The 56,024-nt window shown below is 34.3% G+C and overlaps 6 protein-coding genes and 1 pseudogene across 11 annotated transcripts; 3 read left to right on the top strand and 4 right to left on the bottom strand.

Annotated features, from left to right (window-relative positions):
- Positions 1-1,411: 1,411 nt before the first annotated feature.
- LOC102624910 (auxin response factor 16) lies at positions 1,412-4,774 on the top strand. Its single transcript, XM_006485635.4, has 4 exons — positions 1,412-1,661; positions 1,822-2,999; positions 3,525-4,423; positions 4,536-4,774. Exons 2-4 carry the CDS (start codon positions 1,884-1,886, stop codon positions 4,603-4,605), a joined length of 2,085 nt encoding a protein of 694 aa, XP_006485698.1. The 5' UTR covers positions 1,412-1,661; positions 1,822-1,883; the 3' UTR covers positions 4,606-4,774.
- A 4,089-nt stretch (positions 4,775-8,863) lies between these two features.
- On the bottom strand, positions 8,864-13,030 carry LOC102624632 (ubiquitin-like protein 5). 2 transcript variants are annotated; one of them, XR_008054078.1, is made up of 3 exons: positions 12,640-13,030; positions 10,260-10,306; positions 8,864-9,152 (listed from the first exon to the last, which is right to left on the bottom strand). XR_008054078.1 is itself a non-coding variant. In XM_052439455.1 (2 exons), the coding sequence occupies exon 1, from the start codon at positions 12,906-12,908 to the stop codon at positions 12,687-12,689; it is 222 nt and encodes a 73-aa protein (XP_052295415.1). In that variant the 5' UTR covers positions 12,909-13,019; the 3' UTR covers positions 8,864-9,152; positions 12,640-12,686. The 2 variants fall into 2 exon arrangements, 1 of the variants encoding a protein (XP_052295415.1); XM_052439455.1 differs by lacking the exon at positions 10,260-10,306 and having other exon boundaries at positions 12,640-13,019.
- Positions 13,031-27,129: 14,099 nt separating this feature from the next.
- Positions 27,130-34,089, top strand: LOC102623761 (uncharacterized). 3 transcript variants are annotated; one of them, XM_052439650.1, is made up of 19 exons: positions 27,177-27,295; positions 27,539-27,608; positions 28,335-28,559; positions 28,832-28,898; positions 29,248-29,431; positions 29,778-29,830; positions 30,416-30,504; positions 30,701-30,937; positions 31,143-31,207; positions 31,734-31,794; positions 31,876-31,993; positions 32,081-32,162; positions 32,260-32,332; positions 32,408-32,469; positions 32,807-32,902; positions 33,037-33,191; positions 33,268-33,364; positions 33,526-33,603; positions 33,685-34,089. In XM_052439650.1, the coding sequence occupies exons 3-19, from the start codon at positions 28,337-28,339 to the stop codon at positions 33,793-33,795; spliced, it is 1,851 nt and encodes a 616-aa protein (XP_052295610.1). In that variant the 5' UTR covers positions 27,177-27,295; positions 27,539-27,608; positions 28,335-28,336; the 3' UTR covers positions 33,796-34,089. The 3 variants fall into 3 exon arrangements, with proteins under 3 accessions (XP_006485693.1, XP_006485696.1, XP_052295610.1); XM_006485630.4 differs by lacking the exon at positions 27,539-27,608 and having other exon boundaries at positions 27,130-27,295; XM_006485633.4 differs by lacking the exons at positions 27,539-27,608; positions 28,335-28,559 and having other exon boundaries at positions 27,134-27,295.
- Positions 34,090-34,322: 233 nt separating this feature from the next.
- LOC102623275 (uncharacterized) lies at positions 34,323-36,693 on the bottom strand. 2 transcript variants are annotated; one of them, XM_006485628.3, is made up of 3 exons: positions 36,410-36,693; positions 35,513-35,909; positions 34,323-34,882 (listed from the first exon to the last, which is right to left on the bottom strand). In XM_006485628.3, exons 1-3 carry the CDS (start codon positions 36,573-36,575, stop codon positions 34,582-34,584), a joined length of 864 nt encoding a protein of 287 aa, XP_006485691.1. In that variant the 5' UTR covers positions 36,576-36,693; the 3' UTR covers positions 34,323-34,581. The 2 variants fall into 2 exon arrangements, with proteins under 2 accessions (XP_006485691.1, XP_006485692.1); XM_006485629.4 differs by having other exon boundaries at positions 34,323-34,870; positions 36,410-36,690.
- Positions 36,694-38,385: 1,692 nt separating this feature from the next.
- On the bottom strand, positions 38,386-39,599 carry LOC127901817 (SKP1-like protein 14; annotated as a pseudogene).
- Positions 39,600-40,266: 667 nt separating this feature from the next.
- Positions 40,267-49,699, bottom strand: LOC102622985 (uncharacterized). 2 transcript variants are annotated; one of them, XM_006485627.3, is made up of 13 exons: positions 49,199-49,694; positions 48,158-48,396; positions 47,561-47,717; positions 47,085-47,162; positions 46,186-46,260; positions 45,958-46,077; positions 45,349-45,513; positions 44,659-45,181; positions 44,240-44,396; positions 43,416-43,525; positions 41,667-41,779; positions 40,984-41,356; positions 40,267-40,760 (listed from the first exon to the last, which is right to left on the bottom strand). In XM_006485627.3, exons 1-13 carry the CDS (start codon positions 49,538-49,540, stop codon positions 40,441-40,443), a joined length of 2,772 nt encoding a protein of 923 aa, XP_006485690.1. In that variant the 5' UTR covers positions 49,541-49,694; the 3' UTR covers positions 40,267-40,440. The 2 variants fall into 2 exon arrangements, with proteins under 2 accessions (XP_006485690.1, XP_024956299.1); XM_025100531.2 differs by lacking the exons at positions 40,267-40,760; positions 40,984-41,356 and adding an exon at positions 41,377-41,521 and having other exon boundaries at positions 49,199-49,699.
- A 592-nt stretch (positions 49,700-50,291) lies between these two features.
- Positions 50,292-54,820, top strand: LOC102622483 (mRNA-decapping enzyme subunit 2). The gene is made up of 8 exons (XM_006485625.4): positions 50,292-50,549; positions 51,592-51,743; positions 52,005-52,132; positions 52,286-52,381; positions 52,934-53,086; positions 53,867-53,970; positions 54,055-54,122; positions 54,376-54,820. The coding sequence occupies exons 1-8, from the start codon at positions 50,467-50,469 to the stop codon at positions 54,558-54,560; spliced, it is 969 nt and encodes a 322-aa protein (XP_006485688.1). The 5' UTR covers positions 50,292-50,466; the 3' UTR covers positions 54,561-54,820.
- The last annotated feature ends 1,204 nt before the right edge of the window (positions 54,821-56,024 follow it).

Here is a 56,024-nt window from a genome sequence, read left to right as displayed (position 1 = left end):
TAGTTTGTTTTTTTTTTGGAAAAATAATTGGACTTATGTGATGGATTATGAAACTATGAAGGGCTTATTTGTAAATGTAAAATAAACTATTTTATATCCCTAATATGCCCTCGTGATTAAGATAAATTTACCGGACCAAATCTAGTCCCGACCCAAAAATCGGGGGCGCAGTTAACAACCAAAGTAACAAGGAAGAGTCTTGGTGTGGGGTGTTGACCAATGGAACATGGACCATTGTTAGTTAACCGTGGTTAGTTTTTGAAAAAGAAAATTAACCGTGGTTAGTTCCGTGGAGTTAGGGCCTTGGGCTAGATGAAGCTTTTTAACTGTGGTCAAATGTATCTGGTTGGGTTTCGCCTTGATTTCAGAGCTGTACATGAAACTCGCGATTTTTTTCAAGATCTCGTGAGATCAAACCAAAATCCCCTTTTCGGGGGATTATCTTTTCAATTTTATTTTTCATTAAATAACGATTAAGTATAAATTCTGTGTTTTTCTATTTTATTATTTGGATGCTTCTTTCATGATTATGAGGGGATTTGTCCCATCACCCACTCCCACTCGCTCTTCTATCGCGTGGAACACACTCTGGATCAAAATTTAAATGGTTTGACTAACCACTATTGTATTATTTATTTTTTGTTGTATATAATTTGATTTGGGGGTCGGAGGAAGACTATAAGGACAAATTTTGCGTACGGCTATTGTCAACTATAACATATAATTTAGAAATTATAGGAAGTAATTTAAGTATAATATTTTTACATTCTTTTAATAGTGAAACAAATATAATTATAGAAATTCCGACTCGCAAAGCATATTTATTATAAATATCCATCCGCATAAGAATTAATACTCTTATGAGTTATAATCATATTTTAAAAAAATAAAATTTAATAATATATCTCGGTGATATTAACATTAAAATGACAGAAAACTTAAAATAAAAATAAACCAATTTCATAACATTAAAGAATTTTAATGATGTATTTATTATAATATAAAAATGAACGCACTTATAACATGAAAACACTTATCATATGAAAGCAGGAAAAATATATGACATAATCTGAAAACGTTTATAATATGCAAGATGATGACTCCTTTCGTGATAATAAAAAATTCATGTAATTAACGTAAGGAGAGTAATCTCACTCGCTTGACGTGAAGGTAAGGGAAACTGATAGAAGCGTGGGTTGGAGATCTGAATGAAATAGAAGAAGTTAAAAAGAAATGTCAAAAAAGAAAAACTAAAAAAACTATATTTATTTTATTATTTATTTTTTTAATTTCTGAAGATCAGTTAAAATCACCTGAATTTGGCTGTAGTAGTAGACTTATGCGATCCAAAACAATCGTAAAAGCACACAAATCAATAAATAAATGAAATAAAATAAAAAGGCAGTTTTCATTTGTTTTCACATACTTGTTTTAACAACACTGAAGAGTCTGGTCTGGTCGGCAAACCAAAACCAACGAAGCTTCACGCTTTCTAACACCTTTCACTCTTGAACTCAATCACAACGCGCGCACACACTCTCTTTTCTTTTAAACTCTCACTTTTCCCCCAAACACAAAAACACCCAACTCTCTCCTCTCTGTTCTAAACCCTCCGTTCAGTTTAAGACAAGTTTTTGCTGATTTCTTTTTGAGAGATTAAGGTAAAAGATTTTGTAACTTCTTTTTTTCCGATGGGATTTTTGTTTTCTTTGATGGGTCGTTGATAAAAATGAAGAAAAATGTGATTTTGTTCAGCAAGATGGATTTTTTTTTTCCCCATATATCTGACAAGTTTGTATATATTTGTTTATGTGGTGTCAGTATTTTGACAGCAGCCGGCAAAAGGAAGGATTTTTATGCTTCAGAGGGAGCATAATTGAGCAATGATTACGGTTATGGATTCAGCAAAAGACGCAATGAAGAAGAATCCAACTGGAGAAAGCTGCTTGGATTCACAACTCTGGCATGCCTGTGCTGGTGGTATGGTTCAAATGCCACAAATTAACTCTAAAGTCTTTTATTTTCCTCAGGGACACTTGGAACATGCCAAGGGGAATGTTGAATTGCCAAATTTTAACATTCCTTCGATGATCCCTTGTCGAGTAACTGCCATAAAGTTTATGGCAGATGCTGAGACTGATGAGGTTTATGCTAGAATTAGGCTTATTGCGTTGAAGAGCAATGGCTTTGATGATTTTGAGGATGTGGGGTTTGATGGGAATGGAGGAATTGGCAATGAGAGCAGTGAAAAGCCGGCTTCTTTTGCTAAGACTTTGACACAATCTGATGCAAATAATGGCGGGGGTTTCTCTGTTCCACGCTATTGCGCAGAGACTATATTTCCGAGATTGGATTATAGTGCAGAACCTCCTGTTCAAACCATTCTTGCAAAGGATGTGCATGGTGAAGTGTGGAAGTTTAGGCATATTTATAGGGGGACTCCTCGTCGTCATCTTTTGACGACTGGGTGGAGTAATTTTGTGAACCAGAAGAAGCTTGTTGCTGGGGATTCGATAGTTTTTCTGAGAGCAGAAAATGGGGATCTCTGTGTGGGAATTCGAAGGGCTAAGAAAGGAGGGATTGGTGGTGGATCTGATTATTCTGTTGGGTGGAATTCAGGTGGTGGAAACTGTGGGTTCCCATTTGGGGGGTATTCGGGCTATATGAGGGAGGATGAGAATAAGTCATCTAGGAGAAATTCAAGTAGTGACTTGAGGGGGAGAGTGAGGGCTGAGTCCGTTACTGAAGCAGCAGCTCTTGCCGCCAATGGCCAACCATTTGAGGTTGTTTACTACCCACGTGCGAGCACTCCAGAGTTTGTTGTGAAGGCCTCAGCTGTCAGAGCCGCTATGCAAATCCAGTGGTGTTCTGGGATGAGATTCAAAATGGCTTTTGAAACTGAGGATTCATCTCGGATCAGTTGGTTTATGGGAACCATTTCTTCTGTTCAGGTTGCTGATCCCATTCGTTGGCCTAATTCTCCATGGCGACTTCTTCAGGTACTTTTAAGTGATCATTTTCAATTCTTTTTTACTTTTGTTAATTCTTATAATTGTAAAGTTTTGTTTTTTTTTTTCTTTTTCAAGTCTGAATTTTGTTACATGCAATTGCTCTATTTATCTGCCTTTTTGGTACTGAATCTGAAACGCATTATCGTTCTTACACAACTTGCATGAGCCATAGTTGCAAATTTAATCAGAATAGCCCATAGCTGGATCATGTGAAGTAATTTCTTGTAAGCTGAAAGCAACTGGTCAGAAATGAATAGCTTGTGATATACAAACCAGTAAAATTCATAGCAAAGTGACAATGGTTTAATACAGTGTTCCATATGAGATGATGTTAATTATGTTGTTTGCTTCAATCATCTGACGTATTTTTTACTTTTATATTCCAAGTTTTAGTCTCTCTGAAATTGGAATCTGAACTCTTTCCCTCACTTCAGTGATTCAGTTTTTTGTTATATTTTTTTATTTAATTTATGCTTGCTTCTGAAACCTTCTCTGCAAATATTTATCTTGAAGGTAGCATGGGATGAGCCCGATCTACTTCAGAATGTGAAGCGTGTTAGCCCATGGTTGGTTGAATTGGTATCAAACATACCGGCCATTCATCTCTCTCCCTTCTCTCCTGCAAGGAAAAAGTTGCGGCTTCCTGAACATTCCGATTTCTCCTTAATTAACCAACTTCCAACACCATCATTTACCAGGAACCCCCTCGTGACTAGCAGCCCCTTTTGTTGTATTTCAGACAATATTCCTGCAGGCATACAGGGAGCCAGGCATGCCCAATATGGACTATCTTCATCAGATCTCCACTTCAACAAACTGCAGTCGAGTCTGTTTCCACTGGGCTTTCAGCAGCTTGAACATACTACAAGACCTGCTAGAGTTTCAAGTGCCAATTTTATGAGTGAAACCGGAAATAGTAAAAATATTTCTTGTCTGCTGACTATGGGAAATCCCACTCAGAGTTTTAAGGATAACATTGAAGTAAAGACACCCCACATCATATTGTTCGGTCAACTCATTCTTCCCCAGCAAAATAGCTCTCAAAGCTGTTCTGGTGATACGATTGTAAACAGTTTATCAGATGGGAACCCAGAGAAGACAGCAATTTCTTCTGATGGTTCTGGTTCTGCGGTGCATCAGAACGGTCCGTTGGAAAACTCTTCCGATGAAGGGTCTCCTTGGTGCAAAGATCACAAAAAATCAGACCTAGGTTTGGAGATGGGTCACTGCAAGGTGTTCATGGAATCGGAGGATGTAGGTCGAACCCTTGATCTGTCTGTCCTAGGATCGTACGAGGAGCTATATGGAAAGCTAGCCAACATGTTTGGCATAGAAAGTGCAGAGATGTTTAGCAATGTGCTGTACCGGGATGCAGCCGGTTCTGTTAAACACACTGGAGATGAGCCCTTCAGGTAATTGGTTTCATATTCTTTCAGTCACTTTCTTGGTGTTTACTGGAATCCTCTTCCTGTTTAACATATTAACAAAGTCTTATACGTTTCTTTATCGGGGTTGCTATTGCAGTGAGTTTCTGAAGACAGCAAGAAGGCTAACTATTCTCACAGATTCAGGCAGTGACAGTGTAGGAAGATAGAGATCAAGAGAAGTTCTAGTTTTCGATAATTGTACAGTTTCCAAAACCTTTGTTTCTCATTTGCTTTTCTTTTTTGTCTTTTTGGGTGTTGTTGGAGAAGTCCGCTTCATCCAATTTTTGGGATATTGTAGTTCATGTTTGTTAATACAGATTCTCAAGTTTGCTCTTAGTTTCATTTGCTGTTTATATATATATATATATATATATATATATATATATATATATCTTTGAACTTACAAGTGGACATGCAAAAATACGTTGTAATGTTTTTAATTTTGATTTTGGCTTTAGGATGCACGTTCAGAAAGCCTATTGTCGTCAATAATTTAAAACCAACAATATATAATTTCATTAATTTTTTTTTAAAAAAGATATAAAATAAAAAAGTCATTCAAAGACTACTAATTATTAACAAATAGAAATGCTTGGCAAAGAAAAGTAGCATAAAGTAGAAAGCGTGCCTAGGGCTTGTCTATGTTTGAACATTTCGGCACCTTGGAAAGCCTTTTAGCAGTCTCCTGGATTTGAGAGTTCATACTTCATGTCACTTGCCGTCAAAGATAGAGACAAATTTTTGGTCCATCTTGTTGTCCATGTTTTCTGTTGTACCTTAGTGGAACTTCAAAGACTAGGCGTGTTTGCCTATACTTCACCTCAACTGTTTTTGTACCTAGTTAATTAAAATTAGGTCTTGAAATTTGGTAAAATGGTGACAAAAAATTTCAAGTTTGAATGGGAAAACACCAAAACCAAATCAATGGTTATGTAATGAAATCTTGGATCTTGTAAGAGAACAGAACCCAGATATTATGGGATGTCTTGTTTGGATCGCGACATTGACATTATATTGTTGCAAAAAGCCCTAGCCTGGTTAGTAGGGGGGAAAAAAAGAAGAAAAATTTGCTGTTCTGTTAATATCTCCTAAGAAATCTGATTAGAAGTTGTAACCAAAGACAAAATCAAAATCCCGATCAACCACGCAGATTTACTGATATTTCTTAGTAAAGATATAATTTTTGTTAGACACATTGTAATTAAACTTCATTAAGAGGGGTAAGGCATTATTATAAATAAATAAATAAAACCTTATTTTGATGGATTTTTGCCGAAATAGAAAGAACCCTTTTAATGTCAAAGTGTTATAATTTACTCAATTCCTCAATTCTTTTATTTATTTAAGATGTGAAAAGAAAAACAACTAAATAAGCACTTAATTTTGTAGTGGTAGTGGGACGCTTGATCAGAAGAAAGGATTTCGTGATTCTAAGTTTCTAAGCGAGTCTTGTGCCACAAAGGTCGATGATGGAAAATATAAAATATATTTAATTACTTGGGATTTGAGTAATTAAATAATTAACTGTATGGATTAGCTCAAACTCTAAACGATATGATTTAAGTAGTAGTAACCATGGTTAAGAAGTTGCAAAGTCAAAGATTAATTAAGCCTTGGGAGGAAAAAATTAATAAATAAATGAAGTGTAGTGTAGCAAAAGTGTGTTAATTAAGTTGCACGAGGCAGACAAAGATTCGTGAGTCAAGGAATGCTTCTCTGCCATTTGCCAACGTTCTTCTTCCAGACTTGCCCTAGCTTTGCTTATCTTTGCTTCAAACATAATTAAAAACCCGTGCTTGACTTTACAAAGAAAATAAGTTAACATCATATCAGTCAGGGTCAGGGCACGTGAACCAAGTGAGAACGTGCACCATTGATGCCTTTGGGATCTTGATCCCTTGTACATATTTTTATATATAACTTTTCAGCTACCCAAATTTCAAACCCTTTTTAGTAGAATACTAATATAGGTTGAATTGATATATTCAAATGAAATTTCGAAATTGCTTAATTAGGAATGTATTTAAAAGTATAGCTAGGAAGAAAAAAGTTCAAAACATAAAATACCAAAATATTAATATTCAAGTAGAAAGACGTTTGCCCTTTTTCGGTCCAACTTAACTCTATTTAGGAAAATATTATTTGAACAACAATAAGACAGAAACGATAGCATTATGATATAAATAATGTTGTCGTTTTGTATACTACTGTAACATAAACAATACCTATCTTTTTTATCTTTTTATTGTCTTACTATTGTTCAAATAACAGTACCCAATGGTTAAGTGTGGATTGTAGATAATATTTTAATTAAAAATTTGAAACCCCACAAACATTGTTGTTTTTTATATTCCAAATTTTAAGTATTTGAGGCTATAATATTTTTTTGTATTACAAAAAGTGAAGGTTGAAATGTCAAATGCCGAGCATCGTAAGATCTTTTATTTGACAAATTATCTAATAAAGAGAAGGTAGGTTTGATTGCATTAATTATTAATTTTGCTCAAGAGTCAAGACGACACATGTTGTATGACAGCAAGACGAGATTTTAAGCCCAGATGAGATAATTGTTTTACCGAACGATCAATGAAGCGTTGAGTACTGAGTAGTCCTCGTTGCAAGTTTCAAAGACTTTTAATTGGTGCAAAGCAAGCTGTTTTAATGGTGCTATTTTAATGAACAAGATCCAAGAATTCACAGTAATATGTTGGCTTCCCTTAAGTCAATACAATGAAGAAGATATCAGATAGAATCTTCTCATGTAAGTTTTGACGCATATTAATTTTTATTAATGTATAATCAAGATTTTTTTAATTATTATATTCTTATTTATTAACAATCAATCGCCAATCATTTAAGTGTATTTACTCGAGATTAAAAAAATCAGGTTAGAAGAGAAGATGGCAAATTAAAAATTTGCAGCCTGTCTTCTTATTGTTTTTGAGTTTTGTTTTGAACTTAATGTTCTTTATTATTTTTTTTGGGTTTTTTTTATTATTTATTTTAAGTCGTAATTGAACAGCCACGTAACCAACGTGCATGGGAATAAGTAATTACAGACATTTTAGAACATGGAACATCGGACCCGTCTAGCTGTTTCCTTCTATAAACATTTATTCGAAGTCTTTAACTCTCAATTGTCAAAACGAGAAACTTGTCGAACATATTTAATATTTGTATTGTGTGATTCAAATGGTTTACAGATTTCAACTAAATATGGGAAGTGTTTTTTCATCTTTCAACCTTGATGGGATAATGATGTAGACTGTACTTAGTTTAACATACATTTACTAATATCGTTACATGTGTGACGATCTTAAGAGGAGGCTTGGGCACTTCGGCTCTATAATACAATTGGGATCAGAATTCTGTGTTAATCTGAATTTGTGTTGAACAACAAAATCAACAGTGAGTCTCGGACTCTCTTCACCGTCAGCACAAACTCATCCTTATCGACAGAGTTGAAATGGTCCATTGTTCCCTTTATTTGTCCCGGAAAACTCTTGGGTCCATGGTGATGGTATGAGAGCACCATGTACTTGTCTAAATCCTTCCGCACCATGTATTTGTCTGGAACCTTCCAAAATGCCTGGTCTCGGATGCATAGACAGATCAAGTAAAAAGGCCAGCAACCTTATGGTTATAGAAACCAATCTCAGTGTGAATTTGATTCGAATTTTTTCAGTATTTGAAGCCGAGCCTACTTAGTTTGAACACAATTTTGAATTGAAAATGTTTTGAACATTAAGTCCAAGTTGTACGAGACAAACAAGGACCATGGTTTCATTCAAACTGGATGAACTCGCATTCTGCGGTGGAGTATTTCTTTATGCGGATGATTTATCATCACAAGTCCAGTCAACAAGGGAGGTGACAACTCTCTCATCAATCATCATTATATCTTGAAACATTAAAGTTTTTGTTCCCCGGTTCTAGAAGGAATTATTGACGAACAAAGAGAAGCAAAAAAGGCAAATATTTGAAGAACAGTTTTCACTTGGGTGTCATTGGCATTGAAAATTCTCAATCACAAACATCGCAAGGGTCTTTTCAATCTGTGATTGTCCTTTAAGAAGTTTTTCCAACAATTTTTTGATATGAAATGAAGATTGAGAATTACAATTACAAATGGCAAACTGTCTAACGCCAAATTGTTGAAACAAAAATTCACACCCTGCTAAAATACTTCAACATCGAAGCAAGTTTGGCTGCAGGATCCGGCCAACCCAGAATGAAATGAAGCTTTTCTAGTGGGCGTCATATTGAGCCCGTTGACCATAAATGGAGCAAAACCAATTATCCCAAAAGGTTTGTCAATTTGGTAAAAAATAATAAGCTCAACTCTCATCGCCTTTTCTGCACCACCTGCAGAAATCAACCACACAAGTTTTGTAGTTGATATACAAGATAGACATACACAGCAACTCACTAATGGATCATCTACCATTTTTATGCAAGAAAGATGGCACACACTTAGCCAAGGTATTCACAAAATTCTATCAGCCTAATGGACTGACAAGTATGTGGTACCTCAATACCTTGATAAAGATCTAAACACCATTCAAAATGGAGAGTAAGTCCAGATCCCAGATATGTTACATAACCACAAATAAGTTTTTACAAGTCTTCACAAATTTTTTCTTACAAGACAGTATTAGTAAAGTTGGCCCTGCCGCATCTTCCAATACCCCTTGCTTATTATGGCATATGGTTCCTGATAACAAAAATGAAAGGGGGGGGGGGGGGGGGGAGTCAAAAAAATGGTAAGTTTCTGGCTTGTCATACTTGAAAAACTACACACTCTTTGAAAGCAAGACTACAAAAACAAAATAAACAATCCAGATACTACATTAAAGATCATATTATTAGAAAGACTTCAAAGAATAAAGCATGGTTGTGCAGCAAAGAGTACTTACTCTCCATTTGATGAGATACTTACCAGCTACCAACTTTGAATCAACAGTACAGAATAATTTTGAAGAGATTAACATGACTGTATATCTTAATCAAAGCAGAGCATTACTAGGCAATTTCTTAGTAAGCAATAGAACAGCGATTGTGTTTATAGTTATCATGTCATATAAAAACAAACACAGAGACACAAAAACAAAATCAGCACCCATCTTAGGCTCTTAAAACTTCTTGTACAACTTCTTTCCACCATAAGGATCAAGTATTCATTTATTCAAGTCTAATTCTCAAACTAAATATCATCTTAGAGGGACTCCTAATGGTCGGAATCTTTAAGACTATGTCAGCATTTTCAGCTTGTCTATGAATTATATCTCTTACAAAGACCAAAAAAAAAAAGGAAAATTGAAAAGATGATGAGATCATGCCAGTAAATGGTTTTTCCCAAAGGATATGAAATGAAATAGATTACCAAACAAAATGGTAATATACTTGGTTCTTTGTGTTCACTTTGCTTCTCCAATTTTCCTCAAATCAGAAGAAACTAGATTCCCCCAGAAAAATAACAATCAATTCAAACAACCAAGACCCCAATGATATTTCTCCAAAAAAAAATAAAATCCCAATGATAACATGTTCTAGATGTCACGAGGAAGTAACCAAATAATTATAAAATATAATATATACAACAGAAAGCATGGGGGGTGATTGTGATATGACCATGAAAGAGAGTGGGAGACAAAAAGCTTTTCATTCAATGTGTGAAACATATGCGGTAGATGTCCACCACCATTTGAAGACCCCCCCCCCCTCTCTCACACATTTAGACAAGTGTCATGACAATTGTTATTACACACGAATACATGCATCATTTTGAAGGCTTGACAACAACTTAGTATACAACACTTACCCTTGGATACTCACCACTTCAAGCCCACAATATTTCACTTTTGCTAGCTGAAACCAAACAAAAGAAATGCAACTAAAACATAAAGTGGCACAATATTGTCTCATCAAAACCAGTAACAAATAAAACCTAGAGGGATAAAACTTGGTCTAAGGAAAATAATGGGATAAGGAAGAAAAGTATGATGCCACCTAGGTTGTGCTTCTTTTGTTTAGGTTATTTCACTAGCAAAGGTATTCCAATTATCTCTAATTGAAATAGTGGATATCCAAGGGGGAGTGTTGTATTATAAGTGGCTATCTACAATTCCAAAGGATGTATGTGTTCTCTATAACACTTAATGTGAGGAAATTTAATTTCAAATGAGAATTAAAAAACTAGATTGACTCTCTCACATGTACACAGTCATATTCCAATTAGCCCTTTCATATTTTCTCTTATCTATATTCCACAATTATCTGGTTATTTCTTCTTTAAATCTATACAAGCCATCAAGCTCCCCATATTTCCTCCCTTTTCTTACATATAAAGATAACAAGATACAATGTGTCATTGAGACCATTAGGATTAGCTAGCTGAATTCATGTCAGATGAGTATGTATATAGAAGTGTTGGAAGGGCTTGGCCTAGGATTTTTAGGCATCCAACCCCTTGGCCCAGGATTTCTAAGTATGCAACCCAAAAGAATAACCTATTGGGTGGAGTGACCTATCCTCCTTATAAACCCAAGTATCTCTCATTTTCTAGCCAATATAAGACACAACTCAACAATCTCCCCCCCCCCACCCCCCCCCCCCAACGAAACCATTGTCAGACTCAGGTCCTTTCTTCTAACACACTTAAGATGTTCCACCACCACATTATGGCTACTAGAACCTAGCTCTGATACCAACTGTTGGGGGGGCTTGGCCTATGATTTCTAGTTATCCAACCCCTTGGCCTAGAATTTTTAGGTATCCAACCCAAAAGACTAGCCTATTAGGTGGAGTAACTTATCTTCCTCATAAACCCAAGTATATCCCCTTTATTGGCTAATGTGGGACACAACTCAACAAGATGCATAATACCATCAATGAAATAGACTAACTTGGAAAAATATACTTAAAACAGCCAATATACATGCATAATATCAACTTAATTTTCTATGGTTCGATCAACTTCACAAGTGAATCAACTCTATGTCCCTAAACTTCATTTTCATCAATTTACCATTGTTTGGAAAGTATTAAAAAAGCCAAGTAGCTAAAGTGAGTAAGCCAAAAGTTCACTTGTGAAACCTAAATCCCAGACATATAAGACAGTCTAAACTTTCAATAAACATGAAAAGGCACTTGAAATGGCAGCTTGGATATGCAATAATCTCAACTAAAAGAGCAAAGACACAAACCATAAGTTGGATAGTTATCACAGAGGCCTTTGAAATCGAAGAAATTTAAATCAACGAAGAAGCTTCTAACATTTTCCTAAGTATTTCAATAGTTTTGTTTTGTTATTGCGTCAACTTATCACGATGGGTTTATGGCATATTTGGTGCATCTATTCTATACAGCACGCTCTCAGGAACAAGAATTTCCTACGGTAGTTCACACAAAAACAACTGAAACAATATAACAGTTCCTTAAGTACCAAGGTAAGACCTTTTATGTGAGCATTCAAAAAGTTTCTAGCAGTAGTAGAAAATAACATGTAAACATACCAAAACAAGAGAAATAAAAAAAGCATCCTATTATAGGACCAGTTCTGAATATAATAACTGCTATAGCCCAAGAAACATGAGAAAACTACTCGTTAAAGATTTTCCCGTTAAAACTATGGCACAAGTTCAGCTAGTCAATTACTCCTGGCGATTGACATTGTAGACAAACTGAACATTCAAAAGCATTACCTATTACTTTGAAGTAAGTGTCCTCTCTTAGTCCATTATTTCCAAAATTGCAATAGCAGTACCGAGAGACTTGATCTGATTCTCTTTCAGAAACCACAAGTCAAGTTCGTCTGTGGAATACAATCTATCTGTTTGATCATATTATTCAATACAACCCTTGCTTTAGCCAACTCTTGGTTAATTTAGATGCTTATACAGTTATTTCAGAATTTTCTATTGATAAATTACATTTCAAGCTTCCTTCTTGAATCCATAATTCACCATAATTTCTTCATCTTTTAAACTAAAGAAAATAACCACACGCTTCAAGAACACTAACATTAAGAAACAGGAAACAAACAAGATCCGCAATTAAAATAAAGAGCTCTATAAATAATATTCCAAAATTAAAGCCAGCAATTAATATTCCCTATTTCACACAATTAACTTAAAAAAAAAAAAGCTAATCGATGATGTCAAACACAAAACGCAAACATAAAAAGGTCAAACGACGCAGACCTAGTAGTATTGACTGCTTGCAGCAGCATATATATTTAACGGTGGATTTAGCTGTAATAGAGTTCGAGGCCCATGCCGTCGTGAATCTCGTAGTCCTTGAGAGTGATGTGGTCCTTGTAGATGTTGTACCACTTCTGAATCCGAATCTTGTCGGCTCGAGTCCCGGTCTGAGCCGCCACCAGCTTCTTCAAGTCGCCTATGGTGTCGTCTTCGTTGCACTTCACGCGCACCTTCTTCCCGAGCCTGTCGTTCAGCACCACCTCAATCATCTTTGTCTCCTGTTTTGATTTTCCCTGCCGAATGATTTGGGATTTTCTCGTTTCTTGGCTTGCGTGCGGGTTTAGGTTTTTATAATGTTGTCGACCGCCTTAGGCTCGCGTAATTGGACCGAACCGACTTTGTAGTTTTCAATGAAAACGCACCATTTTTGCTTAGACAGGTCAACGTTTACAAACTTTAATTTGATTCATAATCGGACACAAATTCTTTCAGACGAGGTAATGGACGACAAATTAGGGTTGAGTCAATTTAGAATATGTAATGGGAAAATATCCATCGCCCATTTATTTTTTATATATTTTTTAAAAATACATAATTTTTTTATTTTTTGACTGAAATCCACTTAAAGTTACATTTTTTTTTCATTTTTTCATTTTCGTTTGGAATCCGTTAAGAAAACTAATGGAAACTTAAAAAAATGACCATTTTACTCCCAAAATAAAATTACAATTTCACCTTAAAAAATATTAAAAATAATAAGATTTAATGATGTATATCATTATTGGTACTTTAATGAAGTACAAAAAAATCTTAACTACTAGAGATTATAACTCAATTAATAATAAAACTCTACTTATCTTAAATTCAATTGATGATTTGCGAGATTGAACTATTTTTAATACTACTGTTATAATTTAGCATTTTAATTACAGACATATTTTAAAAAAAACCTGCATTTGATGGTTGTGGAATTAATTTATTTATTGACCGATGGGGAAAATAATTAGATTTAATCTAATTATTTTTTGTAATTTTTAAGGTGAAATTGTAATTTTCGTTTTGGGGATAAAATGGTCATTTTTTAAAGTTTCTGTTAGTTTTCTTAACGGATTCCAAACGGAAGTGGAAAAGTGAAACAAAATGTAACTTTAGGTGGATTCCAGCAAAAAAATAAAGGAATTGTGTATTTTTGAAAAATGTGTAAAAAACGGGTGGACGATGGATATTTTCCCATATATAATTGGATCGACTTTATGTTTAATTGGGTGCAATAGAAAAATAATATAGTTATAAATTTTTATACAATTTTTTTTAGAAATTGATGTGCTATAATTCAATTGGATAAATTAAACATCTCTTGTTTCATGGGATTTGTTTTTATTAAATTTTATTTTTATTCAATCAATGAGTTGATGCCAAATCAATTTTATAAAAAATAAATTTGTACAAGAACTTATGGCTATATCATCTCTTTTTTTTTTTAATTAAGTTCCATTCATCGAAGAACCATAAAATCATGAGCATCTAAAAGCATCTTAAAAAAGCTAAATAAAATTTAAATTTATTTTTTAGCCGGTGACTATTCAAATAAAATTACTTGAAAATCTTTTCATCACAATCATGGCACACACATATATGTACTCTATGGATTTAACCAAGTAATTTTCAAACATTTTCTTTTAGCAAGTTATAAAAAATTAAAAAATATAATTAGAGGGGTAATAGAAACAAGTGGCACACAATAAATTAAATTTCTTTTTTAGAAAGAAATTTATCATCTTTTTTTTTTTTAACCAAAAACATACATTGAAGAAATAGATGTGAAAAAACCTATTGGAAAATCGAAAACGGGATATACAGTAAAACCTTGATGAGCTTCATTAAATAATAGTTTTTTCCACCAACAAGTGCGCAGATCATCCGGTATGAGGTTATTCTATCTTAACCATGGTCCTCGATTCGAGACTTGAAAATACAACTACGTTAAATACTTGTTGGGAGAGCTTTGCTGCCTTAGTGGTCCTACCCGATTCAAATCTAGATTAGTTAGGCCAAATGTAGTCTTTGGATACCAGATGGTTTAATACAAAAAAAATAATAGTTTTTTCTAATTCTATCTTGGGCCAATATGATAAATTAATAATTTGATAAATTTATTGAATAATAATTTTTTTAAATCTCATTTTTTATTGAATAATTTTTTTTAAATTAATAATTTCTTTTATAAAATAAGTTTCTAATATTGCTTGCTTCTTCTTAAAATTGATTTTGACTTAAATCTCATCTCTAACTTTTTATAATGTTGAAAGAATTTTCTTGTGTGGTATTGTCGCTTTGCAACAAGAAATTATTTAATATCATTATCGCTTTAAGTTCTTTGTGCGAGGCGTGCTCCATAGTAGAACTATCATCTTCAACTTTTTCCTTTTTATCATTTTCCATCACATTTTCGATAATTTGATCGTTACTCAGAATTAGAATTGTATCATACAGCTTCACAGAATAACTACCTCTATACTTCATAAAAATTTTGATTATTAACGCGATTATATCTATAAAATAATAATTTATTAATTTATTGATAGATTAATATTTGCTAGATCCAAAGACTATTAATTTTATCGAGATTATATATGTACATATATGCAAGTTATTTTCTAATTTTTCATTGCTCGGCTATTTTCCCTCGCTAGGCGAATTCCCGTAGTCTAATGTAGTTGCTGTTGTGTGTAGTGACAACCTTTCTCATTCCAACAACAAAACAAGTAATGGGGGATCGAATACTTTTAGGAATTCTGGTGATGTGGCTAGCTTCTGTTGAATCTGATATCTTTTTTCTTTCCTTCCTTTTGATTTTATTTTTATTTTTATTGGAGTAATAATAGTAAATTGATGATGTTGATGAGGAGGAGGAGCAATGTCATCCATTACAGAACTCGATAGAACTTTTCTGGTGTGCTGATCTAGCAGGCGTAGCACACCATCTATCCCACCAACATGTAGCGTCGAGGCATCATTTTACATGTGTTGCATACAATATTCAACTTTCAGACTTACTCGAGTCTCCTATAAACTTAGCATTGTCCTATGGGGGTTATAACATAAATTCTTATCGTAGAATTAGTTGATCCAACGGTAGCTTCCCATCAATCATCATGATCGAATGTGATACTGGCTATTGTGATACTCCCGAAAGAGGATTTGCTGATAATTTGCCGATCCTCCTCATCATCAACACTAAAGATAAACATGTTACTGGATTGAAATGAATTTTAATAAGCTCGAGTGCATTTCATGCTGTTGTCAAACACAGAGGCAGTCTCATTCTCACATACAATTACAGCCTGTGCATCAAAGTAATTGCATACATAAACCTAACATTTGGTGAAAAGTTGATCGGCGCCACATATACTACTTTTAGTACTACTCCTTTTGCAGCCATTATTGTAGCTTCAGATGGACATACGTAAGCCGTCAAAGGCAATCTTGGTCCATCAAAATCGAAATCAACCAATGGGGCTTTATTGTTATTCGGATGATAATACTTCTCCACACATTTGTATGATGTATCTTGTAGTGGCTTTTATAAGCATGCCTTTATTATCCTCACCAATGCCAGTAAGAACAAAGCCCCTTTTCATTTGGCACTGATCAACCCTAAATGAATTATTAATAATATTATGACTAGTAGTCCATTGATCAATATTTTACTTGACCGTCTTCTAAAGCCAATTTGTGTTCCTTCATTATGGCCAGCTCCTCGAGATGCAACCTCATATTTGACAAATCATCATCATTACTATTATTATTAGGGAAGCTGCAGCCATCCGCATGCAGCAGCTTGCGGTAGAGTAACTGTAGTAACTTGCCGCTACTTGTAACGTTGTTTTAGGACTTGCTGAAACGACGAAGCATGTAAGTAGTTCGAAGAGTCCGAGTGATGTCGTTAGGGAGAGATTCGATTGTCGTCCTATGGTTCGAGCTTCAGCTTCTCTTCTTTTGTTGTGACTCTGTGGGGTCCATCACTTGTAAATTTGTACAAATGCCTATTTGGTATCTGTACGAAAATTGTGGTAAGTCCTAATGTTAATAGAATTCTTTATATTTCCTTATTTATATTGGGAATTGGACATGGTAAATTTTCTTATATAGCCACTTTCAAAAACTCAATATCAAAACTAACCATAGAACAAAAGTTCTTACAATAATAACCACTTCTTACAATAATAACCACACACACTTTTTACAGACTAAATTGCCCCCTCCCCAAAGCTCATCTCTTATTTCACCTCAACAACTAAACACAAACTCTAGAAAATTATTTTCATTTCACTTCTCAAACTCCCTCCAACAACTAAACATGAAGCTACTCTAATTTCATATGCATCAAACAACAATTGTTAACTAGCACTGAAGACAAAATCAATCAAGCAAAAAAAAAAAAAAAAACTCATTAAGGTTAGTGTTTTTTGAAATTTAGATTGTAAGATTAATTAAGTTTTATCTATGAGTTTTGTAGTTATTTGTAGAAATAGATATCTTTATTAATTTTTATTATAATGTGGGTAAATATTTGCTTGTGTGAATCCAAAAATTAGGAAAAGTCTAGTAAATTATGTATTCCTATGATTTATTAAAGAAACCCTTATCGCGGGGGAAGGTTGGCATCGCCCGCCCTTCTCGTGGGCTAAGTGCGGGTGAAGGCATGCATTGCCCGGTCGATGGCATGCTTCGCCCGCACTTCTCGTGGGCGATACCAGCAGAAAGTGCGGACGATGACACCCTTTGCCCGAGCGATGGCACCCTTCTTCCCCGACACTGAGAACAAATATTTCCAACTACGGAAAGCACATTTGGCTATGGATCTATGCCAAACCACGATAATGATTTCTTCCCCGATACTGAAGAATAAAAGTTTTCAACTACGAAAAACTACTCTTCATTTCGTGACTGTGATGACGTAGATTGTGATCATCCATTAGATGATATGAAAGCAATGCCTCAGTTTCAGTAAGATAATGATTCACATAGCTGAAGTCGGCCTCCAGTATCAACTATAGTTGGCCCGTTACAATTAGAGGTTTCAGTTATGCCATCAGATTGGGTAGCTTTAAATACACTTACAACTGGAAATTCAAGTTCAAGTGGTATTTATATTGGGCAATTATTCAACAAAAAAGAACGGTTATACACAGAGCTTAGCATTGTTGCCATTAGAGATAAGTTTGAGTTCAAGGTGGATAGGTCCACAAACATACATTGGGAGGTTTGTTGTGCTGCGAAGACATGTAAATGACGATTTCGAGCAACGATGGCGAATGACAAGAAGAATATGCAATGACTAGTGAAGAGATATGACATGCTGCATACTTGTCAAATGATATTTTCCATAATAGTCATTGTCAAGCAAAAGTTTGTTGATGCCAAACAAATATTCACTCCAAAGGATATCATTTCAGATATGAAGAATGATTATGAAATTAATTTATCATACCAGCAAGCATATCAGAGTAAGGAAAATGCTTTAAAGTCGATATGAGGAGACATGGGAGAGTCATATAATTTACTTCCTAAATATTCTCATGTTTTGCAAGAGCTAAATGGTGGTACAATAATTCGACTTGCAATGGATGATGATAATAACTTTTTGTATTATGTTCTTGCTCTCGGATCTTGCATAAAAGGTTTTATGCAATCAATTAGGCGAGTGATCGCCGTTGACGGGTTTCATCTAAAAGGTAAATATGGAGGAATAACCAAATGTATCGTGTAGCTATTGGGATTGTAGATTTAAAAAACAATGCCTCTTGGGAATAGTTCATGATGAGATTGCATGAAGTCGTTGGAGACATGCTAGAGTTGGCATTTATATCCAATCATTGTACATCTATCCGCAGAGTAATTTATAAGGTATTTCCTACTGCACTACACAACCTTTGTTTTTATCATTTGGAAGGTAATATAAAGTCACATTTTAAGAATCTTGGAAAACTGTGGAAGTATTTTTTTAGACTAGTTTTTCTACAAGTAGTGAAAATGTATGATACCGTAGAGTTTGAAAAGCAAATGGAGGGGTTGTGGAGTATGCATGCAAGTGCAGCAAAGTATTTGGAGGACATAAGCTTTAATTATTGGGTTAAATTTGATTTCGAAGGTCGAAAGTATAGCATTCTGACTACAAACATTGCAGAGAGCATGAATGCATTAATGAAAAAACTTAGAAAATTTCCTATTACTCAGTTGGTTGAACACTTTAGACTTACAATGCAACAATGGTTTTATGATAGAAAGAAAATAATTGAGTTGACGACAACTCGCCTTACAACATGGGCACAAAAAATATACGATCATAGAAAAGATATTGCCAATAAAATGCGTGTTTTCAATGTCTCTGACCATTAATTTCAGGTTAAGGAAGGTGGTATGAAGGAGGGTCTTGTTAACATAATGGACAAGACATGCAGTTGTAGAGTATTTCAATTCGATCAATTTGTTTGTGCTCATGCAATTACTATTTGCCTATACCTTCGAGTTGATCCAATAAGCCATTGTTCTCATCACTACACAAGCATTGCTGACGGCATATTCAGAACTCGTTATTCCCTCTGATGAGATGGCAAAATAGAAGATTCCGGAAAACATCCAAATGATGCAACTAAAGCCACCAGATGTACCATCTTGCCCTGGCCGTCGAAACAATAGGAATACTATCTAAAGGCGAGGATGCGCCTAAAAAAACTATAATTTTTCGTCGATGTGGGGAACGTGGCCATAACAACAAGACATGTAAGAATCCTATTTTGACGAATTAACATTAGTCTTTGATTTGTTTTTGTAGGGCCACTAGCTAATTATTTGTTTTGTTTTTGCAACTTGTAATCGTATACGATTGATCATGCATGAATTTTGGAACTTGTAATCGCATACCATTATTAATGTATGAATTTTGAGAACTTGTAATCACGTACTATTATTAAAAGCACAATTGTCCGTTGTTTGCATTTTTTTCGATTTTCGTAATTTCCGAGGGTAAAAAATATTAAAAATACTTACGGGGTCCGATTCGAAAACCGACCCACACTTCCCGTATCCTTACATTTTTTCCTACCACTGTGCAAAATCCAGGCTCGAAACGCGATGGTCACTTCGGTAGCGCCATGGGCTTGGCCACGCGGCTTCCGGACGTGGGTTGTTTTTTGCGGAAAAGCACACTTTGCCGCAACTCTTCGACTTTTTATCGTGCCATTTCGTGTTTTATGGGTCTTAAATTCATTTTGGGATTTTCGATGCCTCTCTGAAAAGTTTGAACTCATTCTGACGAGTTTGCATTTTTTTTTTATTTTTACAATTTTTTAGGGTAAAAAATATTAAAGAAATACTTGCATGGCCCGATTCGAAAACCGACCCACATTTCCTGTATCCTTACATTTTTTCCTACCACCGTGTAAAAATCTGGCTCGAAACGCAACGGTCACTCTGGTATGCGCCATGGCTTGGCCGCGCGGCCTGCAGACTTGGACTTTTTTTTTTTTTTTGCAAAAAAGCACACTTTGCCACAACTCTTTGACTTTTTACCATGCCATTTTGCATTTTATGGGTCCTAAATTCATTTTGGGGCCTCTGATGCCCCTCTGAAAAGTTTGAACTCATTCTGACAAGTTTACATATTTTTTTTTTTTTTTTCACAATTTTCGAGGGTAAAAAATATTAAAAGCTACTTGCGATGCCTAATTCGAAAACTGACCCACATTTCTCGTATCCTTACGTTTTTTCCTACCACCGTACAAAAATCCAGCTCGAAACGCGACGATTACTCTGGCACACACCAGGGCTTGGCCATGCGGCCTGCAGACGTGGGCTATTTTTTACGGAAAATATTAAATAAGTATATGAAAGCTCAAAATTAGACAATCTATATATGATAAATACTCCATCAATATTCAAGACTAAGCTTTTTTACACAATATCCCCCATAAAGAGATCTAAAACAATCTTCTTTCTAAAGAAATCTGCAAGGTCACTGCTAAACGTAGGGGTGCGGTCTAACATTAAATAAGACATGTACATTAGTGCAAACCCTCCACAATCACCACTGTCAGGTACTTGTTGCGACAAACCTTTCTATCGCTTGAATAGCCAACATGCATCAAGTTATTTTTCCTCACGTGTTTTATAAAAACCTTTGTGCGCTAGCAAATGGGGGAGGAGAACTTTGAGCAGCAACAATTTCTCAAAATATTCATCGTCCTTGTAAAGCCCATGTGAGGAGTCCAAAAATCATATCTCCTTTTCATCGAGATTCACTTGGGCCAACAACCAGTGCTCTCTCTTGAAGTTTATTAGAATGCAAACCTGTAAATTTATTAAACTTTAATTACAAGCTAATTATTATTAAGTAAATAAATTAAAACAAAAAAATAATTATTTGTTTACGTACAATATCGACGTTCGTCCAAGGCCTAGACAACGTGTCATCCTGACTATATTTATAGCCATTAATACATTCATAACTTATGTCGGAAATATCACATTTCCCTTCATTCCACAGTGTTTTAAAAAAAAACTAATCATAACATAATGGTAAAATGAAAATCTTGAACAATCTCATCATGTAGTAATTAACTAATAGTAATGTTACTTACAACAAAATCAGCTATTTGTATGTGTGCAACGCTGAGATAAAGCATTTAGATACATTTGTTGTTGCGTACTGAGTAAGCGTAAGTAAGCATGGATATGCTGTGAATCAGTAGTAGAACGTTAGATAATAATAGATTTAACAAGTTCAATGATCAAGATAGTATAATGATTAAGGATGCTTACCTTATCTTGCAGTCATTCGTGTGGACCGCTCTTATTGTCACGCAAAATTATCTCAAAAAAGTTTTTCGTAAGTGTAATGGGCTGACTTACAGTGATTTCGCCACGGTACCACTGCTCGAACTCAGAAAATAATATTGGATTATCAAGCCCTTTCAATGGATTTATATTACAAGTACTGCGTCATCAACATCTATAACTTCAGTTGCGAGAAGATTTTCAACATTATGAGCTTTCCGCCTTTTAGGTGAGGGAATTGTGTATGGACTACATAGTAGATGCGACTTCTTTAATTGACGTCCAAACAAACTCACGTTTGGTGGTTTTGTCATTATTCAAATACTTTCATCATGGAAGTCCTTCTCCCAGCCGTATGTTGGAGTTTTTCCTTTATCACTCGCATTATATTCCAATGGTTTACTATTGTATTTGTCCGATTGTCCAAAACTCGGAGGCACTTGTCAAATACGGGGACTAAATATATAAGTGTTGGAATGTGAAGTAAAAATATTAAATAAGAAGTTTGTATTTTGATACATGTATAACTTGCATACCGAGTGTGAACGTTGATATGAGAATTCACCATATGATTGCGAAAATGTGAAATTAGTGTGTGATGTAATAAATTTCATGATTGCATGTTTCATCTCATTAAATCTGGTCTTAACCTCTCAAAACACTTTCCGATCTTCAACCATTGCCATCTTGATTTCAGCCACTTCCACCTTGATTTCGGCAACATCAACCTTAAAGGTATTCAGTTTATGGACGATGTAATCATATCGATTCTTCGATCTCGACTGAAGAAAAAAAATTAACTCTAGTGAGAAATTCCTTAGTTATTTGTGACTCTAGATTGAACTTAAAATATTAAACAAATGTAACCTCGATGGTATCCAAGTCCTCTGGTTCGTAGAAACTTTTAGGCGAGTCGTATGGCCTAAAGCCATTTATAAGAGATCGATGGTGTTCATCTGATGGGAATGTCATGTCACTATACTTTTCTTTTTCTAGAAATTGTTTAAACTGCACAAAGTAATATACAGTTTTCAAGTCAATAAAATGCACGACAAGTAGACAAAATTGTAAAATCTTCTCACCTCATCGACCCAAGTCAGAATCATAGTGCAGTATCTCCTCACAGATTGATAGTATGGTTCTTTGTTCTCTTTACTGGTCTTTTTCAAAACTTGCTTCAACTTCATCTGTGTGAGCAACTGAAAAAATTAAAGTTGTATAATTATATACAAATGTATACACAAAATTACATGCTTTGCATACAATTACAGCAGGTGCTCTAAATTTGTCTAATAGTTCTAAATGCGGTATGTTCTTTGAGACCATCCATTTAACGATTAGATGACGATTCACATTTGTTAGGATATCATACTTTAATGCGATTCCTCCAACTGCTTAAAAAACATAATCCTACAATGAAAAAAAATACATTAAACACTATATTATATTTATGTATAGATATTTGTATTTATATTTGACGCACCTGTACTCCATAACAAAAGCCATAAAAATTATAAGTCTCATGTCTGTGCTTGTTACTGGCTTCTTTCTTAGATTTTTCAACCTTCCTATTCAATGAAGTATTCATTTGATCATAATCAATATTCCACGAATATGTTCCCCAAGAAAAGTCGTTAAAACATTTCAAATCTGCAACAACATATAGTATAAATTTATGGATGGGCCTCTCATTGGGTCTTGCACACAAAACGCTATCCACAAAGTAGAACAAGGCAATTCTCAATCCATCTTTGTCATTGATTTGGGTAAAATCAAAAGCATCAAACATTGTATCTAATTCTTGAAGTTGAAACTCATCATTGCCATCGAAATAAACATAATGTATTCGCCAACTACCACCTATTTTTTTTTTAACTCTTCTAAATCTCGCAATTTACCATATTTAAGTCTTGTTATAAGGCACCATTCTCGAATCGAGAAGCGCAACAAGTCATCGCAAACACGAAACCACATTTGATATTTATCAACTTCTTGTACTATTTGTCTAAGCAATAAATTATGCACGAGCATGCCACTAAATCCAATTTCCTTTATATTGGTAAAATGCCCGAATATTGATTTTCTGAACCACTTTTGTTGTTTTTTAGTCAACTTTGATTCTATAAGGCTAATCACTCGCTTCATCTTCGTTAAATTTGTTAGAACACCTGGGAAGCGATCTTCAGTTGGTATCTTTAAAGTCTAAGGCGGTATTTTATTGTAGGACATATCTGGAAGTTAAATACGACAAATATTAAATTATTATTTTAAACAAAAAAATTCATTTGGGTTAGTGCAGGCAATTCTGCACCTGGGCGGGCGATGGGAGCCATTACCTGCAACCATGTTGCAGGCGATGTGGTGCCATCGCCCGCAACATGCACTCATCGCTCGCCTATCGCCCGCAACATGGCAGGTCAATTCGTGCCTAAACCCAACATAAATAAATTTTAAAAAAAACTTATGAAATAAGTGTAAACTTCATATTAGTAAGTTTTGGTATTAAAGAGTGGATCACTAGGAACTAGTTCATCATATTTATTGAAATAATTGAAAAAAAAATTCTTAAAGACATTTAACGAACACCTACTGTGCTTATATTTTGCAAACATTTACTTTAAAAATCTTTAAATTGTTCATGCCAATACATATCCTAGTGTGTTTTTCTATCACTAATAATCCACCAATAAATTAAAACTTATGTAAAAGTACAAGAGACGCATACCTTTAGATTGAATCCTAACACCGTTGATAATGTAGAACCTTTTGCTGATGGAGGCTGTAATAATAGGGTCTATGATGGTGAGATTGTGATGATGGGGCTGTAGAAAGAAATTTCGAGATGAGGGTAATGCTGGGTGATGCGTTATTTAAGCGATTTTGATAATGGTCTTTGGAGAGGGACAATTTAGTCCATTATGAGTGTAGTTGGTTATTATTTTAAGACATTTTTTCTTATGGCTATTTTTGATAATAGGTTTTTGAAAGTGGTTGTATAAGAAAATTTCCCATCGGACATCCTCTTGAAAATATATATATATAAAGTTGAGACTACAAAAGGTGATGTGATATCACTATTTCTTATCTTCTTATATTCTCTATTATCTAATATATTGGTTGAAATTAAAAAATGATTACATTACAAAATATTAAAAATAGAAAATAATTATTAGATTACAAAAGATTACATGTCTCTTCCTCTTTCTATTTAAATTCGACAATATGTAACCATTAATAATAAGTCTTGAAATATTCATTTATTTTATTATGCCAACTATTAAACTTTAGTGGCTTAAAATACATCAATTAATTAATATAGAAAGGAATGTTCCTCCATCTTCCCTCAACAATGCCATTAGGGCCTAATTTTAATGTCATAATCCCGTATTTAATTATGCAACCTTTTGTTTAGTGCCTTTTGGCTTCTTCAAACTCTATAAACATTAAGTATTTAAGATTTGTGTCATCATTATTTCGTATCTTTTTATATTCTCTATTATCTAATATATTGGTTGTGATTAAAAAATAATTATATTACAAAATATTAAAAATAGAAAATAAATATTAGATTACAAAAGATTACATGTCTCTTCCTCTTTCTATTTAAATTCAACAATATGTAACCATTAATAATAATTAATTATAAGTTTTAAAACATTCATTTATTTTATTAAGCCAACAACTAAACTTTAGTGGCTTAAAATACATCAACTAATGCCACTAGGGCCTAATTTTAGTGTCATAATCTCATATTTAATTATACAACCTTTTGTTTAGTGCCTTTTGGCTTCTTCAAACTCTATAAACATTAAGTATTTAAGATTTGTTATGTTTGAATTTTTTTTTATTTAACCAACATCCTCTTTAGAAATATTCTTGTGTTTTTATTTTTTGACTTATTTGAATTTTTAGCATTGTGTGCTTCATGGAGTACTCTTTTCTTCATGAGTTGAACAATGATAAAGATAGTTGGATGATAAGGGTTAGACTTTGTAGGATGTGAGAATCTATTAATACCAAGAAAAATGAAGAATTGATTAGTGTGAACATCATTTTTATTGATGAAAATGTTGTATAAGAAATTCATTCTCCCATTATTTTCTCTAATTTTTTTCCGAATTGTTTTACACTTAATGTAGCATTTTTTTTTCGTAGGAAAATCTAATGCATGCAACAATCAGGAAAAATTTAGTGGCAAGGTTTAGACACATGTTGAGTGAGGGTTCTTTGTACAGTGTCAAGAATTTGAAAGTTATTTCAACTACAAGCGAGTACAAACCACTTTCAAATCAGTATAAGATTATTTTATTGGTTATAACTTCGCTTAAGAGGTTAGAAGAAAGAACTGCTAAGATTCCAATCAATAGATTCCAATTCATATCTCTGAATTTGATTGATATACACGTGAATGATAATACAATCCTTTCAGATATTTTTTTAATTATTAATGTTTGTTAATCTTTAAGTGTATATTAAAAATTATTGATCCTTATATTTTAACATATTTATGTTATTTTTCCATAATATTATAGATGTTATCGGAAGTTTATGTGGTGTGGGTGATTTGAGATCGTTGGAGCTGGTTGAAAAAAAAGAGATATAAAAGTTCTAACAGATTAACAAGTTGAATATAATTTGAAACTTATTAACAACTACAAAAGTATAAGGTCTATATACTTACACTATACACATTAATATATATTTTTAAAGTTAACAAAAAAAACAATTAACTTTCATAAATAACATTAGTTTTATAAGGCTGCCCCATTTTTTTAAAAAAATCAATTCATATTTTTTATCAGTTTTATCAAGTGTAAAGTAAGAAAAAAGGATAATACTAAATTTTTTTTTCAAAGCCGCGCGAAGTGCGGTTCTATTTCCTAGTTAACAATAATTTTCGGTGACCTATTTCTTCTTATAACTGAAAAAATAGTCTAACAATCGTTACCTTACAATTTATTGATATTAACATTTTTTTTCAAAAATTTTAAAATAATTCTATAATTGTGCAATTGGAATATCTAAATCTATACTTACACTCTATTGAGCATTAACTCAATTATCTACTCTCAATAATATTCAAAAGATTAAAAATTAGAGATATGAATTATCATTAGATTGCATGATATTTTGGCCTTGACAGGTTCGTATTATGCATTTATGATAAATGAACTCAACAATAACCAAAAAACCATTTGTCTTTTAGTGAATTTTGAATTTTTTATTAAAAGAAAAAAGGTAAAATCATTAAAGATAAATTTTAACTATAAATTAACTAAAAAAAATAAACTTCTTTTTGTCATGATTGCGTTACTTAATCATTTTTTAATTATAATTTCTTTTTCTGATTACAAGTGAAGTCATGCTTTAAAAAGAGATCGGTGATTAAATTTACGGCCTCAATATTATAATTATACATAAATTATGTAAATAAAATATAAAATTTATAAATTTAACTTAAAATGTATAAATTAAGATTAATTATAAAATAAAATATAACACATTAAGTCATTAACTGTAAATTTGACCGTAAATTTAACATATATCCATAAATCAACATTAACTCTAAATATAACATTAATATCATTATTATCAATTTTTAAAGATAAATGGAACCAGATTGTAATATAGTATGTAATATTCGTATAAAATTCGGTTGCCAGGTGGCATTTAAAAATAGAATGACACACTTCTCTAGTTCGTTCACCTACTCTTCTAAAAATTTCTCTGTTTCTCCGTCTCGTCTCGTCTCTCTCAGAATCAATCTTCAAGCTTTTCACTATCAAAAGGAAAAAACAAAAAAAGAAAAGAATGTCAGGTGAAATTGTGAACTCATTTCCTCTTTCTTCATATCTCTTTTTATTCTCTTCGTAATTTTAACATTTATTTTTTGTTTTCGAATCTTTCCAGTTACCTTATTATATATGGACTGCTGTCAATTTTATTTATTTTTTTGTTAATTTGTTTCTGATTTATTGAGCTTTCCGAAATCAGCTATAGAATTTGTTTCTTTTTTTTTTTTAAATTGTTGATAGATACTTGCTTTAACTTTTTCTTGCAGTAGTAGCCATAAATTATGATTCTGCAGCTGCTTGCATTCTTTTTTCATCCATAAAATTATATAAACACAGGTGAATAGTCGATAAAAATGCAGTTATTAAATAAGAGCAATACATTTTGTTATATAATTATTAATAGATAATTTGAATGCGTAGTTTTAGTCAATGTGTATGGAAACCAGGAGAAGAATTTGATTTTGTTGAATATATAAAATTAATTACATGAAGATTGTGTTGGTGTGTTAATACCTGCTGTTAAAGATAAAATTTGGAGGTATCGAGTTAAGAAACAGACAGTTGCAAATTTAATGTTTTTTTATTTTCTCTGCCTCTCTTCGCGTTGTAGCATATAGTGGAGCAGAACACCGTTGTTTTCTTTTCTAAAATAATTTTTAAAAAAAAATTAAAGTCTTGCTTGATTTACTATTCAAATAAAGTTCTTTTTTTTCAAGAAGGATACAAGAACTATTGGAAATAGGTTTCATTGGGTGTTTTTGGAAACAATTGAAATGTTGTTATTGGAATTCTGAATCGTAATTTGTTTTTTGATTTTTTTTTGTTCCAATTATTAAGAGTGACATTCACTTCTAGACCACACGGTATTGAGGGTGTGGTGGAATCTAGGTGCTGTTTGCCCTGTTGGTCTTTTAGTTCAATGTGATAAATGACGCTCCAATAAAAATAATAGATAAAAATAGTCCAGGAAATTAAGCAATAAAAATGAAATAAGTATTTATAAGTCATTTCGTTACACATTTATGAGAGTTGGATCTGATGAAATCGTAAATTCCTATGCAGCAATGTCAGGGAAAGTTGTTCAAAATGTCTTTGTAGCACAGGGTTACCAACAGAATAGGCAGTGTGAGACCCAATACCGAAGGGACTGTTCTGCCCCTTATATGCGCAACTTGCTTCCCTTGCAAGGAAGGAAGTTGGCATGGACTGGCATCTCCTCCATGCAAATGCGCAATCTACCCAAATATCAGATTGGTTTTGTTAACCGAGGAACTGTTTACTGCAACGGTCTGTTCTAGACTCTCACTATCCAGGTTGATATCAAATGCAACAACTGCATTTTGACCCTAAATGAAAACTTTAATCCTCTTTGATTGGTAGCATGCATCAATTTTGTCCTTGTTTCCAATTTTAATGTCCGGGTTGGGGGGTGTCTATGGCGGCTTGTTTGCAGCATGATATTGATCACTTGGATTTCCTATCTTACAACTTTTTGCTAACCTATAATCTTTTCATAAGTTCCGAATTCACGTACCTACTTTTGCATTTTTTGGCTGCAGCTGCTTCATCAACTACTGCAGCACCAGCTCTTGACAAAGTTGATTTTCTTAAACTTCAAAATGGCAGGTGAAGAATCCATCTGACTATCTTTTGTCTGATTTTCAACTTTTCTCTGCTTGTTTTAATCTTTGAGGAAAATGAATGATATCAATTTCCTAATATGAAATTGTGCCAGTTGCTGTAATAAGATTTATATATTTAGATGTCACTGATAATGACCCCCTAACTGATGTGTAATTTTTATAGTCTTTTTTATTACATTTGGTTGTTAGCAGTCTCTAGCAATTGATGCAGAGAGGTTTATGATACTTCTATAAAATTAAAATACTGTTCGTATATCCTTAGTTTTGTCCAGATACTTGAAGTTATGTTTGATTGTAGTATGTTTCTGTTCATTCTCCTAATGACCATGCAGTGATATTCGCGGTGTTGCTATTGGTGGTGTTGAGGGAGAGCCAGTAAGCCTAACAGAACCAGTTACAGAAGCAATAGCTGCCGCCTTTGCTGCTTGGTTATTGGAAAAGAAAAAAGCTGATGCACCCAAACGTTTGAAAATTTCCATTGGTCATGATTCTCGCGTATCTGCACAAATGCTACAGGTAGCCTTTTACCCTATTTTCAAATTTAAGTTCGAGCCTGATGCAATTCTAGATGTCTAGTGGTTAGTTGGAAAGACTTCATTGCAAAGTAGCTGGAAATTTATCAGCACCAATAATTAAGGGATATTTTTCATGATTGCAAGGTACTTTTTGGGTACCTCTAAGTTGATTTGTTGCTTGTGCTATTGGCGCTCACGACACATGCCTTTGGGTTAATTTGTATGATCGACAACACATGCTTTTTAATGGATGGGATGATTTCATATATGGGCTGTTGTGTTGTATTCTTTTCTTATGTTATTGGGTTGATGGCTAACTTTTCCAAATGTTATACTTTGACTTCCAGGATGCTGTTTCTCGAGGCATTGCTGGGGCTGGTCTGGATGTTGTTCAATATGGGTGAGTGATGATTTTCTAAGGTTATGCTGATGCTTTATCTTTGCTGTTAATCTTGCATTGTCCTCTGGTATATGTGATATTTCATATAAATATTGATGGGCCCAAGCAAATCCATTTGTTGCCCATTCTGAGTTCTGACTGGAGTGATGTTGCTTTGACTAAAACTCATTTTCTTTGGTCTACATCACGCAGTTTTGCATAACTGCTTATAAATTGGTTCAAATTTGGAACAATTTGAATTTTTATAACTGGACAGGGACAGCGGGGCACAAGATTTACTTTTGGTCTTGTGCAGAACATGGTGGATTAGGTTTTGCTTCACTCAGTTAACAATGGCAATAGCTCTTAACCTATGCTTTCAATGTATTAGTTAATATAAAAACAAAGCTTTAGTTTAATTGACTTCAGTTGCTTTTACTAGTTGTATCTCTGCTCATGTGATTCAGTCTTCCCTGTTTTCTTTTCAAATGAATCTTTTACATATATACTGTGAATTGGTCATACCATCATCAAGAAACTTGTTTCCGTAGTGACTACTTATAAGTAGTCATCTAATTCCTTTTGTTGTCCTTTTGCATTTTGCAGTTTAGCTTCAACACCAGCAATGTTTAATAGCACACTTACTGAAGATGATGTGTTCTTTTGTCCGGTAGATGGGGCCATTATGATTACAGGTATTGTGTTACACGTTATTCTTCAATTAAATGTGGATCTTTAATCATGTGAGCGTACATGCCTGAATGTCTGATCACTTGGTTTCATTGGATTAAGATTTAACTGAATTCTTATTTGCCTTATTTGTTGTTATTTTTTTTCCTACCAAAAAAAAAAAAAAAATTTCACCTGATGAAGTTTCTGGCTTTTGAGCAGCTAGTCATCTGCCTTACAACAGGAATGGATTGAAATTCTTCACAAATGCTGGAGGGCTTGGGAAACCTGATATCAAAGACATCCTGGAGCGTGCGGCAGATATTTACAAAAAGTTTATGGTTGAAGGCTTAACTAATTCAGAAAAGCAAACATCCACATCAATTAAAAGGGTTGATTACATGTCTGTGTACACATCTGATCTTGTAAAGGCTGTTCGCAGAGCTGCTGGAGATATAGGTACTAATAGCTTTCTGAAATGTTCAATTGGGGTGGAAGTCTGTACTCTGTATGTTGATTAATGTCAACTTCCATAAAACTGTGTCGGGCAACATAAGCAGAATTACAATTATTATTATTTATCCAGATTCTTTTACAATGACCTGCATATTTTTTTCACTCATTTTTTATTTTCTAATTGTTTATTTGTGTTGTCAACTTCTAGAGAAGCCATTGGAGGGATTCCATGTTGTTGTTGATGCAGGGAATGGAGCAGGAGGATTTTTTGCTGTAAGTTTCATTTGCCGTGGGATTGCACTTTTCTTTAGTGGAGACCATCTTTTATTTCTGATACAAATTCTTTTGGTGCATGGTGTTTACTCATAGAATTAAAATCATTGACTATGCCAGCTTCTGTCATCATCTAGGAAAATTGTTTGTTGATTCATATACAATGAATTTCTTGTTTTCTAAACAGAATAGTTCTTCTAGAGGATCTCTAGAACCTGATGTCTAGAAGATCTTGGGTTTAGTAAGAAAATGTTGTAAATGTGCTTCAGGCTATTTATAGTTTACCTTGAACTTCTGTGTCTTATATAATTACTGATCCTCTATGCCTTGTGGAAGTATAGATTAAGAGATTTTTCTTGTCATATGCAAATACTGGTTTTCGAGTCTCCATTGCAACAGCTTTGCCCCGTGTATTTGATTTTTGTCCGGTTGGAAACATGTGGTCACGTGATAATTAATTGTTTCATAGTTGGTCAAGCTGTCAAGCCGCATTGATTATAGTTGTTTGATTTCAATGGTTTTTCAGGCAAAAGTGCTTGAGCCTCTGGGGGCTAAAACTTCTGGTAGTCAGTTCTTGGAGCCAGATGGTAATATACTGTTCCAACGTTATGTGAATCTCTAGTTGGCTTTGATATTGGACTATTTGAGTGAATTTTTCATGGCATCAGGTATGTTTCCTAATCATATTCCCAACCCGGAGGATAAGACAGCAATGAAAGCTATTATTCAGGCAGTCCTTGATAACAACGCTGATTTAGGCATCATCTTTGACACTGATGTTGACAGGTAGTGATTCTTGCTACTTATTTATTTATTTATTATCATCATTTTCAATTCAATGTGTGAAATGATGATGTGATCATGTTTTTAAAGATCTGCGGCTGTGGATTCCACTGGTCGTGAATTAAACCGTAATCGTCTGATTGCCCTCATGTCTGCCATTGTTCTTGAAGAAGTAAGATTTTCATATTTACATACATTTATTCTTTTGACCCTAAACCTGAATCTTTCTTGATCTCACCAATATGGCTTATTCTTGAAATTTCCTTCAGCATCCAGGAACAACTATAGTTACAGACAGTGTGACTTCAGATGGGCTGACAACTTTCATTGAGAAGAAACTAGGTAATAACGAGAACTGAGGTGGTGTTTTATTTATTTCCTATTATGAAGTTGTTATCAACTTCCTATTTCTTTTAGGAGGAAAGCACCACCGGTTCAAAAGAGGCTATAAGAATGTCATTGATGAAGCTATTCGTTTGGTAAGATTGATGCTCAATTCGTCGTATTTCTACTCTAGATGAGTTTTGAGAGGATTAATTGAGAAGTGGGGAGATTATAGGCATCTAATTGAAAAAAAGAAAGGTGGATTCTCTACCTTGCTAGAAACATTTTCTACATCCTTTTTGAATATATTACTTGTTCGCCCAGCAATGAAGTTCCTAGATATTGAACTCAATACTTTCTTGCCATGTTACAATTTTATAATTGCAATTCTCATTGGAGCTTATAACCTGTATGATCTTGACATTTAGTGATTCAAACTCTCCATTTCATCTTTTGGGATATTCCAAACTGAAGCTTTAGCAATTCTGGCAGAACTCTATTGGAGAGGAGTCACATCTGGCTATTGAAACAAGTGGCCATGGAGCTCTGAAGGAGAATCACTGGCTTGATGATGGGGCATATCTGATGGTATGCTTTTTAACATAGCATATTTATTTTCCCCTTCTTTTAGGACATTTGAATGGCTATTCATAAATTAACCCAGGAATTGATAAAGATGTTTATTAATCAGTCCATCTCTTGCACTGCCATCTTAAATGCAGGTTAAACTCTTGAATAAACTTGCATCAGCTAGAGCCGCTGGAAGAGGTGGTGGTAGTAAAGTTTTGACTGATCTGGTGGACGGCCTAGAAGAACCAGGATTTGCTGTGGAGTTGAGAGTGAAAATCGATCAAAACCACTCAGATCTTAAAGGAGGGTATGTTGCTGTATTTATTTATTGCAGGGTTGGGTTTTTTTATTGCATTTGGAGTGTAACATGTATGAAATTTCAGATCTTTCCGTGATTATGGAGAGGCAGTGCTGAAACACTTGGAGAACCGTGTAGATTCAGATCCAAAGCTTCAGAAAGCTCCTGTTAACTATGAAGGGGTAAGTTTTGTCTTGACTGTCAGAACCGAATTATATAGAATATGATTCATCATTAGTGCTGTAGCTAGTTGAACTGAGTACTGTATTCCCAAAAATTTGGATCCATTCAATTTCAATGTATCACGACCAATTTCCTTAAATTTCTAATTTTTCCTGAGCAGGTTCGGGTTTCTGGCTCTGGTGGGTGGTTCCTTCTGAGACTCTCACTTCATGATCCTGTTCTTCCCCTTAATATTGAGGTAGATTAGTTGCTATCTTTTGTAGAAGCTGATACAGCCATGCGTGAATTTACATCTAATGTAAATTATATGTACTGATAGGCACCAAGCAGAGAAGATGCTGTGAAACTTGGTCTGGCGGTGGCTGCTGCTACAAAAGAGTTCCCAGCTTTGGACACTTCTGCATTGGACAAATTCGTACAAGCATTCTAAGTTGTCTGACTGAATCCATGTGTGTTTCTCTGTATGGATATCATCTTCAGTGCAGCCAACCCGTAACTTTCACGGCAGGCGATTTGGAGCTTACAGAAATGCAGTGGAAGTCTTGTATACGTTTGTTGTGCCCATGGAACTTGAAACGCCAGTGTATTGGCATTAAGAGCTGACTGCGTATTCTATGTTTAAAGTTTCAGAGATGAATAAACTCCCAAACAAAAATCTTAATCACAGGAGCGATAATCATTGTCTATAATAATAATACATTTCAATTTTGGTTTTGATTTGTAATTGAGATTTTTAACTTTGATCTCTTCAAGTTACGCTGTACGCATCTAAATGTATGCGCGGCTGTGTAAGTCACCATTCTAGTAACGATGCGTGAAATGCGTGCAAATCGAGGTGAAAAAGAAAGAATTATTCAAAAGAATGAGTGTGATAAAACTTGATTTTAATTTATTACACAAAGTTTACGGGCATGCTAGAGATCTCAATCTTATCTGTGATTGCTACAAAGAAAGAAGTGACTTGAAAGAACCATTATATTAGCAAATAATCTTTTTCATACCCTGTGGCGAAAGCTTTACAAAAGCGTGGTCCGTCATACAGACAAAGAAGAAACTGGCACAACATTCCAGGTCTATAATTGCAGTTGCTATGGCATCTGCTGCTAATCCCATCAATTATACACAGTAAATACATACAATAAGCCAGTTCTAGTTCCTACATTTTTCCTTCTTTTGTCCTTGTTTTCAAATTATTCTTTGCACGTTCCTGCGAATGCTAAGAAGCGGTTGGGGCCTTTAGAAGCTTCATCATGAACTTAAACTTAACATCTGGAGAGTTCTTTGGCTGTGGCCAGTTTGCTCCTTCTGGAACCTTTACACATTTGAAACCTTGGCCTTTGTATAGCTTTGTGGCCCCGAGATTGTTGAAATCACAGTGCAATGCTATTGAACGGCAGCCCCAGCCCCTTGCTTGAGCCTCCGCCTTTGCTATGAGTCTCTTAGCTATTCCCTTCCGTCGAAATTTCTCCCGAACTGCAACATTTGATATGTATGCAATTCCAGTCCTGTGAAAAGAACTTCAAAGTAAATGAACCGCACAGAAGCTAGATAAGTTGATTTGAAATGAACTATATATTAGGTTCCACAAATCGCATTACCGATTACTTAGTTAAAACAATATCTATTAATGCTCAATAGAGGCAAATAGTAGGCATTTTCAAGTTATCCAGCAAAGTTCAGCACATGGGAGCAGAAACTAGTACAATTTCAACGAAAAAGAGCAAACAACGGTCATGGGTACCCAAAGGGTTTTTTTCTATTATACGTCCAGCTATTAAGAATAAGATACAAGCTTCTTTCTTTTCTTTCATTTTTCCTTTTTTCTTTTCCATTTTACAATCATGTAAACTAATAATAGTAATCAAACGAGTAAGCTCACAGAGAAATGGTTAGCCAGAAATATTTTTCATTCTGTTAAAATGACAAACAATAAGAATCAGTATTTCACATAAATCCTGCAAATCAACAACCAACATCATTTACTAAGATTAGTAGAGATGAAATAAGAAAAAGTGTCCATATGCAGGCCCCCAAAAAAAAAAAGCATTCTAACTTCTATTCTGGCAAGCCAAAAATTTTAACAAGAGTAAACAAGGCAAGGGGTTAAAAAAAAGAGAAAGAAAAAAACAAGCATATGTTCGACTCACCTTCTCTGCCGGAGAGGTCCTTTTCTTGGAAGAAAATCAGCCACAGTATCCACAGTTAAAATCCCAGCAACATAACCTCTATGGAGACTGAATTTACCATCAAGACCTCCGACTTTGAAATCCTCACTTCCCAAAAAGAATGTTTCATCCATCCGGCTACCAACAACAGCAACCAAACAAGTTCTCCTAGTACCATGCTGTACAGTGAAACCAGAAAGCATAGCCACCAACCTGTCAACCCGCAGCATCAAGTCTAGGGGAAAAGTGTAATTCGGGAAGAAGCAACTACAGTGAGTTTCAGCCACTTCCCAAATATCCTCTATCCTTGCCTCCCTCACAACAATCTCAGGAGACACTGTTGGAAATAATTCCATCACTTGACTTGCTCTGCATACTCCTACAATCCAAAGTCCATTTTGAAGCAATCATTAATATTCCACATACACAATTGCGCAAAATGACCCAATTCAAACTATCAAATTGAAGCTCTTTTGGGCTGCTGATAACAAAGAAACCACCGTCGTAGGATTCAGCACATTTTTGAGGAAGAAGTCAAAATTGGAGAATTTTGCATAAAAATTTCAAGATCTAAACAGACAGAATAAACAAAATAATAATAACAATAATATTACCTCACAAAAAACAGATTTTCAAGTATCTGGGTTTGGTCAAAATATGATAAGAGATCAATTTCTAGTCAAAGGCTTTCTTATGACAATAATTCTGTATTGCTAAAATTGAAGCTATAAGAATCATAAAATAAAATGAAAAAATTCATGAAATATTCAGGATCCTGACTAGCAGTTAGATATTAACTTATGCTTACAAAATTAATAATTTTTTTTTTTGTAGTGAGATTGATGGAATTAAAAGAAAATGAAAATAAAAAAAGGGTACCTAATTTGGAGGGGGGAGAAGATGATTCATGGGAAATAGAAACCCTGCAGCAGCTTGGAGAAGAAGAAGAAGAAGAAGAAGAGAAGAAGGCTTGTGTCTGTTTCTTAGAATTGAGAGTGTTAGTGTTGATAGAGAGACAAGAGATTCCCAACGGTATGCTTCGCATTGTTTGTTAATTTTTGTTTGTCTCCCTCTCAACCCAAGAATCGGAGATTCTTTTCTTCTCCTTTTGGCCGCTTGCTGTTAGGACACAACTGAACTGAAACTGAGCTGAATAACTGCAGAATGTGGAGTGTGCTCTAATAATTAGTTGACACGCGTAGTTTGCTGATTTGCTCTCTCTCTCTCTCAGCAGATTTTCGTTCACTAACACTGCACCCAAAGTTTGTTATATTTTCTAAAATGGGAACTAGTTTGCACTTTTATCTAATAAGTCCTTAATTGCAGTTTTCAATTGGAACATCAATATTCACTTGGCGACGACATAAATGGAAGAAAAGATTAATACAGCCGCGGAACAAAAAAGGAAATAAAGATCAAAAGACTAAATAAGAAAATATATACACTACTAAATAATCGAGGTTAGAACACCAATATCCGGATGAGATGATTTATTAGCCACCGTATTAATTTGCTTCCCTAAGAACATGAGTAAAATGGATATTTATTGCCATATTAATTAGCCTGGAAGTAAAATTACGAGTGGCAATATAGATTAGGATTCATTTATTTAATCTGATTCGATACAAATTAAATGGGTTTGGGTTTAAAAAAATTAATTCATTTAATAAATAGATAAATTCGATTCGATTCACTAATTCAATGAATCGAATCCGAAGATATTGATTCGTTTATGATTCATTTAATGATTGGGTCATAAATGAATTGAATACGGATTGATTCGTTTAAAATTTATTTATTATTCGTTTAATAAAATTATTTTTTTCTTAAATTTATTTTTAAAATTTGAGGTTAATATTATAATTTTGAGCAATAATAAGACAACCCACAGAGTGAAACAAGAATTAGGACAACCGACCCTAATTTTTCATTTCACAATTTTACTCTTTTCTTTTCCTTCATCTCTCAGCCACGACAACCCTCTCTTGTCTTCAGTGTTTAGGTTCACCCTTAACAATTTCTTTTTGTTCTCTCCATAATTTCTCAGCCGCCACCATCTCACCTAACTCACACTCACACTCACATAGTAAGCTTTGATTCTTTTTCTTTTTTTAATTTTTGAGCTATTTAGAGGCATATCTCACATTATTATATATTCTTTGCCTTTAGATTTCTCCATCACATCACATGAGATGATTCATCTCTGCGCATTTTGAATTGATATAATTCTTTTTCTTTTACTTTTTTTTTTCTTCAAATGGATTGTCATCATCAAGATGCAGCCTTTAGTAATGATTCAATTTTTTAGCTTAAAAGTTATTTAAGCTTATGATTGGTTGTCTTTAAATTCCCATCTCATAATTGATAAAATAGATTAGAGCTAAAGTGAAATGTTTGATAATTTATTTAATAATATTAAATGTTCTAATTTATGCTAGTAGTAGTAGCTATTTTAATTTGTGTTAATTTAATTTTGTATTTTTAATTTTGTAATATATAATCTAGTAATTAATGTTATTGTCATTTTATTTTTATTATTAATTTTTGTGTTGAATATTTTTTGTTTAAAATATTAGTATAATATTCAAAATTTAAAAATGAAATTAAAATAATAACAAAAATAATAATAATAACTTAAAATATTATATAAAATAGGATATATATTTAAATAAGAAAAAATAATAAGGATATTTGAGACTTTTGTTCCACCTAAAGATACATTTTCTTGTATTTATCCACTGTCGTCTTAACTTTGTTACTAGAATTAACAAAATATTGGTCAAATGACCTTTTTACCCACAAATATAAATTTATTATTTTACCCTAAATAAATGCCAAAAAATAAAGAAATAAAATAGAAAAAGCACTAATAAATTGAAAGAGCTGAAGTGTGATTAGATATGATTAAATTCAACATTAATTAATATCCAGCCGTTAATTATTGTAAAACATAAAACATAAAACATAAAACTACTTCAATTAAATAATGATAGGGATTAAAAGTTAAAAAGCTTAAGCTTAATCATCATCATCTAGATCAACAACCTTAAAAGCTCATACTCCTTCCTAGTTGCTTCCTTCTCCTCTGGCATGAAATTATTTTCAATCCCAAAAAACTTCCTGATATACTCGACACTCTTGTTCTTGATCCTGTTGGCCAAAGTCTCTGCCAAATAATCCAACGTGTCTTTGATAGTCAAATAATCCGCCACCAATAACATCTCTTTCAACTCATCATTACTCTTGCCCTTCCCAAACTCCTAGTTGAACGTCTTCACCCCTTGTTTCTATGACATTTTCTTTCGAAACTCCATGGGCCTTACAAAATTTGATTATGTACGGCAGCTGCAGTACCACCATGTCCTCTGATGTGCCATCGCTCGTTGAAGAATGACTGCACAATCTCGAACACCCTTGCTCTTCCACCTTGAATAGTTGCTGTCCGCCGTCTTCAAAGATATTTTCTTCGTTGCCTGAGCAGAGCGAGAGGAGGATGTTTCCCAAAATTTATTACAAATCAACTTAACCTATATCCTAGGGTTTCTAAGAACAATGATTAACAACAATTACCATACAAATCGAAATGTAGAAGCTTGATAGCAAATAAATTGGACAAAAAATGACGTGCTTTTGGAGAAAAAATGGCTAGATTTTAAAAGTCGTCAAGCACTTCACAAACACGAAGTTTGATGAAAACTAGAAAAACAATGGCGTGCTTTTGGTTACTTGCTCGAGGCTGTGATGTCCTTTTGATTTTTTTTTTATAAATTTCAACCATTAAACAATGTCGTTTATTTGTTGTTTTGGGTGAAATAACAATTTTATCCCTATGGCATCAGCAAAGTTTTACAAAGTTAAGACGACAATGGATGTGTGCAAGAAAATACATCTTCGGGTGAAATTCAGTCAAAAAAATTAAGATATGTGTGTTTTTAAAAAATTACAAAAAAATAGGTGATCGGTAAATATTTTAAAAAAAATTTAACACCGGAGGCATAACCTCTATGGACGCATGTTAAAATTATCCATGAATAAAGGGTAATGATGATTTCACATTTTCACCACGCATTTTGTATTATAATTCCCCAAAATCTTATTTTTTTGTTGTAATTATAGTTCGATCCTTAAATAAGTACAACTTCTTACTAAATTGTAGCTACAACAACTCTTTCATTAAAATAGTGTTCATCATCATCAGGATATATTTCATCTAAAAATCAATTCTAGCATCTTAAATTAAAACCTATTGAAAATTAGAATTTAAGACTCCTATTAACTGTGTTGTGGGAAACACACTTGGCTCAAGTTTAAGATTAGAATACCACTCCTGTTTCTAAAGTTATGTCTCTTTAAATAATCTCATGTTCACTCACAGATTCTTTATATATTGTTAGAACTAGAGTTATCAAATTAATCTAAGGGTAAATTTGGTATTAAGTGGGTTTATTTTAAATTGGGGAGTTATTATGTAGTTAGGACGGTAGAAATATCCTTACCTATAAATAAAATGGGGACTGTTCGCTGGTCAATGGTTACTTTAAGGACTTATCTGCATGTAATAAACAGATTGTCCTTTTGTGAGAAATCAACTAAAATTAGGGATTTCTTTTCAAAAAAACAAAATTAGGGATTTAAATGTTATGTCCGTTTTGAGGAATTTCATAGTGTTACAGGTACACCACTTTTTTTTTTCTTCAAATGGATTAAAATTCTTAGTATTCAATGACAAAGGGTCGTTTAGCAAAATTATTAAATATCGGGAAAAATTGAAAATTGAAATATTTTTGACAAAGAAAGAATAACTTTTAAATATGGACTAAATACTGATTTTCTTTGCCAAAATTATCGTAGACTGCGTGATTTATGAATGTTTCCTAATCTTTTATATCTTATTTGGATGCTTCCCATACCTAGAAATTAACAGGAAGACTATTTAAGAAAGATAAAGGTTGGGAAGATATTGACCCCTCGAACAAGGAACACCATGGAGGAAGCTTCGAAAGAACTCTTTCAGTTTTTGGTGTTAATCGATCAAAATCAGTTCTTAGCTTTACAAGAGGCTGCTGTTTCTCTTTTCCATTCGAATTGCCAGCTGCCCGCGTGGAGTTTTTTGCCCAGTAAAGAGCTATCTCAAACTTCGATGCTGCATTCTTTCCTCCTGAAAACTCGATTATGTGCCACCCATAAATGCTGCTCTTCGCATCCCGAGGAACTAACTCCTCCGAATCCACTGCATTCCAGATCAATACCGTTCGTCATCTAACAATCTACTTAAATGTTCTTCTTACTAGAAAATTTGATATGTAAATTATTTTTAGTAGAGTTCATTCGTTTATCAGATCTGTACTAGTTTCCAGCATAATATGGCTATTGCAAAATAGGAAATGTGATAAACACAGAAATCACAATAACAAGGAAGCAGAAGGATGCATTTGAATGTAAGTCAATTATACCTTTGAATGTGAAATCTTCTATTTCCTTGGCATTGATTGCAAGAGTCAAGCGTTTAGCACCTTTCATATCAATTGATACTTGTGTGATCCTTTCATTTTCATTCCCCTCTGTATCAACTGTATCACTATTAACATGAATTGTTGGAATATCTGACTGGCTCCACCCTCCTTCAGAGTTGTCATCGGTCAAGCAACCATATTTCATGGATGAAGTAACAAAATCGATAACATTATCTCTACCACATACGAATCCTTCTTTAATCTGCTCAACCTCCTTTGTCAATTTTCCAGGGGTTGCAGAATATAGAGCTATATACGAGCTAGGTTCTTGTTTTCCACCAAACTTTCCACTTGCATCCACAATGTGCACAATCTGATCATCATAAAATACTCATAAATATCCATAGAATGCATCTATTGCCTAGTTAAGTGCTTGCATTTGTCAACAGAGTCGCAGTTTGTACAGCAATTACTAGTCCTTAACAAAATGATCAAGCTATCTGGTGATGAATTGGAAAGTTGAAGCTCTAAAATGAATCTGCAGTTAATTTAACAGTAAGACCAGCTATTCAACTTAGCAAAACCGGGCCACTCTCAAGAGAAGTGCAAGCTGTAATCAACATGAATAATGATTCAACAAAATAGCAGCAAGGAAATAGTTCCTACGTACTCATGTAACTTACATTCACAGCTCTGGCAGTCTCTTCACTGAATGGTGGAATGATACCAGACGACACCATGATGATTGAAAGACCAACTAAAATAAAACTTGCAAATGCAATTGGACCTTTTGCACCTAGAGAACAATTTTACATGCAAATGGAGTTATAGTATTAGTTTCAAGCACTATAAAATTGCGATAGCATTTTTATAAATGAAAATAAATCTATACTTATCAAGTAAACAAGCATGCAAATGGAGTTTACTTCCTCATCTTCCTTCCTTCCCTTTTTTCATTAATATAATAACAAGAAACAAGTATTTGTTACGAAGCAGAAAATGATACAATCCTTCCCCATGGCTTAGAGCTGTCTGTTAGTTTTATGTGCTAAAATCATCTCACAGTTAACAAATTTACTAGCCAGCTAACGGCAACAATGTCCTGTTACTTGGAAGAATCAAATAAAAAAAGCATTCCCACACACAAAAAAAAAAAAAACAGTAACAGAGTTTTCAGCAAACCCAAGCAGATAAATAGAGGCATGGAAAGAAGAGCATTCTTTTGATACCTGCGAGAGCTTGAGACAATAATTGGGAAAACAACATTTACAATTTAGCATCTTAACAGGGTAAATTGCCATTTAAGCTGTTCATAGGTACAGAGCCACATTTTGGTTACACTGTTATCATAAGTAGGGATGGCAATAGGGAGGGGAGGGGAGGGGATCAATCTCCCGTACCCATTCCCAATTTTTTGCGTATGTCCCCGTCCCCTCCCTGTCGCCGTCAGAATTACTTAAGAGAATTCTCATCTCCTCCCCGAATAATATTAGGGGATCCCCAAATAACTAATACATTTTTTTTGTTTTCGATTTTGAGTTAATTATATTAAAATAAAAAATTCAAATAAAAGTAAAGTTCGAAATATATCTTACATTAACATTGACCCATTACAAAAGTCACATGCAAAATACAAATTATCAAAATAATATCTTTGTCAATCTTCATAATCTTACAACAAAAGGAAAAGAATTTACTTTTATATTGACAATAAAATAAATGAAATAAATGTAGATACTTAACTAATATTTTTAATAAAACAAAATTAAAATTAAAACAAAATTTTTGGGCTAATAAAATCTATCCGGCCTTTTTAATATCCTAAATGGAAATTTAAGACTTTAATTAGTTAATTAGGCCTAAAAGTTTAATAATATAAATATTTTGATATTTGTTATTTTTACAAATATTTATAATTTTATAATATAATTCAAAATTTATTATTTATTTACTAGTAATTTTAAAAAATAAAAAAAAATTAAAAGTTAAAATGGGGAAATGGGGAGGGGATGGGGATGTGGATTCCACCTCATCCCCGTCCCTTCCCCAAATAAGAAAATGGGTAAAAAAAAATTTTCATCCCTTCCCCGAATAAGAAATTGGGTACAAATTATCCCCGTACCCTTTCCGAATGGGGAAAATCCCCGAGGGTACCCGTTCCCGTGGGGATTTTTGTCATCCCTAATCATAAGAAGCAAACCCATGATAATTTCAATCATCAGATCTTTTCAACATATGCCCCAGATATTATCACTTCAACCTATTCTCAATATGACAGGGATGTCCCAAATTACGTAAAATGGTTTGTCAGTTTCAGTTTGCTTAAATTATCCACAATTAACATAGAACAGTCCATCTAATCTATTGTCCCAAACTCAAAAGACAAAATTGACAATGTCATATGCACGGAAAGAAAACATACAGGTTGATACCTGAAAGATGAACATATGAAAGGAGATACACCAGAGTTAGGCATGAGACAACTGCTATAACAACAGCAAATATGACATTTCCCAGCCATTCAGGGGTGCCACCTGGGTTGCTGCACATCAATTCACAACAAATATTGGCTATCATTCTGCATATAACAAATCCATAGCAAAATTCTAAGTTGTGACAGCAGTGGAACTCATCCAATGGAGAGCATTCTGTGCAATCATGGCTGTCATGAATGTTGTCTATATGGAATATAATACAGTTATTATTATTATTATTATTTTAAAAAAAAGGTATTGCAAATTCTATCAACAAAAAAACAAAACTTTTTCATTGAAGTTTGGATTCTGAGTATACCGCATAAAGGTATTGATAATTGTTAGAATAAATTATGGTTAGATACCATTTTATCATTGAATATCTATGCAGTTGGCTTTGCAAATAGAAAAGTTATATAATGTTTTTTGTCAATAAATAAATGCATGTAAATAAATGCCTTAACTTCTTCAATTGTGCACCTTCTTAGTGCACATTTGTGTACGTTCTAAGATACCTATGCAACTTTTGCCTTGATAGCTATGATCTACTTAGAAACTTAGTAATAGTATACATAATGAATCAAATTTTTTGATAGATATAATAACGGTATTTTTCGGAGCTACTTTAGTTCTTGCTCAACAAGATATTAAGAAAGGTTTCTTCAACCCTTTACGTGCTCATGTCACGTTGAGGTAATTACTTAATGAAGAGAAGAATTTCAACTTTAGGCCTTTTTTTTTTAAAAAAAAAAACAAGAATATAACAACTTTTACAGTCTTACCGGTCGAATCGTACCAATGTTGCGACAAGTACATTAGCCAATCTAATTATATTGCCAGCAGAAACTAAAACTGGCACAGCCAAGCCTAAGAGCAGAGTCGCAAGCTTCAATGGCCTCGTCAAACGGACAGGTGTTAAAGTTGCTTCAAGAAAGCCATCTGTGCATATCTCAATACACAAAAATTATTTTAAAGCAACTACTTGGAATAACAAATTGTATATATGTTATTGGCATAAACCATGTCGGAGAATCTAAATGATCATTACTCATAAATCTCGTATATTGTTTCAATGAAAACATGGTATTTAACAAGAATCCATCTTATTAAAGTTAATGACCCATTTCAGCTCAAAAAGAGAGAAAAAGAGAGCAGTCCCAATCTTGTAGCCACATGAAGAGAGCTGTAAACTCAAACTTACATGCAAATGCTGGTGGAACTAACCAAACAAGAGCCATATAAGTGGATCCAATTTTGTAGTAGTTTCCTAATGCTAGAAGAATGAGCCACTGAAGAAAACCAGATTTAAAGAGCCATCTTTCAGCTTCCAACTTAACCAAAGCAGCTTGATGAACGGGTGATAACTGCATTCCCTTGGAATACTGATTTGCAAGATACGCTTTCAGGACAATGTAGCCCAAATGTTGACCAGTTAATGCCCCCAGGAAAGCAGGTGCAGCAAACAACCCAACCGTCAACCAAGGACTTGCCACATAGGGCACGGGGGATGAAGAAATTTGGGGTAAAATGAAGGCAATAACAACAGAGAAACTAATGGAAAGTACCAACATGAGGATTGCACTCAAACATGTCAAGGCCAATGATACTGCAGCTGGATAACCACCCATAACCAATGATGCAGTCCAAATCAGAAGTGATTGCAGTATCACTGAATTATGAAGCATGTTTGCAAAGTGTTGATGGTATAAGACCATGTATTTCCCCTAAGATAAAACAAGCATTAGAAATCCAAAAGGAAATAGTCATTTTAGGGTGGCAGAAGACCAACGACAACAAACTGGTTAATCAAGATATTGAAAACAGAATGGTGGAGCGTGGAAAGCGAGTTAGGAACAGTGTCCAAATTTTAGCAGTCAGAGAAGTCAATTACCAAAATGTCAAAGTATACACCAGTCTCATGGACAGTTTTCCCCTCTTCTTCCACTGCATTGCCTTTTGGAATACTGGTGGATGAAGCAGTCTGAAGCAGAAAATCAAGCATATTTTCTCCAAGATGCTGAAGAGATCCAGGCTTTAGTAGATCTAATCTGTCATTCTGCAATAGAAAAATATTAAACTTACAATCAGTATCTTTTAAATCAAGATACAATTCAACTCAATCAATGTCATAAATTGCACCATGTTATAGTGCATGTTTAGCCATGATGGGTGCAAATAGAAGGGAGCATAGTAAATGAAAACATGATGCACATAACTCATAAGTGGATGTATTTGTATGTTGCTACATCACCTGGACCTGGTTAAAAAAGGTTTTGGGCTAAATATGGCATCAATAACATCCTGAAAACCAGTGTACTCCTTTGGGATGTGATGCTAGTTCATTATACAAAGTGACAGAAACAGATAGTAGCTGTGCTCATGATTCTCACTTCTTAAACCAAAATAAAATATTAACTCCTTTGAGCTGTTATGCCTTACAAAATGAGAAAAAGTTTATCATGATTCCTGATGGATGCGTAAAAGTATATAAAAGTTAGACCTTAGTGTGATATACTGCACTTTTGTCTGTGTATGCAAAATCAAGGCCTGAAAGTCCAGCAACTTCTGTGTATACTTGGAAATCGGTTGCAGTTCCAAAAACTCCAGATGCGAATAAATCCTGCAGCAGTAAAGTTTCTCAGAATGAAGTTTATCCAGTTACACAAGCATATTTGAAGACTGAAAAGGGAAGTGAGAGAAAAGAGCGTCCAATTGTGTAACCACAAACCTGTCCAATGATTTGGCCAGACGGGTATTTTGCTACAGCGGCAAAGTTCTCGACAGCCCACAGATTTGGGCCAGCCTATGAAACACAGGGAAAAAAAACATTAGAGAGGGAGAAAACGCTCTACAAAGATTACAAGAAACAACCAGCAAACTGGAAGCTATATAAGCAATTGACTGATGAACAATTGATAAAATAAGGCTCAGGATAAAATAACAATTACATTGGCATAGACATGCTGTTAACATTTTGATACATTTAACAAAAGGAACAAGATCAATGAATGCTTAAAGATTTCTTGAACAGCATCTTACTCCATTTATATTAATACGTTGTCACAATTTAAATTGTGCAATCGGCCATTATGCAAAAAGAAAAGAAAAATCACAAGCTATTTATTATTATTTGACTGGTTTAGAAGCCAACATCTAAATGCTTGATGTCATTAGTCAATGAGTTTCTGATTCAAAAACATATTAAACTGTGTGAAGCACCCAGGTTAGACACAGAAAAAAAAAAGAAAAAAAAGGGTCTTCTAGTTGATTTCTTGACTAGTTGCATGAGCTCGTTAGCTGATTTCTCCACCATTTCCTATAGAATTTACGATTATCTCGATAAGGCCAAATAACACAATTTTGGAGTCAGTATTACATAAAACGGATAATTACGGGATACGGTAAGAAAAAACTGGATACTTGGAAAATTAGATGTCTCATCATGTCAAACAATAGGGAGATTAGCAACCTCACAGGCCTGTAAAGTAAATCGAGTCTTTATTAAAAATAAATCTCTAATCAGATCCATAACTTAACACCAATAAATTTGATCAAAATTTTCATACTAGCCATATGCAGCGAAATAGATAAAAGTGGAATTAGTCTATGTTATTTACAAAACTGCACCTGGAAAAGGGCAGACCTGCCTCCAATACCCATAGCCTCCAAATCTACAGCCACACGAATGGTTGTACTCCAGGGATGCTGCATTTGTATATTGAAACTTAATCAGTCTACACATCAGATATTGTGCCTTCATGGAAAAATATTGCTCTGGGTACTAAAAACAAGCACACTTAAAACTTATGAGTCAGAATAACTCTGCTGAGCAGTCAGCCAAATACCACATCCTCACGTGTGAGTGTGTAAATGTGTAACTCTTGTATCATTTAGTGTACTACATAGATAATGATTAAAAAAAAAACAATTGGGGTAGGTAACGATAAAACACATGCAAAACTGTTTTCTGAAAAAGGAAAAAGACCAAAAGCCAAAACACCCCACCCCTTCCCCCTCTCACCAACAACAAGAAATGGCTCATGTACATGCTACCATTTTATGGATGTCACAAATTAGAATAAATCAATTAAAATGTTTCCAACCTGAGTTACAAAGCTATGAGCACCATTTAGACCCTCCTCCTCTCCTGTATTAAATAAAAATATGACAGCATTCTTAAATTCATGAGCCCACTGTGACATCACTCGAGCAAGTTCCAACATAACAGCAACACATGAACTACAATCTCCAGCCCCTTCCCTGAATGATGCAAAGCACTTCGTAAGGTAGCAAGAAAAGTGTACAAAATAACAAAATCGAAGAGGGAGGAGGGGTAAAGCAAAGCAAATGATAAGATGCAGTGAGACAATTAAAATTGCCAAATCTGAATAAAGAAGGTTTCATGGTAATAGGATGGGACAAACCAGGGTAATTATTTACTGAACCGCTTTTTGTATTTAAATCAAATTTGGGATTTTTCTACCCTATCTCAAACTTTGCACCTCCTTCACATGGAAATCCACAACTCTCACAACTCATCCTCGATAATAAACTACAATGATCAATTTTTTAACTGAAGATTTTCACACCGAAGAAGAAGATCCCGTTATAGACAGAAGTTATAGAACTGCAGTGACAAAGAGATAAAAATAATTTGCTAAAACAAAAGATAGGAAATTAAAGAGGCGCAGAAAGCATACCCTGCAGAAACAGTATCAATATGAGAAGAGACAAGAATAGCATTTTCCCCTGCTTCAGATGCATATTTTGGCAGGATTCTTAGTACGATGTGATTTAGATCTGAGTAAATAAGTGTTTTCCCCTTGAACACACCAGTGCCCACACGATTTGCACCGGATTTTGCATGGAAAAAGTCCACTTCGACATCTGCCTCCCAGTGCTTCGATTCTTTAATTTTCTGTGAAGCTGCCAAAACATACTGTGGTGAAGAGCATGTCAACTATGACAGAAATGAAATGATTGCTGATGAAAAATCACCTCTATTATGAAACATGATATAAAATGAATTCACAATGAGACAGAAGGAAAGAAATAAAATAAATTCACATGTGGTTCAAACTATTTACAAATTTCATTTTGCTTTTATGATGTGTAACCAAGTAAATCTAGAAGACAATAACAAAGATAAGCACATTCACACAACAGGGTATTAGAGTGCATTTGAAAGTGCTTCCTGGAAAGAATAAAAGTTCAAGTACAAATGTCTGAGCAGGAGTATTTTCTATGACCGTGACCGAAAACATGTTTTCAAGTTTGGACTCAAAAGCACTTCCAAGAGAAGCACATGATGAGTGCTTCTGCAGAAAGCACTTCCACTGAGTTTAAAATCTAAAAAGCACTCTTTTTATTCATATGCTTTCAGAAAAAAAATGAAAAATTAAAAAAGGAGAAATAGTTGCATGCGAGAGAGATCCCAATTCCGTGTATCCGGTTAAGCAAGCCCTGCCGCCAGCTTCCACCCAGACAAAAACATCCTAGCGCGAAAGGTTGCTTTACTAAATAATATAAGGCACGTTAGCGCTCTTCAATATAACGTGGTTTTTATCCGCGAAAGAGTCAATCATTGAAGAATGCTTTAGATTATTTGAAAGTCAGCATGACTTATCTCAATTCACACACAAAATGCATGGCCATATACTGATATACATGAAATCCTTCAATTATTCACTTAAAAGGAAAAAAAAAAATAACAAACTAAAACTTAATACAACGAATACAACCTGAAGAGCACGATCAAGAGCGTCGGAGCCAACGGCATGTGGGCCCAACTGAGTCAACGCTTTGACGTGCTTCATAGCTTCCAGCTCGGAGAATCCTCTTCTGCCTGCCTGCTCGGCTGTGAGAGGAGGAGGCATATGCTCATACTGATAGTAGTAAACGCCGTAAGACGCGCAGATGAGCGTCGCAAACGCAACCGTCCAAACGAGTCCTGATCGCTTGGCGCTGCTCACGTGAATGCTGTCGTTACTGCTGGTTTTGATTTGTTCATCGGTCGCCCGAGGTTCTGATTTTGATGCTGGTGAAGATGAAGAAGAAGATTCAGGTTGAGTTCTCTTCCGCATCGTTGTTGAGTGAGCGAGAGAGAGTGTGTGTGTTCGGTGATTGACTGATTTGTTGTCTGTTTGTTTGTTTAGTTTTGAATTGAGTTGATTAGCTGCTGACACTGGGTACCGGTGGCGGTTAACTGTTTTTCGTCATGGGTTGGGTGTTGAATTTAGTTACAAGGAAAATTTATAAATAAACCGGGCACGTCAATTTTTTTCTTTCTTTTTTTTTCACCAAACTTATTTATCTTGTGGTGACAATATGTCATTATCCATGAACTAAAAGAAATAATAAAACAGTAAAGATATATTTACTTCAGTAAATACGTATCCTTTTATTACAGAATTAAAAAAAAAATTACTACAATACAAAGGAAAATTTTACTATGAAACAATTTTTTTGTTTGTCTCTTATAAATTGCTTACTAATTATTATTCAAATTATTATACATATATCATTATTAATATTAAAAATAAAATAATTATCTTTTATTGACGAAAGTAATAAAATACTTATTACAGTTAGTATACTATCATTATAAGATAAAAACTTTTCATTATACAAAGTTTTCATTACAAGAATTTTTATTTTTTTTGGGTCTCTTATAAAGTTTGTAATAATTATTGTTAATATGACAATATTCATAAATAATTTTTTTTTTTTTCAAAATGTAGGGGATAAAAAATAAAGAAGAAAAGAAGATCCGGTTTAATCCGGTTGACCAATACATCGGGTCAGATATAAAACACAAAAGACAAAGAAAAAGAAGTCCAGAGAGAGGGCTTGGCTTTTAGGCTCAGAAGAAGATTTGTTACTTCCTCCTCTGCTCTCACTCCCAGATCCCAAATAAGAGAGAGGTCCTTTGCAGCAGTCCCTTCTCACTCCCCTCTCTGAAAACTTAAAAATCGAAAAAAATAAAAATTAGTTCTTCAATTCAACGGCGATGTCAGGTCTCCCTCGATCGTCAAGTGCGCCGTTTAAGAACGGCGGCCTTCCTCCTCAAGAACTCCTCGACGATCTCTGCAGGTAAAAATAAATTCTCGCCTTTACGCTCCCCCCCCCCCGCCTCCTTATCCTTCTTGTTCTCTTCGCCGCTCTTCGTTTGCCGTTTAGTTGACGAATAACTCGTGTAAAGAGATGACAAATGAGAAATTCGAGTTCTTGCGAGTTCGCGATCAAGATTACATTTAAATATTGTTTTCTGTTTTGTTCTTCTTGTTTGTTCTTGTTGTTTAGTTTAAGCTTTTGAACTCTTGCTGACTGTTTGGCTAGCTAGAAAATCAATTGAACGTTGTCTATTTCCATGTATGTGATCGTTATTTAGTTAATGATTTTGAAGTGTTTCTGGTCTGCTTTGTTTTTATGGATTAAGTTAGCTGTTATCTCTAATTTAATTTTTTTACTTATTTATTTATTTCTGGTTCTGTTTTCTTGTTGTTCAGTTAATTGTTTTACTCTTTATGGACTGTTTTGTTGCTTAAGAGACTCACAGGAAAAGAAATGAAAGTTTTTAGGTCTTGTAAGGTTGTGATCAAATTGGCTCCTTGGTTTATGAAAAGGAATGCAATTCTTTTTCTTTTTCTCTTTTTTTGGTTTTAATTTTCAGTTTATGTTTCTGATCACTTTTGTTGCCTGTTTGTTTGCTGAAAAGCTGTGTGGAATTCAATGTAAATTTGGTTGCAGTAATGGGAGAATGGATGAGCAATAGTAGTTCTAGCCATTGGATCCTTTTGTTCAATTTTCTAAGCTTGTTGTGGTGATGGTTTGTTTTCTTTTGGTGCTAATGGAGTTTTTTAAAATCCTTTTGCTCAAAGTGGCCATATATTTCTGTTTCTGACATGATATATTGCCAGCTAGTCTTTGCTTTACAAGTGTTTGGACTATAATTTTTAGGTTTATGTTGGAATGTACCTGTAATATCGGAAATATTTGTCCTTTATAATCTTCTTTTATGTTAATAACCCGTATGGTTTTCTTCTTCTTCTTCTTCTTCTTCTTCTTTTTCTGCGTATTTCTTTATTTTCCGATAAATATCTGTAACCATTTTGGTCAAACAATTGTGCTACAGTCGGTTTGTATTAAATGTGCCGCAAGAAGATCAACAGTCATTTGAGAGGATTCTGTTTCTTGTGGAGTATGCACATTGGTTCTATGAGGACAATTCAGTGGAAAACAATCCATCACTTAAGTCATTCACTTTGAAGGAGTTTACTTCCTTAAGTATCCTTTGCAGCGTCTATTTTGGTTTCAGCTTTATCTCTGATGTCATTGATATCTGTGAAATTAATGGTTAAGCTCGCCAACTTCCTTTGTGAGTTATCTGCTAGAAATAGCTTTCATGTTTTTTTGGAACCACATGTAAGTGAAAATAAAAAGCAAACTTATTGCAGAATCATGCGTATTTTCACAAGATTGCCTCCATGAATACTGTCTGTCAAATATCCCTTTGTGTGTATCCTCCTTTTCCTTAATCTGTCTCAGTGTTCAACAGTTGTGATGTACTACGACCTTATGTTGCTCACATAGATGACATATTTAAGGATTTCACTTCTTACAAGGTCCGAGTTCCTGTAACGGGGGCAATCATTTTGGATGAAACCTATGAACGGGTGAGATTATTGTGAATGAAAGCTAGTTTTGTTCGCTTTTACTGACACATTTATTTCTTATATCCAATCATTCTGAATTTTTTTAATGCAGTTTACACTTGATGCTGTTATGGTACTTTCTTGTCTTATGTTTTATACACTTTGCATTGACAGTGCATACTAGTGAAGGGATGGAAAGGGTCAAGCTGGAGTTTTCCACGTGGGAAAAAGAACAAAGATGAGGAGGATCATGCATGTGCCATCCGAGAAGTAAGCTTGGCTCTAATGCACTCTTTAACTGTCTTTGCATGTTTATCAATATATTTTAGCATCATTTTTGAGTTTGAACTGTAGTTTCACCGGATTTGAAGCAATGGACGTGTGATATCCAAACATTTTAAGGTTTTAGAACCTGATTTGAAATTTATTTAGAGAGTAGAAACCAGTTCTTTTATTCTGATTGGAAAGTGAGCTCCTGCTAGATAATAGTTGGCCTATTACCTATGTTCAACTGAGAACCTTTTGCTCAGACATGTGATGTTGATTGCATCTTCTGTAGTTACACAAAATCTAATCATGGTATTGTGGGCATGGTTCTTTTGTCATTACCTTGTTGAATGGTAGGCTGTTAATTAATTTTACACGTTCACAAGTGCATATGTTGAACTAATTTTCTCAGCTGAAATGAGTGTTTTTGGTCTTAGCATTTGACTTTGTAGGAGTATCTTCGCCATTAGTAGTAGCCTGAAGGTTTTCTTAAGAACATGCCAGTCAATTTTCCTCTCTGTAAAAATATTTACCTACTTATTGTGGGTTGCACAGGTCCAGGAAGAAACGGGTTTTGATGTTTCAAAGCTTCTTAACAAAGATGAGTTCATTGAAAAGATATTTGGACAGCAAAGGGTGCGGCTTTACATAATTGCCGGAGTGAGAGATGATACTGCCTTTGCCCCTCAAACGAAAAAGGAGATTAGTGTATGTTATTCTTTTGTAAATAATTTTCAATTTCATTCTTCACTAAATTATCTTTCTATTTGGAATTTGGAACAACATTTTATAGGTTTGATATTAATCCTCTTTTTCTTTTTTTTTCTTTTTTTGACTGATCTCCTTAAGAGGGGAAAAAACATAATACATGCTTCATAATATATACAAAAACAGATGCTGTACAATAAAGTGAATTAGATCTTCTTATCCTTTGCAGTTAGTCTGTTGTTTTTGCTCTTTGTAGAATCTTAAATCTGGGAAATGTCAAAAGGGAAAGCAACAGTTGCAGCTTTTTTAGTTCTTGCAGAAAGAAAAAACATATCTTGTGATGAAATCCTTTTTAAATCCGTCCGCCCATTCTTATTTTATTCAATTTTGGACTATTTTTTCCTTGGTACATACAAATGGTACATAATATCACAATTTTTATGTAAAACCACTGTGTAATATGGTTGGTGATGCATTGAATATCATTTCTTATCAAGTATGTTATAGGTGCATTATGTTTCGTCACTAATTTTTAGAAGTTACATTTGCTGTGAAATAGTGAACAGATTTCTTTTTCTTTTAGTGAACACGTTGTAGTCAAACTTGTCCGGGAAATGTGATCATTTGGGATAATTTTGAGAAAACTCGTTCATTAAAAAGCCTTTGGAAATTGAATTTTCTATTATTTGAAGAATGGCAAACCTTGTTTTTCTCCTTTTACCATGTTATTTTCCTATCTTTAAGTCTTTCTTCACAAGCATGTCTTTCTGTTGCATGCAGGAAATTGCATGGCAGCGGCTTGATGAACTTCAGCCAGCTAGTGATGATGTGATATCTCACGGAGTCACTGGTCTTAAGCTATATATGGTTGCTCCTTTTCTGGCGTGAGTACAAAGAGGCATGATGTCCCTTGTTCTTTTAAAACCATTTTATGCCATTTGCTTAGTAAGTGTGATATACTTGTGCAGATCTTTGAAGAAATGGATTTCAGCACATAAGCCTTCCATTGCTCCAAAACATGATATGCCTCTCAAAGGTTTTCCTTACATTCTGTAGAATTTCATTCTATTTGTGTGTTATTAGGGTCAAGTTTATGTGAACCTTAAATTATTAGTTGGTAAACAAGAACTCTTGAGAAATTGGCATTGCATGTTTGATGCTTGTTTGCACAAGTACATTGTCTGACAGTTCTATTTGTATTTGCGTTGCACAAGAATTTAGAATCAGCTTTGAACTTTTTTAAGAAACTTGGGTGTCTTGCTAATTTGATCCTTTTCTTTTCTGTCTAGGGGTCTGTGTGTGGAAAGCAAAGAACAATTCTATAGGAAGTAACACAATAGCTCTCGAGAGCCAGTTAACTAAAGTTGCATCTGATTCTCAGCCTCCTGACACAGGGCCCGGTAAAAGCTTCAGGAACTTTAGATTTGATACCGCTGCTATCTTACAAGCAATGGAAGCTGGTTTCTGTAATTGAAAGGTCAAATTCAGTCTTTTTTTTGTAAAGTTTCTACTTAGTGTTGGTTTTGACCATTCCATCATATTACTAAGGAGCGCAATCATCCTTCATGCCTATTTTGGTGGCTGTATCAGCTGTATATTATTTGTCAGATTTTTAGGTTTGGGTGCTATATGTATATTCTGTATAGAAATGCTTTGGTGGAATGATGCTTTCTTGTCTTCTATCTTCCCTTCCCTTAGTTAAACTGAAGTTAACAGCAGGTCTCTTTTACTCTACTCTAAAATCTTCTCTACTGATTATTCCACCTTCAGACCATGTTTCTTCATTGTATGGTAATCTTTATACTCGGTATTTCAGGAGAACTTTCACAGTTACACGACATTGCTGTCTTCGTGCTGTATTAAGCATTTACTTCACTGTGGGATAATGCAGTATACTTCATTGTTGGGTATTTTTGCATTTCCTTGTAGGATTTAAGGATTGTATGATGCACTATGTTCTTAAGTACTAGTAGAATTACTTCTCTCTCTCAATTATGATTGATGAACTTCAAAATAAGTGTGTGTATGTCAAAATGTTATTTCATGGTGCGCCATCCCAGATAACTTTATTTGGATCTCATCAACAAGAAACTTGTGTAGCCTGGTCCTACCACTTCAGCCTGTCGAGGTGGTAGGACCAGTAATGGTGGCTGATTGATGGTTGCCACCATGGGACCTACATTTGGCCAAGCCTCAATGGCTGGTCGTAAAAGTAACCTCAATAGACCTGTTGAGGTGGTAAGGCTGGCCTACGCCTCATCGGAAGGTAGCTTAACTTGTTCAGACAAATTGTCGATAAGCACGTATTCTACGTTATTGTAGTACAGAGTAGTCAAGGTCGCTCTGTGAGTGCATTCAGGTCATGCTTTCAATAGTAATCAAATGAATGGATCAGTTGATTCATCTGCAAGCAAAACATGAACGGCACAATAATATAAAAGATACGGTAATGATAAATGATTAACTCCCATGAACGGTTTATATGGCATTTCATGCATTTGTTTATTTCAAAATATGTTGTATCTAGTGTGTATGATATCCCCGAAGTAATCATTAGTATCCCATTATTTTCCATCTGCCGAGACCAAGACTCACAAGTCACAATTTTTCAGCCGCACTTCATCATTCAAATCAATTACATGATAAGACTTCAGAGATTTGCAAGCAGCATGCGAGGAAAGTAACTGCATAGTGCGTCTGCTTCCACTTCTTGAAACATTTTCAAGTGCTTATACTTTGCATCATAAATTCTAACATCTTTGGCCTCAAAAAGTCTAAATTATTCATGGCCGCACTTGATCGGAAGGTAACGGCAAGACTTGCTATCCTTTGTTTATTATCATGTTGTTTATGACAAAAAGACAACACACATAACAGAAAAGTTCTCACTCACGGGCTTGTGTCAAGACAAAAGATACCCATGAAAGAAAATAGGGTA

This window comes from Citrus sinensis, chromosome 4 (genome assembly GCF_022201045.2).
Source record: "Citrus sinensis cultivar Valencia sweet orange chromosome 4, DVS_A1.0, whole genome shotgun sequence".
NCBI classification, from domain to species: domain Eukaryota; kingdom Viridiplantae; phylum Streptophyta; class Magnoliopsida; order Sapindales; family Rutaceae; genus Citrus; species Citrus sinensis.
The sequence above is the reverse complement of the archived record's forward strand: the minus strand, read 5'-3'. Positions and strand labels throughout refer to the sequence as shown.

Coding starts and splice junctions, on each gene's coding strand:
- LOC102624910 (XM_006485635.4), top strand. CDS start 1,884: ATGATTACGGTTATGGATTCAGCAAAAGACGCAATGAAGAAGAATCCA. Junction 3,000..3,524: donor CTCCATGGCGACTTCTTCAG/GTACTTTTAAGT, acceptor TTTATCTTGAAG/GTAGCATGGGATGAGCCCGA. Junction 4,424..4,535: donor ACTGGAGATGAGCCCTTCAG/GTAATTGGTTTC, acceptor TTGCTATTGCAG/TGAGTTTCTGAAGACAGCAA.
- LOC102624632 (XM_052439455.1), bottom strand. CDS start 12,908: ATGATTGAGGTGGTGCTGAACGACAGGCTCGGGAAGAAGGTGCGCGTG.
- LOC102623761 (XM_006485630.4), top strand. Junction 30,505..30,700: donor TGGGGCCATTATGATTACAG/GTATTGTGTTAC, acceptor GCTTTTGAGCAG/CTAGTCATCTGCCTTACAAC. Junction 33,192..33,267: donor CACTCAGATCTTAAAGGAGG/GTATGTTGCTGT, acceptor ATGAAATTTCAG/ATCTTTCCGTGATTATGGAG.
- LOC102623275 (XM_006485628.3), bottom strand. CDS start 36,575: ATGCGAAGCATACCGTTGGGAATCTCTTGTCTCTCTATCAACACTAAC. Junction 35,910..36,409: donor TTCTCCCCCCTCCAAATTAG/GTACCCTTTTTT, acceptor TTTGGATTGTAG/GAGTATGCAGAGCAAGTCAA. Junction 34,883..35,512: donor GGACCTCTCCGGCAGAGAAG/GTGAGTCGAACA, acceptor TTTACTTTGAAG/TTCTTTTCACAGGACTGGAA.
- LOC102622985 (XM_006485627.3), bottom strand. CDS start 49,540: ATGCGGAAGAGAACTCAACCTGAATCTTCTTCTTCATCTTCACCAGCA. Junction 47,718..48,157: donor ATTGATACTGTTTCTGCAGG/GTATGCTTTCTG, acceptor TGCATCATTCAG/GGAAGGGGCTGGAGATTGTA. Junction 41,357..41,666: donor AGACTGCCAGAGCTGTGAAT/GTAAGTTACATG, acceptor TATGATGATCAG/ATTGTGCACATTGTGGATGC.
- LOC102622483 (XM_006485625.4), top strand. CDS start 50,467: ATGTCAGGTCTCCCTCGATCGTCAAGTGCGCCGTTTAAGAACGGCGGC. Junction 50,550..51,591: donor CTCCTCGACGATCTCTGCAG/GTAAAAATAAAT, acceptor ATTGTGCTACAG/TCGGTTTGTATTAAATGTGC. Junction 53,087..53,866: donor AAACGAAAAAGGAGATTAGT/GTATGTTATTCT, acceptor TGTTGCATGCAG/GAAATTGCATGGCAGCGGCT.